The 57,149-nt window shown below is 49.7% G+C and overlaps 3 protein-coding genes across 11 annotated transcripts; 2 read left to right on the top strand and 1 right to left on the bottom strand.

Annotated features, from left to right (window-relative positions):
* Positions 1-13,079: 13,079 nt before the first annotated feature.
* On the top strand, positions 13,080-37,038 carry ZNF710 (zinc finger protein 710). 9 transcript variants are annotated; one of them, XM_058156724.1, is made up of 7 exons: positions 13,210-13,230; positions 33,230-33,400; positions 33,574-33,703; positions 33,940-35,370; positions 35,493-35,684; positions 35,985-36,159; positions 36,261-37,038. In XM_058156724.1, exons 4-7 carry the CDS (start codon positions 33,958-33,960, stop codon positions 36,428-36,430), a joined length of 1,950 nt encoding a protein of 649 aa, XP_058012707.1. In that variant the 5' UTR covers positions 13,210-13,230; positions 33,230-33,400; positions 33,574-33,703; positions 33,940-33,957; the 3' UTR covers positions 36,431-37,038. The 9 variants fall into 9 exon arrangements, with proteins under 9 accessions (XP_058012704.1, XP_058012702.1, XP_058012707.1 ...); XM_058156723.1 differs by lacking the exon at positions 13,210-13,230 and adding an exon at positions 32,469-32,725; XM_058156725.1 differs by lacking the exons at positions 13,210-13,230; positions 33,230-33,400 and adding an exon at positions 32,469-32,725.
* Positions 37,039-37,096: 58 nt separating this feature from the next.
* IDH2 (isocitrate dehydrogenase (NADP(+)) 2) lies at positions 37,097-42,329 on the bottom strand. The gene is made up of 11 exons (XM_058156726.1): positions 42,169-42,329; positions 41,202-41,293; positions 40,599-40,764; positions 40,306-40,466; positions 39,151-39,294; positions 38,811-38,947; positions 38,500-38,651; positions 37,910-38,022; positions 37,732-37,829; positions 37,515-37,607; positions 37,097-37,429 (listed from the first exon to the last, which is right to left on the bottom strand). The coding sequence occupies exons 1-11, from the start codon at positions 42,269-42,271 to the stop codon at positions 37,342-37,344; spliced, it is 1,347 nt and encodes a 448-aa protein (XP_058012709.1). The 5' UTR covers positions 42,272-42,329; the 3' UTR covers positions 37,097-37,341.
* A 3,355-nt stretch (positions 42,330-45,684) lies between these two features.
* On the top strand, positions 45,685-51,658 carry LOC131184673 (uncharacterized). The gene is made up of 2 exons (XM_058156302.1): positions 45,685-49,008; positions 51,519-51,658. The coding sequence occupies exon 1, from the start codon at positions 47,714-47,716 to the stop codon at positions 48,608-48,610; it is 897 nt and encodes a 298-aa protein (XP_058012285.1). The 5' UTR covers positions 45,685-47,713; the 3' UTR covers positions 48,611-49,008; positions 51,519-51,658.
* Positions 51,659-57,149: the final 5,491 nt, after the last annotated feature.

Raw genomic sequence — 57,149 nt, 5'->3', positions numbered from 1 at the left:
AAATTGAAGGAAGGTGCATATGAGAGAGAGAGAGAGACTGAAATTCTTGGGCAAAGGCCAAGTTAAACTAAGAGAAAAATAAGCTGAATGTGTTTGTTGCAGTCTCCTTTTTTCATTTCATTTGCCTCCAGAGTCACATAGGTAAGATGGGAGGCTATATCAGCTTCATAAACAAAACACGACGGGGAGGACTGGAAAGTCAGACTCCACCGAGCAGGCTGAGCCAGGACGAGGGAGACCCGACCGTCGCCTTCAAATCACCGAGGAGGTCAGGCCGCTGCTCTCCGAGACCGTCGAGGGGAGGACGGTGGAGGCGCCCGAGAGCCGCTTCTGTCCGGAGGCCGCAGCTGTGCTCGTCTCCACCCGCCCCCCTCAGCCCCGCCTGGCCCAGCTCCTGGGGAGGGACGCCTGCGGCTCCGGCCTCCCCTCCTAAGGCCGGGCGGGCTCTGCCGCCAGCTGCCAAGAGGTGGAGCGCGCGGGCCTGCCGAGCCCTCCCGGCCGGGGATGGAGGGGGGGGAGAAGGCTCCCCTGGCGGCTGCCCTTCCCCGCCCCTCTCCGGCTCCAGCCTGGCGCGGCCCCCCCGCCGCCGCCGCCCCGGAGCGCTGGGGAGCGAGGCGGGTCCTCTGCGCGCTGCTCGAGCGGCGGTGGCGGTGCGCCTGGAGGAGCGAGAAGGGCGATTCCCAGCCGCCCTTCGCCTTCCGAGGCTGCCGCCCGGCGCTGCCCTCCTGTGGCCGGACGAAACCCCGGCTCGTGCGCTCGGCACTCCCGGGACCCCCGGCCCGGCCCTGACGCCCAAGGAGCGCTTCGAGTTCCATTTTGCCTCCCAAGAAGCCGCCGTTGCGCTTCAGCGTCCCCGTCTTCTTTAGCAGCTGGGGGATTCTGGGAGTTGAAGTCCGCGCATCTTGCCCAGTTACACCCCCCACACCCCCCATGAGACTTCTTGGCGATTCTGCGTTCCCGTCAGCCCCAGAAGGGAGACCGGGGCCGCCCTCCCACCTTCCCGAGGAGCCGCTCGGAGCCTCGTTCTAATGTTTCCTGGCTGCCCCTGCTGGCTTCTGGAAGCCTCCTGCTCCAGGGTCCCTTCGGTGGCTCTCTACAAGTCCTTCCATGATTCTTCGCCCAGGTCCTTCCTTCCTTCCTTCCCTCACACGCACCTTATTTAGATAGCTGAGCATCTCCAGAAGAGAGACTCTAGGTGCCACGCAATAAAAACAATCATAAAATCAAAACGTTTAAACAAATACATTTTAATAAAAACATTAGAATATAAGGTTACACACTTAATCGTTCTCGCCACCATTCGATATCCGTCCCCAATTTACCAAGGATGATTGATGAGCACATATTGCATAAGATATTTTAGGTAGTTATGTATACATTTAACTGAGGGGTCCTTGGTGCTCTCTGAGCTTGGTTGTTTTCTTGCAGATGTTTCATTAAGTTCATTCATTCATCTTGCATTCATTCGTTCATTATTGCAAGAAAACAACCAAGCTCAGAGAGTATCAACAACCCTTCATTTCAACCCTGAGATACAAATATTCTCCTTTTCTGATAGATTTGTCTGGGTGCCCAGCTCATCGTTTTCTCATCAGAGTATCACACCACTTAGAAGACAGAAAAATAAGTGAATCAATAGAATACACGACAGCCACCCCACAATCTATCTAAATCAATCTAAAGCCAAAAAAAGAGATGAATTCAGTGAAGCAAGACTTGTTCTTGATAAATCCATGACTTCTGTTAATTATTGCACTGTTTTACCAGGTGTCTATAAACAGCTGTTTGTGTTCTCCTTTAGATTCTTTCCAAATCTCAGTGTCAGACTAACTGAGCATCTTTTGGAAGACAGAGACATTTGCTCCCTTCAAACCAACTGGCCCTTCAAAAAGTTTGCTGAAAAAGTTCAGCAAAACCATTAAGTAGCTCCTTTACTACCAGAATGCAAATTCATCTAACCTGGAAATTGAAACTCACTCAAGGTAAAGGGACAGTTGCTGAAGTCTGAAGCTTAAGTTGCTCCTCACCGTTCTTTGGTGGGACAGATCCTTTGGTATTGGAAAACGGTATATGTTCCGGCTTAGAAGAGAGTTTGCGGGGCTTCAATTCAAACCATTTGCAGGGTCTATTACTGTCCTGGAAGGACTATGTCGAGCAGGGGTTTCAAATTCAAGGGCTGCGGGCTGGGTCCAGCCTATGGGGTGCTTAGATCTGGCCCGCGGGGCCGCCCTCCCACCTTCCCGAGGAGCCGCTCGGAGCCTCGTTCTAATGTTTCCTGGCTGCCCCTGCTGGCTTCTGGAAGCCTCCTGCTCCAGGGTCCCTTCGGTGGCTCTCTACAAGTCCTTCCATGATTCTTCGCCCAGGTCCTTCCTTCCTTCCTTCCTTCCTTCCTTCCCTCACACGCACCTTATTTAGATAGCTGAGCATCTCCAGAAGAGAGACTCTAGGTGCCACGCAATAAAAACAATCATAAAATCAAAACGTTTAAACAAATACATTTTAATAAAAACATTAGAATATAAGGTTACACACTTAATCGTTCTCGCCACCATTCAATATCCGTCCCCAATTTACCAAGGATGATTGATGAGCACATATTGCATAAGATATTTTAGGTAGTTATGTATACATTTAACTGAGGGGTCCTTGGTGCTCTCTGAGCTTGGTTGTTTTCTTGCAGATGTTTCATTAAGTTCATTCATTCATCTTGCATTCATTCGTTCATTATTACAAGAAAACAACCAAGCTCAGAGAGTATCAACAACCCTTCATTTCAACCCTGAGATACAAATATTCTCCTTTTCTGATAGATTTGTCTGGGTGCCCAGCTCATCGTTTTCTCATCAGAGTATCACACCACTTAGAAGACAGAAAAATAAGTGAATCAATAGAATACACGACAGCCACCCCACAATCTATCTAAATCAATCTAAAGCCAAAAAAAGAGATGAATTCAGTGAAGCAAGACTTGTTCTTGATAAATCCATGACTTCTGTTAATTATTGCATTGTTTTACCAGGTGTCTATAAACAGCTGTTTGTGTTCTCCTTTAGATTCTTTCCAAATCTCAGTGTCAGACTAACTGAGCATCTTTTGGAAGACAGAGACATTTGCTCCCTTCAAACCAACTGGCCCTTCAAAAAGTTTGCTGAAAAAGTTCAGCAAAACCATTAAGTAGCTCCTTTACTACCAGAATGCAAATTCATCTAACCTGGAAATTGAAACTCACTCAAGGTAAAGGGACAGTTGCTGAAGTCTGAAGCTTAAGTTGCTCCTCACCGTTCTTTGGTGGGACAGATCCTTTGGTATTGGAAAACGGTATATGTTCCGGCTTAGAAGAGAGTTTGCGGGGCTTCAATTCAAACCATTTGCAGGGTCTATTACTGTCCTGGAAGGACTATGTCGAGCAGGGGTTTCAAATTCAAGGGCTGCGGGCTGGGTCCAGCCTATGGGGTGCTTAGATCTGGCCCCCGGGGCCGCCCTGGAAACAGTGAAGGACTGGCCCGTGGTGCCACTGAAAGCAAAAACGGGCTCCTGAGCTCCGTTTTCGGCTGCGACGCCCTCCTGCAACCCTCTGCCAGTGAAAACAGAGCTCACGTGCAGCCCTCCCGAGCTGTTTCCACAGCAGAAGGTTGCAGGAGGCTGTCGCAGCTGAAAATAGAGCTCAGGAGCCCGTTTTCGCTGGCAGAGCACTTGGCCCACCATAGGCGCTGACACTACTGATGTTGAGCTGGCCACGCCCTCCCCCAAGTCAAACAGAACCCTGATGCGACCCTCAATGAAATCGAGTTTGTCACGCCTGCTATAGAGTTTCTTTCTCACAGATACTAGTATAAAAGTCCCAAATCACTTATAACTTCTGGAATATGAAAGTCTGCAATCTGATTTTGAAAACCATTCACATCTTCTCCTTAGTTGTCCTGACTAGTACCATTTTATTCAATCTTCCATTTATTTTGACATAGACTCCTACAAGCATCTCCAAGTTTATATGTTTTGGTTTGAGCATATTATAATGCACTTTTTTCTTTCCTTTTGCTTCAGTTCCTTTTGAACAATTATTGTCTTTGTGTCATGATAGCCTTCTCACCAGGTCTCTGTATACCCATTTTACTATACTTTCCTAAAATCATGAGTTTATTTCATTTGTTTTTCATCTGCTAGACATTAGTAAGATGTACAACAACGGTCATAATTTTTCATTGAAAATGAGATTCCCAGTCCTTGGGAGATGTAGTTGTCCCATGCAGTGGTTCATTATGAAGGCAACACAAACCATGATCTTAGAAACCAACTCTCTCCCATCAATTTCAAAGTGAGAATAATATCAACTCACAGCATAGATTTCTGCCACTTTAATCCTCTACAAAAATTAAATCAATAAAAGCAGTAATATTTCTACAGAAAAAAATTCATATGGCAAGGTTACAAATGCATAATAATATATGCTATATTTCTCAACATTAATGTGGTCCAAATACCTTTCTTTATGCCCACCAAGCCGGCTGTTCCTCTTGTTTGTTATTAGGATTATTTTAATTAAGGAAAAATAATCAGGAAGTTGGAATGCTACCAACTGAAGCAACAGCCTATTTAGTATAGGAATTCCTTTGGAGTTACCCTGGTATGGACCTCTGTGAGTGAGATGGCAAAGTGGCAATGCCTCCATGAAAGCAGAGCCAACAACCACAGCACAGGTGAGTAGACTAGTTCCTTGGAAACTCTTCAGAGAAGACTGGAGATCATCTAGATGTGCTCTAGACAGCTGCTCCTTGTGAGGAGTCTGCAAGACAGCACTTTTCCACTGGTATCAGCACTGGGAGACAACGGAATTAAGCTTCTTGCTCACAGTGAAGGCACTATCTTTATAAGGACACTCATGACATATTAGTGTCCTTATAAGTTAATACACATAAGGTTACACTAAAGGACATAGATTTTTTTTATAGGAGAGCCTCTTTGGTGTCAATGGTTAAGACATCAGATTAGAAACTGGGAAACCAGGAGTTCTAGTGGGCGCAAAGTCAGTAGTGTGACCGTGGGCCAGTCACTTTCTCTCAGCCCTAAGGAGGCAATAGCAAATCACATCTGAAAAACTTTGCCAAGAAAACTGCAGCGACTGATCCAGTCCCCAAAACAATTGGGCACAACTGAACAGAGGGAAAAAGAGGTTCATAAACTTTATTTTCTAGCCACTTTTTGAAACTGCCTATTAGCCATTTAAAAACTGTTAGAGATTTTCAGGACAAGTTTGAAAAGCCAGCAGGTAAGTTTAGCTTCGATTCTAAACAAAAAAATTAATTACAAACCTAAAAATAGAAAGAAATTAAAATAAAAAGCAAAAGCTGTATAAAATTTTGATCTGAGAAAGTTACCAACAGATTAAGAGTCCAATTTAGTAACTTCTTATACAAATTAGAATTATTTTGGCTATCTTATTTTTAATTAATTAAATTTATATGCTGCCCTTTTTACTCTCCATTGTGACTCTGGGTGATTTACAACAGCATAAAAATAAAAGAATTAAAATTAAATCAATTATCTTGGTGTATAATAAAAATAAGATATTTTATGATTTGGACCAAAAAGTAGAAGGGACTAAAGACTTTAAGTAGAAGGTATTGGTTAATGGGAGCTTACAAATGACGTAAAATAAAATGTTATAAAATGTTATAACATTGGAAATATTAAATATCTTTGAAGAATAGAACTAGAAATTAGTACAGTATCAACTGTCAGTAATGATAACCAATTTTATGCATAGATTATGTCAAAAATACGTCAATGGCGGAATGACAGGTGTGGACCAAATTTTGTCTGGCAAGATAAGTACTGAAAGTGAAAATACAGGTAGTCCTCCAGTTACGAATGCAATGGAGCCTGCCAATTACATTCGTAACCAGTGAATCATGTAAAATGATCTTAAAATCTCCCTTTTGCCCACACATTTGCTAATCAAATGCACAGGTCGTTCACATGAGGTATCTCAAGGTGGAGAAGGCCATGGGGGGACCTAGTGATGGATCAGGCCACCTGCTTAAGACCACTCAAGGCCTCCTCCCAACCCAAAGATACTTCATGCTCCCCACAATTGCTTCCCTCTCATCCTGCCACGCTGGGTCACTTACCTTGTGAAGCTTTATCCTCTTCAGCCTCTCTGCTGTACAAGATCACTGCCCCCAGAAGTTTCCAGTCTCAGCGCGCAAAACATTTGCACACCGAAGGCAGGCTTTGAGGCAAAGCGAAGCATCCCATCAGCTTGCAAACAGTTTAGGCGCTGAGACTGGAAGTTTCTGGGGGCCATGATCTCATGCAACTTCAGGCACCCATCTGTTTTTGCAGAGAATGGGTGCCTGAAATCGCACAAGATCATGGCCCCCAGAAGCTTCCAATCTCAGTGCCCAACTGTATGCAAGCCAATGGGAGATTTTGGGGCACTGAAATTGTGCTGCCTCAAAATGTCCCATCCTTCGGCAAGCCTTTGCCGACAAGAATGGAGGGATGCGCTGGCCCCTCCTGGGCTCGGTTCTTGCCAGCAAAGGCTTTCTGCTGAAACCTACAGAGAGACTGTGTCCCTGTGGGCTCCGGGGTCATCTTTGCAAAAAGCCTTTGCCAGCAAGAACAGAGCCCGGGAGGGACTGGGTACATCCCTCCAAGCTCCATTTGTGCCAGCAAAGGCGTTTTGCAAAGACGACCGGAGCCCACAGGGACGCAATCTCCCTGCAGACTTTGGTAATGAAATGGCAAACGGAGGGAAGGCCTGAAGCACTGAAGCCTTCCCTCCCATTTGCAAAGCCTTTTGCCACAGATCTCATCCAAGCAGATTCATCCACAGATTCGCAGAGGCCTAATCACATGAGATCAGTAGCACGAGATCTCGAGTGATCTTGTACTTTAGGCCTCTGTTCTCTGTGAATGCACTGAAGGCCTGAAGCAATAAAGCAGGCAAAGAAACCGAAGGCTCACTAGATCTTTGCAAAATAAGGGAATCTCCACAGGCCCAGTACCTGTGGAGACCCGGGCGGGGTGGTGGGGTGGGGGGGTTTGGAAAGGAAAATGTTGCAGTGCTTTTGCCATGGTTTGTAAGGGTGAACGACCGCCATGGTGCTGCACATATGTAACCTTGGGACTGTGTCGTAAGTACTTGAGGGTGGGGGGGCATGTCGCAACTTCAAATGCTCACTAAGTGAATTGTTGTGACTTGAGGATTATCTGTATAAATGTTCCAAGATAATGTTTTGGAAAAGGATGTTTACTGGATATAGAAAAGAAATTGGTTGAAGGGTTAAAAAATTAAAGGGAAAATACAAATCGCAAACCAAGAAAATGATGTGGAAAATGTTTTCTTATTGGATCTTCAAAAGAGGCTTGATGAAATCTGTGTAATTGGATAAACAATTTAAATCAAATCTTACACCAGTATTTCAATAAACTCAAGATTGACTGTTAGAAATTAAAGAAAACAAGAGTTGGCTTATTTGATCAAGGTTAAAATAAGACATTTATTTGTAAAGTTCTGGCAGCCCTTTATGGACTTTTTTTGCTGCTACCAGAATTGAAGTGTTTTATGGATTTGCTTATTGTTAAAGGAAGTGATATGGGAGATGGACAAATCTATTTGTAATCTTAGAGGGGGTGAGGAGTTACTAAATTTGTCTATATGCGTGATGAAGGTTGGGAGTTATTTCTTTATATATTTCTTTTTTCTTTCTTCACTATATTCCTGGTTTTTTTCCCTTGCACTTTTTATTCTCACTATTCTTTTTTTTATATAGTTTGTATTAACTTTTACTATTCTAATAAAAATCCTTAAAATGTCTGATAGAAACTTATCCTCAGCTGCTCCACAGGCCGTCAGGGTGCCCAGCTTGCCTCTGCCTCAGGAACCTTGTCGACTAGAGCTCCTGGCAAGCACCTGCCCTGGAGCAGCTCAGATCGTGCGGGAAGGCAAGCAGGAAACGCCGGCAGCGGCTCCCTCCCTCCCTCGGAAGTAGATTCAGCGGAAGAGGCCATGCCCGTCAGGGAAGAGGCCATTAACAAAGAAGGAGGGTGATTTATGGGTCAGCCTTTTGATGGCTTCTAAGATGTTTATGTCCTAGAAGGAAATAAGGAGGATTAAGAAGGATGTGTAGGGACACGGTGGCTCAGGGGCTAAGACAGCTGAGCTTGTCGATCGAAAGGTTGCCAGTTCGGCGGTTTATTTATTTATTTATTTATTTATTTATTTATTCGTACTTTTATACCGCCCTATCTCCCTAGGGACTCAGGGCGGTGTACAGCCATATAAAAACACATAAATATACAAAGTAAAACATTCATCTAAAAAACTTATTATATAGGCCAAAATTTAAAATAGACATATAAACAATAAAACCCAATTTAAAACCAAATCTAAAATTTAGACATTTAAAATTTTAAAAAAAAATTAAAAATCTAGTCCAGTCCTGCGCAAATAAATAGATGTGTCTTGAGCTCGCGGTGGAAGGTCCGAAGGTCAGGAAGTTGACGAAGTCCTGGGGGAAGCTCGTTCCAGAGGGTGGGAGCCCCCACAGAAAAGGCCCTTCCCCTGGGCGTCGCCAGTCGGCACTGCCTGGCCGACGGCACCCTGAGGAGTCCCTCCCTGTGAGAGCGCACGGGCCGGTGGGAGGCATTCGGTGGCAGTAGACGGTCCCGTAAGTAACCCGGACCTATGCCATGGAGCGCTTTGAAGATCATTACCAAAACCTTGAAGTGCACCCGGAAAACCACAGGTAGCCAGTGCAGTCTGCGCAGGAGGGGTGTTACATGGGAGCCACGGGGGGCTCCTCTATCACCCGCAGCCGCATTCTGAACTACCTGAGTCTCCGGTGCTCCTCAAGGGAGCCCCATGTAGAGCATTGCAGTAGTCCAGGCGAGATGTCACGAGAGCATGAGTGACCGTGCATAAGGCATCCCGGTCCAGAAAGGGACGAACTGGCGGACCAGGCGAACCTGGTGAAAGGCTCTCCTGGAGACGGCCGTCAAGTGATCTTCAAAGACAGCCGTCCATCCAGGAGAACGCCCAGTTGCACCTCTCCATTGGGGCCAATGACTCGCCCCAACAGTCAGCCGAGGCTGCAGCTGACTGTAGCGGGATGCCGACATCCACAGCCACTCCGTCTTGGAGGGATTGAGCTTGAGCCTGTTTCTCCCCATCCAGACCCGTACGGCTTCCAGACACCGGGACAACACCTCGATAGCTTCGTTGGGGTGGTCCGGTGTGGAAAAGTACAGCTGAGTGTCATCAGCGTACAGCTGGTACCTCACACTGAAACCACTGATGATCTCACCCAGCGGCTTCATATAGATGTTGAACAAGAGGGCGAGAGAATCGACCCTGAGGCACCCCACAAGTGAGGCGCCCGGGCCGACCTCTGCCCCCCCGTCAACACCGTCTGCGACCGATCGGAGAGATAGGAGGAGAACCACCGATAAACGGTGCCTCCCACTCCCAATCCCTCCAACCGGTGCAGCAGGATACCATGGTCGATGGTATCAAAAGCCGCTGAGAGGTCTAATAGGACCAAGGCAGAGGAATAACCCCTATCCCTGGCCCTCCAGAGATCATCCACCAACGCGACCAAAGCCGTCTCGGTGCTGTAACCGGGCCGGAAACCGGACTGGAATGGGTCTAGATAGACGGTTTCCTCCAGGTACCGGGGGAGCTGACATGCCACCACACTCTCTACAACCTTCGCCGCAAAGCGAAGGTTGGAGACCGGACGATAATTACCTAACACAGCTGGGTCCAGGGAAGGCTTCTTGAGGAGAGGCCTCACCACCGCCTCTTTCAAGGCGGCCGGAAAGACCCCCTCCAACAAAGAAGCATTTGTAAACCCCTGGAGCCAGCCTCGTGTCACATCCTGTGCGGCCAGCACCAACCAGGAGGGACACGGGTCCAGTAAACATGTGGTGGCATTCAGCCTACCCAGCAACCTGTCCATGTCCTCGGGAGCCACAGGGTCAAACTCATCCCAAACAACCTCAACAAGACGGCTCTCAGACATCCCACCTGGATCTACCCAATTTTGGTCCAGACCGTCCCGAAGCTGAACGATTTTGTCGATAGATAACCACTAAACTCCTCAGCACGCCCCTGCAACGGGTCATCCCGCCTCCTGTTGAAGGAGAGAGCGAGTTACCCAAACAGGGCGGCCGGGCGGTTATCTGCCGACGCAATGAGGGAGGAGACGAGCAACGCCTCGCTTCCCCATTGCCACTAGGTAGGTCCTAGTATAGGACCCAACTAGTGTCCGATCAGCCTCGAACGACTGGACCTCCAGGAACTCTCTAGGCATCTTCTCTGGCGTTTCATCTCCTCAGCTCCTCTGAATACCAGGAGCTGGTTGAGACCCACGCCGGGTCAGAGGCCGCAAAGGCACGACACTATCCAAGGCCCCGCCGCGCTCGCCCAAGCCGCGACAAGTTCCTCGGCCGAGCCGTGAGCCAGACCCTCAGGAAACGGCCCAAGCTCCGTCTGGAACCTCTCCCGGTCCATCAGGCGCCTGGGACGGAACCAACGTATTGGTTCCGTCTCCCTGCGGTGTTGAGTGGCGGTCAGAAAGTCTAGGCGAAGGAGGAAGTGATCTGACCATGACAAAGGCTCAATGACTATATCCCTCAAGTCCAGATCCTTCAACCACTGACCAGAGATGAAAATCAAATCCAGGGTGCCACCCCCACTGTGGGTAGGGCCATCAACTACTTGAGTCAGGTCCAAGGCCGTCATGGAAGCCGTGAACTCCCGAGCAGCTGAAGATGACAAGCCGGTCGATGGCAAGTTAAAGTCCCCCATGACAATAAGTCTGGGGGTCTCCACCGCCACTCCAGCACTCCAGGTTTGAATCCCTAGTGCTGCTGTGTAACGGAGTGAGCTCCCGTTACTAGTCCCAGCTTCTGCCAACCTAGCAGTTTCGAAAGCACGTAAAAATGCAAGTAGAAAAAATAGGGACCACCTTTGGTGGGAAGGTAACAGCGTTCTGTGCGCCTTTGGTGTTGAGTCATGCCGGCCACATGACCACGGAGACGTCTTCGGACAGCGCTGGCTCTTCGGCTTTGAAACGGAGATGAGCACCACCCCCTAGAGTCGGCAACGACTAGCACGTATGTGCGAGGGGAACCTTTACCTTTACCTTAAGAAGGATGTGATGCACTTAGGAAATACATTAAAAAGGGCATTGGAAGAACGAAGCAAAGATTGTAGCAATTGGGCCTATTTGCTTGGACAGAAGAGGAGGGGTCGGAGCAGCGGTGAAATTCGGCTGGATCTATCCGGCTCATGCGAACCGGTAGCACCGGCAGCGGGAAGCTCCGCCCACCCACTGGGACATCATATGTCCTGTTTTTGACCCTCTGCACATGTGCAGAAGAGGCACAGGCGAATGTAGCGAGCACGCCTGTGCGCTCACATTTCCGAACCGGTAGCGAAGGTAAGTGCATTTCACTGCTGCGTCAGAGGCTAGAAATCATCAAACCACATGAAGAGGGCCTTTCTCCGACATCACCCAGGGACTGGCTGAAATTGAACGCAGGACTCAAGATAAACCACAGGACATGGTATTTTACAAAGCACCACAATTCTGGTAGCAGCGGCCAACATGGGTGACTCTGAAAGGGAACATGCCAGTTTCACAGTGGATCAGCCCATCTGTGGCCACAGAGCTTTGCCCTTCCTAAAGAAGCAGCTGTGGGGTGGGAATGAGCAAGGCGGATCCTTCCTGCCATCAGGAGCCTCCTGGAAGCCAGAGAAGGCTGGACTGGATGGCCTCACGGCTCTTGCACACTTGAGTGTAAAGCAAAATCTTCTGAAAGGCAGGCAGTGGTGCTCCTGGACTCCTTTCATGGGTTCCTAGGGGTGTCTGCCTTTCTTCCACTGCCAATGCACTAGGGACAACCTAAGGTGGATGTGACCGGACTGCTTGGCATTGGCTGAGCCAATATTCCATAAATAAGGGAACATTGGCTATTATTGCCTTTCTTCTCAAGCGCTGCTCTGATAAGGGGGTCATTTCTGGTGGGCTGGGGACACACTTGCAGAGGAATGGGGGAAAACCTCATCAAAATTGGCACCCTGAAAATCTACAAAAGGTCAAGGGAGGCATCCCGAGACTGCAGCTGCAGCTTTCTCTGTGCTGTTAATGAGGGACTGAAGTCCTTTCCTGCTTTAAATCTTAGGGCTACACTTTTGTGGTTCAGAATGGGGACAAATTGGAAATGATATGTGGAAGAACTCCGACAGCTGGCAGGTCTGAGAGTTGAAAGCCATTCTTTGTTGTCTTTGCTACTACACACATGGATTTAATGAGCAAACCACAACTGATGGTCGGATCCCCACAGGGCACTGTGCCATAAACCATGATGGCTGGGTGCATGTGGCATACCCGCACACAGGCCACAGAAAGCATTGGGGCTTGTCATGATGTGTCAACCCAACACCTGCAGGACAGCCCCACATCTTCCTTGTCCCTATCAAGTCGCATCAACCGGTACAAATGGGCCCATCTTCTGTGCCCACAAGAAAGATGGGGAGGGGCGCCCCGAGGCTGACTGGGCAGCACCTGCTCGGCCTGTTTAACCTCAGCTGCTTATTTCGGGGCTCCCACCAAAGGTTTCCCCAGGGAGCGGCCTGTGAGGCCGCAGGAAAGAGGGCGGCGGGCCAGGCCCCTCTCGGGCGCCCCACAGCACCCTTGGCTTGTCAAAGTGGAGGCTGCGGGCAGGCGGGTCTCCCGGCTCCTCCTCACCTGTTTCACCGGGAGGCGGCCAGGCTGAGCTCCCCCGGAGCTCCATCTGGCCCGGGGAGAGCAAGAGGGGTCTCGGGGTCCCCGCGGAGGCGGGAGGGGGGCAGAGAAGCCGGGCTGCAGCAGAAAGAAAACTTGGCGCGGCCGGAGCGAGAGGAAGTGCGACAACAAAAGCGAGATAAAAGGGCGGCGGCGGCGGCGGCTCCTCTCCCTCCTCTCTGCGCCTTTCTCTTTCTCTCTCTCCGCGCGGGTTAGGAGGGGCTGTTTTGCATCCCTTCACGTCAGCCCTGCCTCATTCCCTTCTTCCTTCCTGCGAGGGAGAGAGAGAGAGAGAGAGAAAAGGGAAAGGGAACTGAGGACGCGCCAGCAGCAGCAGCAGCAGCAGCGCCGCGGCAGCCGCCCAGGAGGCCCCTCGCCTCGCCCGCACCGAGTGGGGCTGCGCGTCCCGCGGCCGAGCCTCTGCGGGACTCCCAGGGTGAGTTCGCCGGCGGCCCAGCCGGCCCCCGGCCCTCTCCGCCCCGGCTCGAGGAGGCGCCGGGCCCGGACACAGAGGGCCGGGCCGCGCCGGGCCTGATCACCGGCCAGGCCCCAGAGGCCGCCGCAGCGCTCGCCCTCGCCCTCTCGGCCCCGGCAGCGGCGAAACAGCGATGGCGCCGCGGGAGGAGGAGGCGGAGGCAGCCGGGGCGGGCGGAGGGGCGCGCGGGGCTCGGCTCGGCTCGGCCGCTGAGCACGTGGAGCGTCCTCCCGGCTCTCGGGCCGCTTCCCTCCGCCGCGCAAAGTTTGGCGTGCCCGGCCGGCGGAGGAAGAGGCTCCTGGCGGGCGCCGAGGCGGCGGCGGCGGCGGATTACCTGTTGCGGCTCCGAGCCGCGGCCCTTCCTGGCCGCCTGCCCGCCTCCCTTCCGGCTCGGCGCGCTGAACCTCCCCTCGAACAGCTGATCGCCTCGGCCGCGTCGCCCGCTGCCCGCCGGCCCGGCCCGCCCGGAGAGCCGCTCCGGAAGGCCGGGGGGCGCCGCGCTCCCTCGCGGCTCTCGGGCGTGGCGGGCCGCGGGCCCTGCGCGCCACCGCACTTTAGCCCGGCGGCGACGAAGGGAGGGGGCGCCCTTGGCAGGACCTTCCGGCCGGCGCTGGAAGAGGCAGGAGAACCGGAGCGCCTCGGGAGGCCGTGCCGAGATCCCCCCGCCCCCGCGGGCCTCCAGGCCGGGGACCCACTCTGGTCTCCTCGATTGTCCGAGCGCTGCGGAGACGATGGCGGCCAGTTCTGCCCTCCGCTCAAGAGGGGCCGCTCCGGGCCTCCCTCCCTCGCCCGCCCGGTCGGAAGAGGCTGCGGGGGGGAGGGAGTGACTCTCCGCCCAAGTTGCGGCCCCTTCCCCCCGAGGGAAACTGAGGCTGGAGGCCGACGCCCCGGGTGCCCTTGGCGGAGATGAGCGGTCGAGCGCCTGCCTTCCTCGGGCTTCTTTGCGGCGCTGGAGAAGGGCTGGGCCGGGCCGTTCGGGGTTGGGAGGCCCCTGGATGAAGGCTGCGGGAGGGTGGCGGGTGGCGGCGGCAGCAGCAGGGCAGAGTCCGGGGGAAGCGCAAGCGGAGGGGGGGGAGGGAGGCAGGCCAGGCCCCTCGGTCAATGCTGTGCCGGAGAGGAGGATCAAGGAGGAAGAGGCCTTGGGGGGCATCGCTGGTTCCAGATGGTTTTTTAGGGTAAATAATGGTCATGTAACTGCCCAGAAGGGCCTCATGGCGAGAGGGAGAGCAAACAAATGTAATAAAATAATTGGCGCAGGTCTAATATTCCACTTGCTTCTCAGTATGAAACCCCTGGAAGACTTTTCATCTCTCCCAAGGTGAAATAATTGCTGGGGGGAGGAGCCCCTCCTGCTTTTTGTCCTGGCTGAGTCCTTCAGTGGAGCCTGAGAGGACTTGGGGGGGGGGACTTGAGGTACATCAGCCTCCTTCAATGTGCCTTGGAAAGACACCTCTTCATCCACAGCTTTGGCCTGCTGGTAACATCCTTCAGCACACAGGGGCTTATCACCATTCTCTCTTGAGAGGGCTGTATTTTAGTGACTTAGCCAACTACTCTCTATCCCGATTTTATAAAAGGCTGTGTAAACTTAAAACAGGAGAAGGAACTGCTTGCTTGTGTCGGCCATTCCAGGAAAAACCAAGAAGGAAGAAAGGGTGGCTGGACTCTCAAAAGGAAGAATGCCTCTGTTCATTTCCCATATTATTGTTCCTGTTTCAGTCTCCCTGGTGTTTCCTGTGTGTGAGAGGGAGGGAGAAAAAGTCGGGGAGGGGGGAGAGCGAGAGCACAAGCGCACATATGCCAACCTGAGGGTTATTCTGCATCTTCAACAGATGGACTGCTTCTTTCTTTTGCTTTTCTTAACTGTCCCCATCATTTCCTTCATGCCGAGAAGTCAGAGGAGCCTTCCCACTGGTGTCTCCGTGGGCGATGGCCGGTGTTTCCCAGATGCCTTCTTCCTCCTGGCTTGGCTGACAGCATCTGGGAGAGTCTCCCTCTTTCCCTCCAGCCATTCTGCAGCTCTGCTTCCGGGAGGGCTGAGGATAGGAAAAGCAGGAATCCCACCTGCCTCCAGAAGTTGAACTGAAATTAAAAGGAGGGAGCAGAGGAAGGGAAAAAGTGTGTTTCCTATTCAGAGACTGTTGCTTAACAAATTTAACAGCTATCTCTCTCTTGAAGACTAAAATATAGTTATTGTTCTTTTCTAAATTTCTAGCAGTTCATTTATCTTTCTTCACCCTATTGAAACAGAAGATTTTGGCATCTGGGATACCTTGGATATGTGTCCTGTCTTGGTTTGACACTTGTGTTGTTTGTAATAAACTCCTGTAGGTCCAAGAAGCAATGTATTGTTTCTAAGTGCGCACAGACTGATGTTGTGGCCTTTAGTACCCTTTGCAAAATTTGGCTCATGCTGCCTTTTAACCTCCATGACCCAGCCCTATAAAGCCATTGAACCTGATCTCTGGCTCAATGCAGAAACCTCCTTTAAAGCAGCCTCAGTCTCCTCTCAGAAGGGGAGCCCAGCTCTTGACATGTGATCTGCCCAAAGCAGAAGAAACTGAAACTCTACTGTTGGTGCAATTGGACATTTACTTGCCTTTTTTGCAGCAAATGCCCTGTGTCCCATAGTAACATGTTGTCTTTTACTCTTCCAAGATCTTTCTCATAAGTGGTGCACAAGCCAGAGAACTACATTCTAGGCCTGAACATTTGATTTCTGTTTCATGATAGAAGACCTGCGCACTTTCCTTTTTGAATGTCATTGTTATTTTCTTTTTTTTTATTGAAAAAGTTTTACAAAAAAAAGTTTTTCCCCTTTCCCCCCACCCCCTCCCCCCTCCCTTCACAAATCCCCCCTTCCCCCCCTCGACTTCCCAGAACAAACAAGGTATAGTTAAAAATAAAATAAACATATGCTAAAAAAAATTTCCCTCCCAACTCAGTTATACTCCTACAATTCTCATCAGTTCCTAACTTCCCCCAAAACAATCAGAAATAATACATCCTAATCATTCAAAGGCAGTCTGATAACTCTTAGTCTGATATCTACTTTGAATATAGTCAATCCATTTTTTCCATTCCTTTAAGTATCTTTCTTGCGTATTGTCTTTCAAAAAGGCTGAGATTTTCGCCATCTCAGCCAAATTGGCAACTTTCAATATCCATTCTTCTATTGTAGGTACTTCTTTTTTCTTCCAATACTGTCCTATCAGTAATCTTGCTGCTGTTATTAGATTTAAAATCAATTTAGTCTCAATTACTGTACAGTCCGTAATAATTCCCAGCAGAATAAATTGCGGCAGGAACTTTATCTTCTTTTTCAGAACATTTTGTAAAATCCACCAAATTTTTATCCAAAAGGCCTTAATATCTTTACAAGTCCACCAAATATGAAAATATGTAGCGTCATCACAATTACATCTCCAACATTTTGCTTGCATATCTGGATACATACACAATAGTTTCTTAGGATCTAGATGCCATCTATAAAACATTTTATAAAAATTTTCCCTTAAATTCTATGCCTGCGTGAATTTAACATTTCTAACCCAAATTTTTCCCAAGTTTCCAATAATATTGGCTGCCGAAAATTTTGCGCCCACTTTATCATACAGTCCTTTACCAAGTCCCTTTCAGAATCTATTTCAAGTAACACATTATACAATCTCTTTATATGCTCCTGAGACTGATTTCTAATTTGCTTTACCAAATTTTCCTCATTCTGCACGATACCAATTTTCTGATCTTCCTTCCATCTACCACGTAGTTGCTCAAAAAGTATATTTTTTTCCTTTTTCCTTTAATACGTGCAGAGATTTTAATTGCAAATTACCTCTTTCAGTATACAAAAGATCTTTATATGTAATCATTCCTGATTCTGTTCTATATTTATATTCTCTATTGTATGTCTAGGACTTGCCCACATAGGAACCTTTTAATTTAGTTTATAAGAGTATTTTTTCCAAACACGCAAAAGAGCAGTTGTTAACACATGATTTTTAAAAGCCTTATCCACTTTTTTGTCATAAATTAAATATGCATGCCATCCATATAGCAAGTCATAACCTTCTATATTCAAAATTCTTTCCTCCGTTAAATTAAACCAATCACTTATTGCAGAGAGAGCAGCTGCTTCATAGTATAATTTAAAATTGGGCATTTTTAAACCTCCCCTTTCCCGAGAATCTTGAATTATTTTCATTTTAACCCTCACTTTTTTACCTTCCCATATAAATTTATTAATTCCTGTCTGCCATTCCTCCAGATTCTTATCTTTCTTAATTATTGGTATCATCTGAAAGAGGAATAAAAATCTAGGTAAAACATTCATTTTAATGTCATTGTTATTTTCTTCCATTTCTCTTATCACAAGCACAATTTTATTTCTGTCTTCCCATCCGTTTTGTGCATTTTGCAAATTTGATAAGTTGCTTCTGCCTCTTTATCCACGTCAAGACATTTTACAGCTACAGCATTCCCGCAATCTATTAAGAATGGTAGGTAATAACAAAAATTAAATCAGATTAGTCTTAATAAGATTTGTTCTTGACAAAACCATGCTGATTTGATTAATTTAATTTGCTGATAGTATATTTTAAGATACTTAACAGAACTTCAACTGTCTGTAGGTATTGAGGTCAGATTGATTAATAATTTCTTTTTTTTAAATAATTTTATTAAAAACTATACTTAAAGTGAAAAAAAATTAATACAAACTAAATAATAAAAAAAAAGAAAAATAAGTGAAAAAAATAGAGATCATAGAATATCATCAAATTTGGAAGGAACTTCTAGTCCAACCCCCTGCTCAAGCAGATCCTATACCATTCCAGACAAGTGTCCAGTCTCTTAAAAGCCTCCAGTGATGGAGCACTCACAACTTCTGAAGGCAAGCCTTTCCACTGGTTGGTTGTTTTCACACACACACACACACACACACACACAATATAGTAAAGAAAAATATATAAAGAAACAACTTCCTCTATTGTCATAACAAGTGTAAAGAATTTTAACCTTCCCTTAAAATACAGCAAATTATCTTTTATTCCTATATCCTATCTCTTATCTTTAAACAAATTTTAAAGCCTCATCATTTCAGTCCTGATATCAGCAAAAATTCATTAAGGGTTACCAGAAATAACATTGTATTTGTTTTAAACATGATCAAATGAACCAACTTCATATTATTTTTAACAATCATGATCTTTTAGTTCCATCAAATAATATCCTAGATCTTTATTTCTTTTCATTTTTATTTATCGCTTTAAACAAAATTCTTAAAAGCTTTAACAGAACTCTTGTAAATCCAATATAGGAAAATTATCCAGGTTACTCTCTTGGCTTGTTGTTTTGTTATTTGCATATCCCTTTTAATTATGAAGACTTCAAGTAGTTTCTTTTGTATGTCCAATGTAGCATCTTCTTCCATATCTCATTTTTAAATCCACTTTCTGATCAGTCTTGTTTAGTAAAACTTCTTCCTGTTTCGTTACGTCTTTTAAACATAGTTTGTCAATAGAGGCAGACACTATCATGTTTTGTATGTGAATTCAAAACAAACATTTTCCTATGAGAATAATTCTTGTAATTAATTCCAAAATCTTTTTTCAGATCTATCTGGACCCTTAGTCCATTTGTAACATAGAAGTTTTAATCACCCTTTTACTGCTTATTAAAAGAAATTGGACTCTGAGGAAACTGCTTCCTGCAAACTTTCTCCTCCGCCCTTCCATACGCAGCATCGTTTTCCTCCGCCTCCTGCATTGTTGGGAGGGGGCACCGGAAATGTCAGTGAGGTCTGGGATTGGGAGAAGAATGTCTCCTTTGGCATGCTCTGCACATGCACATACACATACACCCCATTCCAAGCTTGGAGACTTTTATCCACTTCTGAGCTTGCAAACTGCCAATCATGCCTGGGCTTGAGGAGAAGGCCATCTTCTTCCTCTGTTGAAAAAAGTCCCCAAACGTTGAATGGGGTGTTCACACACACACACACACACACACACGGCTGCCAGCAATTTGGGAGGCAATGAGCTTGCGGGGCACCAAATTGTCCCCACATTGAGTTAGCCGGTCTGACTTTTTTCTGTCCTGATCCAAGTGTCCCGAGTCAGCCATGGCCACCCAGCCATGACCACCCAGCCACGCCTACCTGGCCACTGTGAGTTGTCATAGTCTTATGTGCATCTGGCCCTTTGAGGGCAACCGTAATGCTTATGTGGCCCTCAATGAAATTGAGTTTGAGAGGGGAGACCTGGTGGGGCAAAGCTGCAACTGGAATTAGGACTTAGAGCATTTATTTGAAAGGAATATCCCAAGTAAAGGGGGAGGGGAGGAGAAGAGAAGGAGCATCCTGTGTGAAGGATGATGGGTGCATAAGCACTAAGATGCAGAATGAGCAGTGAACCTCCAACTGGCAGTGATTAACAACACAAGGAGATGGAAAGAACAAATCTATTATTTATATATACTATCAGGCCAGGCAGAAGGTATAGATAGGACCCTTCTGGCCAGATTGCAGAACACTCCAGGAGGAGAAAAACTTCCACTACTTAGACCTAGGCCAGAAAAACTACTCAGCCAAAACTGAGAGATCCCCAAATTCCACAGTGATCTTGCTGAGTGCTTCATTTTGCAGAAAGTTGGAGGAGAGATTAGCTGGTGACTTCGGATCCTAACCAGTGGCAAAAAGTCAGATGAACCGAAAGCAGTGAGAACTTTGGGGAGGAAACAAATACGTCATCTAGGGTGTTTTTACCCGAAGAGAAACTGGAGCATGTGGGATGTCAGCAAAACTACTTCGGCTGTGTTGAGAGAGCTGCCCCCACAAGCAGAACTCCTTGTGCAGAGACAGGGTAGGTGGGCCGGAAATGCCTCAGAAACCTGGCACCGGAAGTAAATCACCTAACCGGAGAAAAAGCTTAAATGCTTATGAATGCAGCTGTCAATGAACTAAGAGTTCAGGAGAACAGGAAGATGAGTGTGATCATCGCAGGTAGAGAGCAAGTAGCCAGTAACTGCAGAAAGCAACCATGAAATTGAGGCTGGCAAAGGAAACCACAAAAGGTCTTTTTTTTGCAGTATTGGTAGCAAAAGGGAAGGTGGGTCTGCTGGCGAGAGAGATGCAGTAATAGGATAATAACAGGTGGCAGGAAGGGAAGGCCTCCTTTTTCCTGCTTTTGCCTCCAAAGGGAAACTTGTTCACATGGGCTGAAGGAGAACAAGGGACAAAAGGGGGGGGGGAGAAGCAACCAAAGAAATAAAGGGGCGCTAGGAGCATCTGGCAACTGTCAATGAGCTCAAGGCTCCAGGACCAGCCACATATACCTGAGGGCCTGCACACCACTACTGGGGCCTTTGGGAAATTATGGCACAGTGCCAGAGAACAGAAGAATGCACTGCTTCCATTTAGAGGACCCAGTGGAAGGGTCAGCTGGGTGTTGATGCCAGACAACATTCTGGAAGAGATGAGATTAGTTTGTGGTCATTTAGAAGTGAATGCCTTGCAAGAGCTGGCATGAGTTGATCAAGAGCGAAGGATGCCAAAACAGCTCATCTCTAAAGTGAGATGAATTTAGGTGATCACAGAAATTGGGTGCCTTCAGAAAGGCATCCAGTGTGAAAAAACAGAAGAAGTGGGCTGGGCTGATCATCATTAGATCAGGACAGATGTGGCTGAGCAGCTGTGCCCAAGAAACGGATGCCGCTCCTTTGCATCAAGCTAGTCAAGGCCCTGTGCTGGTTAGCAGGTTTATAGATGGTTTGGAGGCAGTTTGGTTCAGGAGGATCGTAATGTATCACTTGGAGAAATGTATAGAAAATGGCAAGATGAATTTCAGCCAAGAAAAATACATTTGGGATGAAAAATCAAGGACATGGGAATGATGTAGGCAGCATGCTGAATAGTAGCATATGTTAGAAGGACCTGGGCGAGAAGCTAAAAGCGACCCAATGAAGTGATGTAGGTATAAATCAGTCAAATCCTCAGCTGCTTCAATAGGAGTAGAATGTCAGCAGCAGAAGAAGCCCTTATTCCCCTCTGACGTGATGTTGCCAAGAATCAGAATGGTTGGTAGCCTCCAAATTGTATAAATAAGCAAACAATACTGCACCTAATTCTCCGTGCCACCTCTTATGAAAGCCCCTGAGAAACTGAAGCATGTCCGAAGGTGGCATCCAAGATGGATAAAGAGGTTGGAAAGAAGCCTTAGCTGAGGCACTCGGAGATGCTGGGTATATCCCTAGACTGGGACAGACACGGTAGCTGGAGGAGTCTCTTGTGGAAGGGCGGGTAGACATGTTCCTGAAAATGGGTGAAGAGACAGTGTTGCTAGTGGCATTACTGCCTCCTTTCAAAAGCAGAAGCCTTTGTCTGTAAAGGAGAAAGAAGAATCAAAGTGATCCCAGCAGAGGGTAGACTTGACTTGGCGGCAGAACATCTGAGAAGAATCTGGGTGTCGACCATGAGGAACCCTAAAGTCCACATTCCCCCTAGTAATTGGCCCACTCTGCCCTGGTCAGATCCCTTTTGAAGCTCTCTGCAATTCTGGGCATGGGGTCAGGTTCAGAGGAGGCTCCCTAAGAGGGGAAAGCTCCAGGAGCCAAGCTCTGGGAAGAGGAGGGAAGGACCTGGCAAGGAAAGAGATGGGGAAATGCAATTTTTCCCACGGTTGTTGCACAGAAAGGGAGTGGCAATTATTCTGTATGACTCCAGAGATGGGGACTCCATTGTACCTTCCCAGTCTCTGCTTTCTAATTTGATGTAAGCGTCCGTGGCGTCCTTGGTGCTCTCTGAACTCGGTTGTTCCTGGCAGACGTTATCAAACTAGGTAGCATCATCAGTGCTGATGTAAGCTTCCTTGGCAGGATTTATATGGTAAAGTGTGAGCATAAATGACAATTCCTTTATCGTCAGCGATGTGGATTGTGGAGTCATCAGGAAGAAAAATCCAAACGTTTTTGAATTGCTATTTGAGTTAGGTCAGTCCTACCAGAGAGGTGAGGTTTGCTCCATCGGGCTGGGCTGTTTCACTTTTGTTTTTGCTTTGGCTTTTCTACTGTGCAGCTGGAAACATTAGATTGTCTCCTCTTCTGTTAGATGAGTCCTGAACAAAGCCAGTCTTTCAACTTTGCCTGCTTTCACCATACTGCATTTGCATTTATTGATGGGGAATTTTATTTCCCAGACTGAGCACAGGAGTAACCGTGCGGCCCCTCCCCTCTTCCTCAGCCCCCTTGCCGCTGCCTGCCTCTCTCTCTCTCTCCCTGGGGGCTGTTTGTGTCCCTAACACTTGGGCTTGGAGGACCCCCTCAGCCTCCCACCCATCCAATCTGGGTTAGCAGACCTTTCCTCTGCTTGGCTGGCCTCTCCCAAAGAGGCTTTCTGGAGCGCCTCAGCTGATGCCCTGAGGACAGGAAGGAAGATGCTGCTGCGTTCGCCCCTCCCCCGTGCCCCTCCCCCATCTCCCTTCAGATTCAGATTCAAATGAAGGGTTTAACATTTTCTCTGGCAAGTGTCTTAGAACAACTGCTTAGGCTTTAGCCATTGCTCAGGACAGAAATCCAAGTGGCCGCTCAAAGGCCGGCTGGACCCACCTGAAGGCATCTAGGGAAGGAAGACACCCCCCGCCCCCCGAACCAGTGCTGCTTTTTAAAGGCTTTTCCTGCCAGGAAGTTTTATCTAGCGTTTAATCAGAATCCCTCTTCTGGATGTCCGTTTTGGTCCGTTCTTCTGTCTCCTGGATTTTGGAAGGACAGAAAAGGTTGCCATGTGCCCTTCCTCAGCCCTCTTTCTTCAAGGCTCCACATGCTCAGCTTGATCCATTTCTCTCCATAGGATTTCATCCCAGGTTCCTGGACCCGACTCAGCTGGCTGGCTGACAGACATCCCTCAAGTGGGGGTCCTGAAGGGGGGGATGTCTCAGCAGAACAGCATAAAGTGGAACTTTTGCCTCTGGGGTTTTAGGAATTGGCTTCCTTTGTTGAAGGATAAAATTGTCTTTGCCTTTTTTTGCAGCCACATCACATTGGTGACTCAGGCTCAGGTTATAATAAATTCCATTATCTTCTTTACAAGTCATATTGCCAAGTCAGAGAGCCCTCATTCCGCATTTGGGTATTTAGTATTGGCTTCTTATGTGAAGAACTGTATATAGTACTTTTCTATGTTAAATGTGATAATGGCTGTCCAGTCTCTCCTTAAAAGTCTCCAGTGATGGAGCCCCCACAAGTTCTGGAAGGAAGCCGTTTCATAGGTCAATTGTTCTCACTGTCGGGAAATGTCTCCTTAGTTCCAGGTTGCTTCTCTCCTTGATTAGTTTCCATCCATTGCTTCTTGACCTGCCCTCAGGTGCTTTGGAAAATAGGTGGATCACCCCCTCTTCTTTGGGACAGCCCCTCAAATATTGGAAGACTGCTATCGTGTCACCTCCAGTCCTTATTTTCATTAGACTAGCCATACCCAATTCCTGCAACCATTCTATTTTAGCCTCCAGCCCCCTAATCATTTTTGTTGCTTTTCTCTGCGCTCTTTCCAGAGTCTCAACATCTTTTTTATATTCTGGCGACCAAAACTGGATGTGACATACCAAGTATGGTCTTACCAAAGCAGTATAAAGTGGTACTAACACTTCACATGAACTTGATTCTTTCCCTCTCTTAATGCAGCAGATTAATAGAATTGCATTGGCTTTTTTGGCAGCTGCAGCATCCTGCTGGGTCATACTTAAGTGGTGGTTCACTAGGACTCACTCCTAAATCCCTCTTACATTTATTGCTGTCGAGCCAGATGCCATCGATTCTCTACCTGTGCATTTGATCTTTCTTTCCAAAGTGTAAAACCTTGCTTCTCTCACCCGGGCCCAGTGTTCATGTCCTCTGTCATCCCTTAGTACCTCCCCATGTAGCCTTGGAGATTTAAACTCATTCAAAATAAACTGTTATTGCCTGCCCAGATTTCAATCAGCTCAAGTTTTTTCCTCCTCTTTGTCCTGTTGGGCTGCATACTTGCTGGAGTGAAGAAGACACTGAAGCAAAGCAAGCGTTCAATACCTCTCCCTTTGCCTTTTATCCCTTAGCATTTTCTATCCTCGCTGAGGAGCTGGTGCATTTGATTTCCCCTTATTGTGAGCTTATCAAAAAAAGCTTCCTAGCGCCTCTGCCACATCTTCAGCACCTGTGCTAACAACTAGTTAGAGGACTCCCATGAGCAGCTCAGGTGGTCGACCACCTTCTGCGTGAGCCTCTCTCTGCCTCCGGTCTCCTGCTGTGGGATGTGAGTGTGTTAGAGGCCATGCAAAAGGCCAAGCTACAATTGGGATAATTCTGGAGAAAGAGCCCTTTGCTGTCCACCTTCCCAAACATCGAAAACTAAGCAGGGTGTTTCCAGTGGCCTCAACAAGCTGCTGCTTCCTTCTCGTTTGGTAGAATGACAGCCACCTGGGCTGCCAGCCCTACCTGGGAATATCTCTCTAGATTCCTTTGTCACGTTTTCAGAGAGAGAGAGGTCCCGATTGAGGCGTCTCTTCTAGAGCAGCCTCTTAATTCAAGAGGCAGGGACTGCAGGTGCCCACTCTGGCCTGGCACACACGTGAGACCCCATCCCAGACTGGCCCAAAAGAAAGAGGCAGAAGGCCACTTGCAGGCTGAAGAACAGCCATGCTCCAGATGAGCCCCCAGGGAATTGCTGGTGGTTGCACCACCAGGACACGCACCAGAGTGGCAGCTGGATATTTTTTTTAATATGAGGACACTTGTGCTGCTTGTGGAGAGACAATCACAGTTCCAAGAGAATAAGAGCTTTACTGTCTTACAAAGACCTGGTATAAAATAACTTTTGCTAAAATGACAAGAGAGACTTTCACGTTCCTTTTTTGCTTAAATTATTTTTCTTCCTACATGTTCCGTGTGCTCTCTGAAAATAGAAAAGCTATTTAAAAAGAAGCAGTGTGCGCGCACACACTCACATACACTAGAGGAACTGAATAGAGGAAGGATGAAAGGGGGGAAAGGAGCCTCAAATGGGGGTGGGGGTGAGAGAAACAGAGTGAAAAGCGATGGAAAAAGGAAGGGGGGGGGACGGAGAGCTCTGAAAAGAAAGGCTGAATGGAGCTGCAGGAAGGGGAAAGAGGAGAAGCGCTTGAAAAGAAAGGAGCCCGGATTCACAGGCTGTGCCAACCCCCCCTTGTGTAAAGATGTAAAATCCTTTTGGCTTTTCATGGTCTCTCTCTTTGCGAAGGGGGGCGGGGGGGGAGAAGAAAGTTAATTCCCAACTGAGCAGAAAATGAAGGTGGCCAAATGAAAAGAGGAAGAAACTACCCTTAAGAAATCTTGCGAAAAAGAAATCACTCACTCACACGCTCAGTTAAAAATCAAAATTGCGTGTCTGTTGTGTGTGGGGGGAACATCTGCCGCAACAAACAAAGCCTCTCTCAGCCAGAGAGAAGAGCTTTCTCTCCCAGATGGGCGGCACCCAGCAACTGGAGGCCTGCCATGTCCCCCTCGGGGGGCCTCAGGAGCTGCCCCTGGGCCTGGGCAGGAGGGGGAATTCGGTCCACTCCTGACCCATCCTGTCCTTACTTGCCATTCGTTTTTCGGTTAATGGCACAGAGCTCACCCAGCTGGCTAGTTGTGCTTCTTGTTCACTGCAGCAAAGGATTCTACAGCTGGGGGAAAGCAGGGCCAGGCTGCAGCCCGGATGCAACCCAGGGGTGGTGGGCTGAAGCCTGGCAAGAAAGAGATGGTTCTCCTGTTGGGCTGGGTGGGCAGCTGGAGCGATCCATCCCATCAGCCTGCCCAGGGTCACTCCAGAAATCCCCCGGGACAGCAATTTACTTAAACAAAATTCTAAATAAGACCAAACTGTAACTTAGTTTAAAATTAAATATTTGGTGGTTCTCTAATGTGCCCTTCCCAATTCTTTGGGTAATAAGCTTCTTTTTCTAATTTTGTGTCCAAGCAGGTTAGGGGCTCAGTTGCTGGGTGGGAAATGCTCAGGCCAGCTGTTCCCTTCCCTCCATCCTGAGTCTACCAAGTCACCATTAAATGCAATAGTTTCCTGACTTCAGAGAGTCTTTATATTAGAGTTGCTGGCCTGCACAACATACCTGAAGCAAAAGATGGATTGTGCTTGTGACACACTGACCAAAATATATCAAAACTGATGATTAGCAGAGCATGGTGCACAGGGCACTGAGTGAGGTTGTTTGGCAACTTAGCTAAACCTTCTCTAGTTTACTAAAGAACATTATAGAAAAGCCAGGAGGAGCCCCGCAGGGCAAGGGAAAGTGGAATCCTGAGGTTGGTAATAGTAGCCCCTTTCTGGTGAATGGTGGGAATGGAAGTACCAAGGAGGCGCTCTGGGGAAAACAGTGCAGCCCTCAGGGTTGGGCTCCAATTGAGTAGCTGAAGCAGCTTTTCCTGGGTACTGAGCTCTGACACATAATGAAGTGGACAAGGTCCTTTAACCTGTGAGCACGGCCACTTCTTCATTAGATGCAGGTTGTTACAGATGCCTGGAGGGATCTCTGGTTGGGTCCAGCTTCTTTGAGAGAGGAACAGTTCTTTGGCCATGAAGAAGGTGGGGGCTCCTTGCCCCTCAGCAGCTTTCAGTACCATCAATTGTAGTATCCTTCCATGCTGGGTGTGGATTGGGAGTGGAGGGCATCATGTTCCGCTGGTTCACTTCTTTCTCATGGTTGTTCCCAGGCTGTATTGATAGGGAGAAACTGGGATCCATTAGCCTCAGGAGGCTGAGAGTACCCAATTGTATGTCTTGCCCAAGTGAGGTTGTCAAAGGCCTGGAAGCTTTAGAGATCTGTTGGGGAGAAAGAAACTCAGGCTCCATTATGGTAAACTAAGATGTTTGGCTTCCCATCCAAGAAGCGAAAGATTATCTACCTCAAGGAAAAAACATTCCAGTTGCCTTTTGAAAAAGCACCTTTGAGACAACTGTGACCTGGAAGACAGAATGTCCACCGACATTCGCTCCACCTCATTATTCCTATACTTTTAAAGCTGCCCAGAACCACTTAGAGTGGGATCATCTCTAAATTATATAAGTATTAAATATATGATTGGATGGAATTAATGAGACAAACCCCCCCACAAGGAAAAAGTTGGTTCCCTTTCTATTCCTTCATCTAAATTGTTTAGGAAGATGAGGAGGGCCTAAGACAGAACCTTGGGATGCCCCATTGCATGCTGTCCTCTATGTAACAATAGCACTTAGACTTATATACCGCTTTACAGCCCTCTCTAAGCAGTTTAAAAAATCGGCATATTGCCCCCGACAATCTGGGTCCACCTATATATAGATTTGTTCCGCTGAGAAGTGCTTATATATGCTGGGTATAAAGTTGGTCAGCCAACCATCATATAATGCTTGTATGCTTGTTATCCTGTCCTGTCCTGTCCCGTTATCTAATGTTGGGAGAGACCTTGGGGAACTTCTAGTCCAACCTCATCCAGGGAGGGAATCCTCCTCGGATCATCATAGACAAATGGCCATCCTGGCTTTTCCTGAAAACTTCCCTGACTCTTGGAGGGAAGCTGTGCCACTGTTTAACAGTCCTCACAGCCAGGCAAGGCAAGGTGATCTGATCCACCTTTGCAGCTATGTTAGGATTTTGTCCTGGTGCCACAGATCGCTGCTTGCCATCTCAGCCTGTCTTCACCTCTTAAACCCTTTGCTTGATTTGCCATTCGTAGCAGTTGTGATGTCTGAATTGAAGCACCAGGGGCATCCGTAGAAGGGTTAAAAAGCCACAGCTGAAGCCTTTTGTGCATTGCAAGAGGTGCAGTGCAAAGAGGCTTGGATCACTGACACCAGAAGAATTTGTTGAACACCTGTCAGATAAAATCGCTCGGATTCGTTCCTGCTTGGAACTTTTGTGTGGTGCAGGTCCTTATGAGAGTCATCTTGCCTAGTAATTTGGGATCAATTTGACCCTGTTGCCCTTAAGGAATTGGACAGGGTACTCTGTGCTGTCAGTGCAACAACCTGTCCATTCTGGCTGAAAGCCTCCAGATGATGACCAGCAAGTGGGTTCATGCAGTCAAAAATTCCTGACTCAGAGAGAGGATATTCCTGGGATCTTTTAAGGTTTGTCCTCTCCTTAAGCAACCATCCCTTGACCCCACCTGCCTGGATAATTTTCATCCAGTTTCCTATCTTTTCTTTACAGGGAGTGATAAAAAAAGGTGGTTGCTTGACAACTCCAGAGTGTCCTGGATGAAATGGATTTCCGGGATGACTTTCAATCTGGATTCTGGCTATGGGACAGAAACAGTCTTGGTTGCACTTATGGACGGTGTCTGGTGAGAGTGAGATAGAGGTTGTGCAACCATTGTTGCTCTTCTTGACTTTTCAGTGGCCTTTGAGACTATCAGCCATGATATCCCCTTGGGCTGGCTTTGCAAATTTTAAACTGGTTCAACTCCTTTCTCTGAGGTTGCTCCCAATTGGTGTTAATGGGGGCAAGAGGCCCCCCTCACAGCCCCTGCTTTGTGAAGTGCCACAGGGCTCGGTGCTTTCTATTTAACCTATCCACGAAGCCACTGGACGAGATCATCCTTTGACTTAGAACTTAGAATAACTTTATACAGCTCTCAGAGGGTCACCACCTCCATCCGTCACCATGGGTTGAGATACCATCAATATGCAGATGAGTCAGCTCTATATTTCTACACACGGTGACCCAAGTGATGCCGTCTCTGTCCTCCCAGCCATCTTTTTTTTTAACTAATCATATTGATGTATTCTTTTTTCTTTTTCCTTGGTTATTTCATTTTATTGTTCTATTTCACTTTTGCTTCTTTAAACTTCCTTTTGATTTCTTCATTTTTTTATGGTTGAGAGCTGCCTAGAGTTAGCCCCATGGTGAGGTAGGTGGCAAATGATTTTCATCATCATCGTCATGCTGTCACAGCCACCACAATGACTTTATTTTTACAGTCCCTCCTCTCCACCCAGGGACTCTCTCCTTGTAGGGCTGACAACTCAATGCTTTGGAGGGGAGTCTGTATTTTTCCTTGCTGAGGGAGAAGGGCTGGCTGGCAGCCTGTGGGAGGAGTTCATGTCTGCTGGTGTAGCACATCCCTTGAGTCCTTCCATCAATCTGATCTGCTTGCATTGTGCCGGGAAGGTCAGATGCTCAAGGAACAGGATTTAGAATAGAATAGAATAGAATAGAATAGAATAGAATAGAATAGAATAGAATAGAATAGAATAGAATAGAATTTTTTATTGGCCAAGTGTGACTGGACACGCAAGGAATTTGTCTTTGGTGCATATGCTCTCAGTGCAGATCAAAGAAAAGATACCTTCATCGAGCTACAACACATACAACATTTAATGATAATCATAGGATACAATTAAGCAATCAGGAAACAATATCAATATAAATCTTAAGGATACAAGCAATAAAGTTACAGTCATACTGTCAAAAGTGGAAGGAGATGGGTGATGGAAATGATGAGAAGTTTAATAGTAGTGCAGATTTCGTAAATAGTTTGAGTGCTGAGGGAATTAATTGTTTAGCAGAGTGATGGCATTCATGAAAAAACTGTTCTTGTGTCTAGTTGTTCTGGTGTGCAGTGCTCTGTAGCATTGTTTTGAGGGTAGGCTGAAACATTTTATGTCCAGGATGTGAGGGGTCTGTTTTTGACTTCCTCTTTTTGACTCGTGCAGTATACAGGTCCTCAATGGAAGCCATTGTTTTTTCTGTAGTTCTAATTATCCTCTGAAGTCTGTGTCTTTCTTGTTGGGTTGCAGAACCAAACCAGACAGTTATAGAGGTGCAGATGACAGACTCAATAATTCTTCTGTAGAACTGGATCAACAGCTCCTTGGGCAGTTTGAGCTTACTGAGTTGGTGCAGAAAGAACATTCCTTGTTATCCTTTTTTGATGACGTTTTTGATGTTAGCTGTCCATTATAAGATCTTGCGATATGATAGAACCTAGAAATTTGAAGGTCTCTACTGTTGATACTGTGTTGTCTAGTATTGTGAGAGGTGGAAGTATGGAAGGGTTTCTCCTAAAGTCTACCACCATTTCTACAGTTTTGAGTATGTTCAGTTCCAGATTGTTTTGGTCGCACCACAAGGCTAGTCATTCGACCTCTCGTCTATATGCGGATTCATCATTGTCTCGAATGAGACCAATCACTGTTGTGTCATCTGCGAACTTCAGTAGTTTAACAGATGGATCGTTGGAGATGCAGTCATTGGTATAGAGAGAGAAGAGAAGTGGGGACAGTACACAGTTTTGGGGAGGGGCTGTGCTAATTGTACAGGTATCTGATGTGATTCTGCTTAGCTTCACCTGCTGCTTCCTGTTTGTTAGGAAGCTTGTGATCCACTTACAAGTCTGTTCAGGTAACTGTAGCTGGTTTAGCTTAGTTAGAAGAGTGTCTGGAATGATGGTATTAAATGCTGAACCAAAGTCTACAAGAGGACCCTTGCATAGGTCTTTGGAAACTCAAGATGTTGTAGGATGTAGTGCAGAGCCATATTAACAGCATCATTTGTTGATCTATTTGCTCAGTATGCAAATTGCAAGGGGTCTAACAAAGGAACTGTGATAGTTTTCAAGTGGGACAGCATTAGGCTTTCAAAGGTTTTCATGACTACCGATGTTAGAGTAACTGATCTGTAGTCATTCAGTTCCTTGATGATGGGATTCTTTGGCAGTAGGATGATAGTAGAGCATTTGAAGCAAGAAGGAACATAGCACATCTCTAGTGATTTATTGAAGATATGGATGAAGATGGCGGCCAATTGGTCAGCACAAACTTTTAAACAAGAAGGAGTTATCTTGTCTGGGGCTGGAGCTTTTCCTGGCTTTTGTCTGTGAAATAGGTCCTGCACTTCCCTTTCTGTGATCACTAGGGGTTGTGAACCCAATGGGATGGGGTCAGTTGTAGGAGGCTTGGCTGATGTTGGTATGTCTGGGATGGGATTGTGGAGATAGGTGGCTGTAGTTTCCTTTCAAACCTGCAGTAAAACACGTTCAGGTCATCTGCCAGATGTTGATTTCCTTCAGCCTGGGAAGGAGGGTTGCCATAGGCAGTGATATTTTTTCCATATTTGCTGGTTCATTTGTTGAGAATTGATTCTTTAGCTTTTCAGAGTAGCTTCTTTTTGCTGCTCTGATCTCCCTTGTCGATACATTTCTGGCCTGATTGTACAGCATTTTATCACCTTTTCTGTAAGCTTCCTCTTTGGAACGACGTAGCTGCTTAAGTTTAGCTGTGAACCAAGGTTTGTTGTTACTGTATATTCGCAAGTTCCTTGTTGGTACACATAGGTCTTCACAGAAGCTGACATATGATATTACAGTATCTGTGAGTTCATCCAGGTCTGCAGAGGTATCTTCAAAAATATTCCAATCAGTGCCATTTATATGTCATTTTTTTCAGTGTTCAAACAGCTCAGGGTGTGTGACTTTAGGCAGCCTTACATTCCACGTTGCATCATCCAGATCTGTCCAATATAAATCATGATGGTGCAAAATAGGAAACTGTATGTTGTGATAGATAAATCTCAGATGCTTTTGGTAGAGGGTTGACAACAGTAGGCGCCAGTTGAAGTCCTGTGGTTGTGTTACAGTGTTGTGACCAGCAGTCATGAAGGTGCTTTAGCTCCACTTCTAGATGGTCCTCTGGGCAACGGTTGGCTTGCCAGCTGCGGGTCCTGTTGCCTGGAGGGAGGGAAGGTGCACAGGCAGAATCGCGCCGGGGGATCTGCGGTGGGGGGGGGGCGGGGAAGGATAGAAGCGCCTGCTTTGCTTTCTGACAAATGGGGGCTGGGCAGGGAAGGAGGCGGTGGGAGGGGAAGCCCCTGCTGGGCCTTTAAAGCAGGGCCCTCGGGGCAGGCTGGGGCGGCTCCTCTGTCCCTCCCTCCGCCTCCCTCCCCGGGAGGAGAAGCCTCTGCGCGGGGCAACTGCTCCCGAGGGGGCTCCCTGATTGGGGGGCAAAAGAGTGCCTCCCCCCGCACAGTTGTCTGAAACGCGCTGTGGAACATCGGGCGGGGCGGGGGGGGAGCTGGAGAGACCCCCCCCTTCTCCAGACGGGCAGCTCCAATCTTCCCGGGAAGGGCGCGTGGGGGGGAGGGGGAAGAGAACTGCTAGGCAGAGATGGGCGGGGCGTTGCTTGGGAGACGGAACAGGGCGGGGCCGTGCGGGGGGGGCGAGGGGCGGGCCCGGAAAGGTTTTTTCCGCGGCAGCCGCTGCTGGGCGGGATCGCCGGGCGGGAGCCGAGAGCGGAGTGGGCGGGGGCTGCCCCGGAGGCCCCGCCCTGTCTCCGCCCTCTTCTCGAGGGGCGGGGCTCCGCACCTGCGGCTCGCCCGGTCCGGGCAGTTGAGGCGGAAGCTCCGGCCTGGGCGGCGTCTCGGCTGGTGGAGCCTCCCGTCGGTCGGTCGGTCGGTCGGAGGGAGGCCGCGGCTCCCGGAAGGTCTCTGGAGGCCCCTCGTCAGCTGTCCCTCGCCGGGAAGGCGGCGGGTGCCCGGGTGGGTGGGGGGTTCCTCGGCAGGTGGAGCCCGGCACAGGCGGGTGGGCGGCCAAGCGAGGTGGCCGTGGCCGGGAAGGAGCCCGAGCGGAGCCGCCGCCCCGCGCTTCTGCTTTCCGGGAGCCCTGAAAGCCCTCAAGGCGTAGCTGACGGTGGTCTTCAGGCCCCCCTTCCCCTCCCTCTGGAGACCCTCTTGGGCTGCACAGTCTTGGCCCGGCTGCTTCTCTCTTCCCGGCACTTTTTCAATGAAACCCTGGCCGACCCCTCGCAATAAGCAGCACGGGGGCCGGAGGGGGGCTTCCCCTTCCCCGGAATAGCGTGGCTGGGGCCTCGGGCCGCCTCCTTTTCTAGCCTCCCCCTCCTCTCCTCCCCCAGGTAGGCAGTTCACACAACCAGCGTGTCGGCCCCTCCCCCGCCATAGTTCTCTCTCTCTCTCTCTCCTGGTAGCAGACAATACTTGGGGAGCCACCTGGCTCCTTGCCAGCCCCTCCCTTGGGCCTGCTCTTCCGCCCTGCCTGGTGGGGCAAAGCTGAAGGTGCCTTGGTGTTGTGCCCTTCATGCTGCTCTCAAGACTCTGACGTGGAGCACATCTGGGCCTGGGCATGTTCTCCTCATAACCAGGTGAAAAAATGCTCCAGTGAACCTGGAATTGATGCAAGTAGACTTGTGATGCGTGTCTCTTTAACGGCCACAATTGGGATTGGCAATTCCATTGCTAAGCAATGTGGTGGCTAAGCAAGACATCACTTGACCACAACTTGTGATTTTTCCAATTCGGTGTCTTTGCATGCCAGAAGCCTGTTGCCAGATGGCGATCGTGTGACCCTGGGATGCTGTGTTGGTCATAAATGCAAGGACCGGTTGTCAAGTTCCATCTTCTGTGATGTCTCAACTTCAGATGGTCACTTAACAGTCAACGTCACAGTGAGAACCACACGTTATTTGGCAGTTGTGATTCTCCGGGGTGAGAGAAGCTGCCTTTTGGCTTCCTTCGGAATGATATTTTGCCTGGCCAATGTGGATGGAGGAGAAGCCTGGGCTTCAGACTGGTCTTTGGGCATGGCCAGAGAATCGGTGGCTCCCTGGTGTCAAGCTTGGTGCTGTGCCCGCACTAGAAGGCACAGGAGCTCACAGCTTTCCTTCCTCTCTCCTTCCTGCAGGTGCTGCAGCTCAGCTGGATGGTGCAAGGCATGGAACGTTTTGCCAGCTCCGGGACCCAGACGGAGGCAGTGGTGGTGCTGTCGCTGGCCCAAGCCGCTGTCCTGGGTCTGGTATCCGAAAATGAGTTCCTGGGAGGCACGGTCAATCCAGACAGCATTTTCTCCAGTTTGGCAGGAAAACTGGATGACGACGCAGCAGCCGCTGAACTGAAAAAGCCCGAAGGCAGCAGCCCGGCTGGCCCGTCCCAGGGAGAGCCCCTTGAGGAAGAGGAGGGGCCCGAGGCAGAAGCCTCCTTTGGGAAACAGGCCCGGAGGAGGAAGCGGCCCCCTGTGCGCCTGGTGCCGAAGGTTAAGCACGAGAGGGGCGAGATGGAGGAGGAGGAGGAGGAGGAGGAGGGGAGCCCCGAAGTGCCTGCCGGTGGCCCTGAAGAGCAGGGGGAGAGCGGCAACCTGGAGGAGCCGTGTTCTGAGCCAACCAGGCAGAGCGGCACCGGCAGGATGGCAAGCCTCAGCCCCTTCAACAGGCGGTCTCAGCCCCCGCGAAGGCCCCCGCAGCAAGAGCACTCCTTGGCGCCTTATGAGGAAAGGTTTCCCAGCCCACCCCAAGCTGGCCTGGACAGGGCAGAAGCCTTTCCCAGCGGCTGCAGTTTCCCGCCGGGCCTGCCGTCCCTGAGTGGCCTAGAGAACCAGCTGCCGGCCTCTCCCCCAGAGCAAGGCAAGAGTGGGGCGGGCTTTGCCTGGCAGGAGCCCCTGGACTTTGAGGCAGAGGTCCCTGGCGAGCACAGCAAGAAGGTGCACATGGACCGCCTGGACATCAATGTCCAGATTGACGACTCCTACCTGGTAGAGAAACGTTGGCAGTGCCGCCTGTGCGAGAAGTCCTATACTTCCAAGTACAACCTGGTGACCCACATCCTGGGGCACAACGGCATCAAGCCGCACTCCTGCCCGCACTGCAGCAAGCTCTTCAAACAGCCCAGCCACCTGCAGACCCACCTGCTCACCCACCAGGGCACACGGCCCCACAAGTGCCAGGTGTGCCACAAGGCCTTCACCCAGACTAGCCACCTCAAGCGCCACATGCTGCTGCACTCGGATGTCAAGCCCTACAGCTGCCGCTTTTGTGGCCGTGGCTTCGCCTACCCCAGCGAGCTCAAGGCCCACGAGGGAAAGCACGAGAGCGGCCGCTGCCACGTGTGTGTGGAATGTGGCCTGGACTTCTCCACTCTCACCCAGCTCAAGCGCCACCTGGCCACACACCAGGGGCCCACGCTGTACCCCTGTCCCGAGTGCAACAAGTCCTTCCATTACCGCAGCCAGCTGCAGAACCACACCCTCAAGCACCAGAACGTGCGGCCCTTTGTCTGCACCGAGTGCGGCATGGAGTTCAGCCAGATCCACCACCTCAAGCAGCACTCACTCACCCACAAGGTAGGCCGGGCTCAGGCGGGGGTCCAGCAGCCTTCTCCTGCCCCACTGTCTTGGCTGGAGCTGCGGAGGTCAGCCAGAGACCTTCCCAGGGCTACTAGCCAGGCCACTTCTGTCTCTTTCAGGGCGTGAAGGAGTTCAAGTGCGAAGTGTGTGGGCGAGAGTTCACGCTGCAGGCCAACATGAAGCGGCACATGTTGATCCACACCAGCGTGCGCCCCTATCAGTGCCACATCTGCTTCAAGACCTTTGTGCAGAAGCAGACCCTCAAGACCCACATGATCGTGCATTCACCTGTCAAGCCCTTCAAGTGCAAGGTAGCGCCAGGGTGGGTGGTGGCAGGGAGGCTGGGAACGGTCTCAGGCCCATATCTCATGTGTCCGTCCCCGTCCCCGTCCCCCCAGTCCCCCCCCCCCCCCGGCTGCATTTGGGGCAACATTGCAAATGTTCTTTTTAACTTGGGGGCATGTTGGCCACCTGGAAAGGCTCCTGGAAGGCCTGCTGCCTCCTCTCGAGGCATCCCCCTCAGAGGGGCTCTGGTCTTGCCCAGGCAGGCCTGACGTGGCCCTTGCCGGGAGCTGGCCAGCCAGACATTGACTTATCTTCTCTGTCTACAGGTGTGTGGGAAGTCCTTCAATCGCATGTACAACCTCCTGGGCCACATGCATCTGCATGCCGGCAGCAAGCCCTTCAAGTGCCCTTACTGCTCCAGCAAGTTCAACCTGAAGGGGAACCTCAGTCGGCACATGAAAGTCAAGCATGGCGTGATGGACCTCAACCTGGACAGCCAAGGTTGGAGGGGGAGGGGGGAAGACGGCCGAGAGGGGAGCCCCACACGCTCTTCTCCCAGAGGGGCCCCTGAGGAAACCTGGTATGTTTGCATTTCTCCCCAGACCCAATGCTGGAGTTGGCAGGCACCAATCCCTCAGAACTGGACGGGCAGCAGGAGATGGACGACTACGAGGAAAACGCGTATGACTACGGGGCAGTGGGGAACGCAAGCGGTGGGTCTGCCTTGGCAGAACAGACCATGAAGGAGATCGCCTACTATAACATGCTATAGTTGGAATGGGAAGGGCCTGGTGAAGGGGGGAGGAGGGGTTCCCCCCCCCCCCAAAGCAGGGCTTGGCCTGCACAGAACAGGAGAGCACAGGGAGGACCGTGCTGGACCTGCAGCTCTTGCTCCATGACAGCCTCTGGGGCCCTCCCAGCCGCCTCTTGACCAGGTGTGGCTCTGCTGGATGGTGATCCGTAGCTGGGGCACCAGCCTTGCAGGACTCCACTTGCCTTACTCTACCTCCCACACCTGGCCAGGGCAACCCTGAAGACCCACTCTGACAGTCCTGGCTGAAGCAACTGGGGGACGGGGGGGCGTTCTTGGAGGCTAAGCAGATCACCATGCCTGCTTCTGGACCGGACCGCAAGTGCTCACCTCCCAGCCGTCTTGTAATCTACCTCTGCCCTGAACTCTGAAAGAGCAGCCTGGGTCGGAAAGCCTCCCCTGATGTGGTGGACTCCAAAGCGCCCCCCCAGAACAGTCAAGGCCCGCCCTGCACAGTCTGTGGCCGCCATGTTCTACTCCTGGGGCGTTGCCCCTTTTGTGCATAGAGCTACTGTGTTTATTTTCCAGTTCTGAAGAAGTTCAGCAATAAATGAATATTGTTTGGCAGACGGACTGGGTGGTGGTGCTGGAACGGTGTGGATGCGACGCACGGACTGACTGTCGCACTAAGGGAGAAGCCATCGTTTAATAGCTCTCTTTGGCACCCAAGGCAATTACAGCACTCAACCATTTTCTTCTCTGCTTGCAAGATCTGCGGTCACAGAACGGGAAGGGGGCAAGGTCTCCTCCCCAAGAGTGGTCTCCCAAGCTTTAGAAACAGGCCAAAAAGGACTCCCGTTGAAGGGAGCAGCCATGCGTGCAGGCTCGGAGTCCCAGTCAGCAGGGTCTTCGCTGCCGCAGCCCCTCCTAGCCTATTGCTTGCTCAGGGCTCGATCCAGATTGCTTTTGATGGCGTCCAGGAAGTCGGTGGTGTTCACATAGTGCTCATTTAACTTCACACTGCAGAGAGACAAAGCGGCACACAGTCATTCGGGGGGATGGCAGGGCTTCCCTCCAAAGCGCACCAATCCGAGCCAGGCCTCACTTGCTTAATCCATGGATGCAGCCAGCCAGATCCTTTGTCATCGTCCCACTCTCCACTGTCTCCACGCAGACCCTCTCCAGAGTCTCGGCAAACCTGGTGTGGGAGAGAAAGGCTGAGGGAGGGAGCAGGGAGAGGCTTCCCACAATGGGGCAGTGTAAACACAAAACCCCCTGGCTCCCCCCTCTCACTGCCCGAGGGCGCCTGGGGCTGCTCTTACCTGATCAGCTGCGGGTTGCTGTCCAGCTTGCCTCGGTGCTGCAGGCCTCGGGTCCAGGCGAAGATGCTGGCAATGGGGTTGGTGCTAGTGGGGCGGCCCTGAGGGAGAGGAGCAAGCAAAGAGCGTGTGAGCTGGGGACTCTGCTGGCCTGGATTCCCCACCGTCCAGGCAAACTCACCTTTTCGTGCTCCCGGAAGTGGCGAGTAACTGTGCCGTGGGCAGCCTCTGCTTCAATGGTTTTTCCATCCGGACAGACAAGAACTGAGGTCATGAGGCCCAGGGAGCCAAACCCTTGGGGCAAAGCCACAAACCATGGTCAGGCAGGGTCCATCTGACCAGGAAGGGGAGGGGGAAGCGCTGCTCTCTTTGCTCACCAGTGCCCCAAAGCCCTGCACAACTCCCTAGAGGCACCCAGGGCACATCTGGTGCCAGCAGCCATGGTAAAGGCAGCAAGAGCTGTGAGGTCAGATGGTTCTCCCATTCGTGTGCTCTGGTAAGGGAAGCCAGGAGGTGTGTGGCTGGTCCCCCTCTGCTTTTCCCCCCCAGGAAGCAGCTTTGCTTTGTGGCCCTTAGAGCAATGGGAGCCCTGAGCCCAAGAGCCTTCCCCTGGAAGGTGACACCTGGCCAGGCAGCACCAGGTGAAGGGGGGGAACCAATGTTGCCAGATGTTAAGGGCTGAGGAGGGGGACCCTGGGCGAGCGCTCACCCGCAGTCCTGTACAGGAACTCCACCTGCTGGCTTTGTGCCCCAGGCAGGGCCAGTAAATACCTTGGGCCAGGATGTCTGATTGGACGTCTCCATCGTAGTTCTTACAAGCCCAGACGAAGCCACCAGCTGATTTCAGCACCTGGGCCACCATGTCATCAATGAGCCTATGCTCATACCAAATCTTGAGCTTGTCGAATTCGGTCTTGTAGTGCCTGACGGAGAGGAGGACAGGAGGCCGCCTCAGACAGGCCAGTCCTGGACAATGCCAGTGCAAAGGGGGCACCAGAGGCCTGGTAGGCAGGCACTGACCCCCGTCAAAAGAGCCAAGGGAGCTGCTTTCCCCCACGGTCCCATTGGGCTAAATGGCTCACTTGTCGAAGATTTCCTGGAAGATGTCCTTGAACCGCCCATCGTAGGCCTTGAGGATGGTGTTCTTGGTACTCATGTAGAGCGGCCATTTCTTCTGGATGGCGTACTGGAAGCAGCTGTGGGCAAAGCCCATGATGGACTGCAAGAAGCAGGCCGAAGGCTCAGTGGGACATGCCTGGGGGGGGCTGATAGTAGCCTGCCTGTAGAGCTCCCCTCCCTCCCTCCCTCCCTCCCCAAGGCAGAGGAAGAACATTCAGCAGACCAGACCCCTCCGCCCCTCCCCCAGGGAAAGCTAGGTCTGCCCATGAGTCCTGACCCAAGCCAGCCGCCCCTCTTCCTCACCTCATCAGTGTTGTACATGCCCAGGCCGACACCCCCGCCTGGGAAGTTAAAGACTTCCCACTCCTTGGCTCCACTGCCATCTTTGGGCACGAAAACCATCTTGAAGGTCCCTGATTTATCCACCACGAAGTCTGTGGCTTTGTACTGAAAAACAGAGGTTATTGCAGCCACCCTTACCCTACAAGATACAAAGGCTATAAAGAAACCAAGATCAGAATCCATCTAGGGTAAGCAGTTACGCCCAGTTAAAAACAAGAAAGGTTTTAAGAACTGCATTTTTAGGCAGAAGTAGTGCTTTGAAAAATGAAAAATCCAGGAGGATCAACCACTGCTGGTTCCCCCACCCAACACTGCTGAGGGGAGTCCAGCAGAGTCTCCAGAACGGCCTGGCTAGAAAACGGGCCTTTTCTTCTCGTGTTCAGGCTTTGGACCAGCCGTGGGAAATTCCTTAGCTTCCTTTGTCCCCTACCTGTCTTTGTAACCTCTGGTCTAATCTGGGACACGGCATAATTTGATGACTTGCACTTAAGATGCATTATGGCTGCCCGCACCCGCCTTGCTATGCCGTGGTGCATTTCCTGACAATTCTGCCTGTCACACTGGCTCTTCTGCGCACCCCACCCCCTACTAGGAAATGTCCTGTCCTGCGTGTGGCTTCTCTCTTCTGTCCTTGTCCCAACTGCTTGAATTCAAGGTTATCTTTTAAGAAGCAGCTGTCTGTCCCACAGAGGTTGTGTCCCCATTGAGAAACTGTGACTGGGATGAGGATTAGATTTTTAGCACACTTTAGATTTTTAGCACACTTTTATTGGGGCCTGAATTCAGGTAGTCAGGAAAATGTTTTTGGATTGGATCAGCAGATTGTATCCCATTCACATTCACTTAATGACTTCCAGGTCCTGTAAACATTCAACTTGAATAAAGTGCAGAATAAAGTGCAGAAGTTTCATCTGTTTAAAACGTTACCAACTTTGCTGATACTTCTGTAGATGGCTCTGGCAATGGAAAAACTCCTGGAGCCCACAGACATCCCCGCAGGCCTTTCCTTCTGTGGTTTTGAACCGGCCATGGGACGGGCCCCGGGACACCCAGGACCAAGAAAGCTGCTTCCTGTGGGCTGGCAGTAGGGCGCCCCTTTTCCCCTCACAAGCCCACCTGGTCACCGTGAGCGTGTCTCCCGATGGTGATAGGCTTTGTCCAGCCCGGGACCAGGCGAGGGATGTTCTTGCAGATGATGGGCTCTCGGAAAACTGTCCCCCCCAGGATGTTCCGAATGGTGCCGTTGGGGCTCTTCCACATCTTCTTCAGCTTGAATTCTGCAGGGGTCATAAGGGAGATGCGTCTGGCATTGGGGCATCCTCTGGAGCCGCCACCTTGCTGGGACAGATGTTCTTCAGGGGCCCCTTGGCGGAGCTTCTGCCTTCCCTGGTCTCACCTTCTGCACATACCTTCCACACGGGCCTCGTCGGGGGTGATGGTGGCACACTTGACGGCCACGCTGTACTTCTGAGTGGCCAGGGCTGAATCTATGGTGACTTGGTCCTCCGTCTGGTCCCGGTGGGGCAGCCCCAAGTCAAAGTACTTCAGCTGCAGGTCCACGTTGGATAGGATCAGCTGCAGGCAGCAGACAAGAAGCAGTCAGGACCAGGTGCCCGTCTGCCCACCTCCCTCTCCTCGGCAGGCCTTCCTATCCCCAAGAGAGGCAGTGTGCGAGCACTTCCTCCTTTGCACAGCTTTATGGGCAGGGATCACTTTCAAGCCCTCTGGGCACACTATTCTGCAGGGATGGAGGGAAACCTGACACTGTCGCCCTCTGTGAGCCTCTGCCTTGTACGTGAAAAATGTTTGTGGTATCACCTGGGCTGCCTAAGATGTATGCAGGGATCGACCAGCTCCCTCAGGATTCCCCATCTCCCCTCTTCTCCTTCATTTTCTGCTCTGCCCAAGCACTTACACCGTCCACCCTGGGCTCACTGCCACCATCCGAGTCTCAGTGGCTTCGGGGTTTGTCCCCGCTCATCAGGGCAGGGAAGGTGAGCAGTGCCAGGTACCTTCTCCTTGATGAAGGCCCAGATGATCCGGGTCATCTCATCCCCGTCCATTTCCACCACGGGGTTGGCAACCTTGATTCTCTGGTCAGCATCTGTGGAGAAGAGGGGATCAGAGGGGGCAAGACCGTGACCCAAGCATGGCCCCGGCAGCAATGCCAGGCAGGCCCCTTTCAAACCGAGCCCCATTTGTGAAAAGCCATTGCAAGGGAAGATTTACCCTTCCCACCAGCGACAAGGCTCCCCTCTGGAACCAGCAGCTGCTTCCGACATACTGGCCCCTGCCCACCCCAGCCCGGCTGCGAAGGCGGCTGTTTGGGGGCCTCTGCGGAGGCCACTCGCTCCGTGGAGGAGCCCGCATCGGCCCCCAGGGCTAACGCCACCCTCCTGCCACATCGCGCTGCCGCTGACGGGCCGCCCCTCTGCCCGCCAAAGGGACAAGGTCAAGCTCAGAGGACGCGGCAGCGGCAGGCCCGGCCGCCCCTCTGCAGCCCGCCGAGCGCCAGCTGGCCGCGCGTCCTCCAACAGGTGCCTGGGCGGGCCGGCTGCCAGGGCCGCGGAAGAGGAGGGGGCGCCGGGCGAGGCCTTCCCCAGCCCCGCCGCGCCGGCCAGCGACCAAGGCCGGGCCAGACCCAAGCAGAGCAGCGCCGGGGGTCGGGCGGGCTGCCGCCGGGCGCGGCGCCTCCTCGGTCTGGCCGAGCTCCAGGAAGCCGGCAGGGCGGCCGCCAGACGCTCTCCCCGCCAGGCGGGTTGCCGATGCCGCCGCCGCCGTCCCTTCCGCCAGCGCTGCCCGGCGGTCCTGCGACTGGACGGCTGGGCGCTCGGCGGAGACCGGAGGCGGCGGTGCTCGGGGCGCCAAGGGCGGCGGCGGCGGCGGGGGCAGGGCGGTCCCTCCCGGGGGGCGACTGGGGCGCCCAGCGGGACTGGCTCTCCGGGGCCGCCACCCGGAAGGCGCTCCCACCAGACTCACAGTGCCGCTGCGGCGGCCGATTCCAAGCGCCGAGAGCGGGGAGCGCCGCGGCCGGGCAGCGAGGCCAGGCGGCGGCGGCGCCAGAGCGGAGGTAGCGTGCCATCGCGGCGGGCAGCGGCGGAGGAAAGGGAAGGCGAGGCGAGCACCACCGCGAGCGCAGCAGCCCTAGAGCCGCCCCCGCCCCCCCTCCCCTCTGCGCTGGGCCCTCCCCGGGGCGGGGCGTCCCTGCTCGGCGGCCACGTGCGCCTTTGTTCCCCGCCCGCGCCGCGTCCTTCGCGCGCCCGCCCTGAGCCCGGGGCGATCCTTGGGACAGCCGCCGCCCGCGCCCCCATTGGAGCCGGCGGGAGGCGAGGGGCGGCCGAGGGCTGGCTGGTGCCACCTGCTGCCTCCCGCGGCCGGATCTGGCCCTAGCTGCACGAAGGGGGCCCGAGGCCGCCCGGCTCCTCTGCCCGGGACTGTCCCGGGTGGGAGCAGCTCTGGGTTTCTGCCCCCCCCCGTCCCTTCCCAAAACAGCTGGCCCAGGAGAGGCAGCGTAGCAGCCCCCCCGCGCCGCGCCAGTGGCAGCTGCCCACCAGAGGTTCCTTCTGCCAGCGGTTGCCACGACTGGAAGTTGTGCATCAGGACATCACGCTGGTTGGGGACAGACGGACCCTGAATTTTGAGGCCACTTCTGGAAATACAGGCTAGGGGTCAGGACTGTGATCCTGGGGAGTGGGGTGTTTCCTTCTCCCCTGGAGCAGAGAGAAAGCCCCTCTGCTCTGTTTAGCCACTAGTGCCACCGGTGGAAATGGGGAGGGCCAGGGCCATTGTGCAAGGGTGCTGAAAGTCACCTGATCATCTGCTGTTCGTGTTTTGACCAGTGCTGACTGGCCGAATGCTCAGCTTGCTCCTCCATATTGAGGAGACCCAGCTGGCCACTCTTCTCTGACCTCCCCACTGCAGGCCCTCCTGGTTCTCTTGGGCCGAAGGCTGCAAGTTCTGCCGAAGGAAGAATATCCCAGGTTATCCAAATGCGATTTATGAAAATCTGTTCATTGCTTAGATTGCCCTGGGGGTTTAGTGCGAAGGCCTTTATGATAAAGGCCAGGGGAGGGGCAGCCAGCAAGTTGACTTTGACCCGCTCCTCATGACCACAGCGGCAGAGTCCAGCGCAGCATAGTGGCCTTCCAGAGGGACTTAACCAGGGAGGCCCTTCCAGACCAGAACTCATAGCAGGCAATTCCCATCGTGGCTAGTAACTGCCAGAAGAAACATTTCTGTGTTGGGGTGCATTGACAGGAAGGGTCCAGAGTGGGGGAGTTAGAGGTCAGCCCCGCTTGAGTCCTGTGTCCTCTAATGGAGTCTGAAAGAAGGTGGAGCAAGTTTGCTGAGAGCAGGTAGCGAAGGGGCCAGAAGAGGGGATGAAGTAAGGGAGGCACTCTTGGGTTGCTGCAGCATGAAAAGGGAGGGGATTCTCTTGCTCCAGATGGGCAGGACCAGGATCCAGAGGTCAAAACTGCAAGGAAGGGTACTGGGCCAGAGGTTAGCCTCACAAACCGCCAGCAGTTGCAGAGGCTGCCCGGTGAAGTGGTGAGGTAATCAGACAGGCTGGATGCTCATGCTCAGATGGACCCCACACCAAGCAAGTCTAGATGGCCTCTAATATCCCTTCTAACTTGATTCTGTCTGAGAAAAGAGGGTACGTATTTGTTCATTCCAAGAGTGTATTGTTGTTAGTTGCGAAGTCGTGTCCGACCCATCGCAACCCCATGGACAACGTTCCTCCAGGCCTTCCTATTCTCTACCATCCTCGAGTCCATTTAAGCTCACGCCGACTGCTTCAGTGACTCCATCCAGCCACCTCGTTCTCTGTCGTCTCCTTCTTTTTTTTTTTTTTTTTTTATTGAAAGAGTTTTAAAAAAAACAAAAACATTTTCCCCCTTTTTTCCCCCTCCCTCCCAAAAAAAAAAAAAAACAAAACATCCCCCTCCCTCCCCCACCCCCGGCTTCCCGGGTCAATCACAAGGTAAAGTCCAATCCAAATAACCACATCCAAAGCTTTTCGTCTCCCAACCCCCTCCCCATTACATAAAATAACTTTCTAATTATTCAAAGGCAATCTGATATTTCTTAATCTGATATCTGTTTTGTAGATAATCAATCCATTTTTTCCATTCAATTAAATATCTTTCCTGCGTATTGTCTTTTAAAAACGCTGAGATTTTAGCCATCTCAGCCAAATTAATAACTTTCAATATCCATTCTTCTATTGTAGGTATCTCTTCTTTCTTCCAGTATTGTCCAATCAACAGTCTTGCTGCTGTTATTAAGTTCAAAATCAATTTAGTCTCAATCCCTGTACAATCCATTATAATTCCCAAAAGGAAAAATTGTGGCAGGAACTTTATCTTCTTCTTCAGTACATTTTGAATAATCCACCAAATTCTTATCCAAAAGACCTTAATTTTCTTGCAAGTCCACCAAATATGAAAATATGTAGCATCATCACAATCACACCTCCAACATTTCGCTTGGATATTAGGATACATACATGATAATTTTTTGGGATCTAAATGCCATCTATAAAACATCTTATAAAAATTTTCCTTAAATTCTGTGCTTGTGTAAACTTAACATTTCTAACCCAAATTTTCTCCCATGTTTCCAACATTATTGGTTCCTGAATATTCTGTGCCCATTTTATCATACAATCCTTTACCAAATCCTTTTCCGAATCTATTTCAAGCAACACATTATACAATCTCTTTATATGCTCCTGGGTCTGATTTCTAATTTGCTTTATTAAATTTTCCTCCCTTTGCATTATACCAATTTTTTGATCTTCTTTCCATCTAGCACTTATTTGCCCATATTGAAACCAAGTATAATTCCTCCCTTCTTCATTTAATACCTGTAATGATTTTAATTGCAATCTACCTCCTTCAGCATACAAAAGTTCTTTATATGTAATCATTTCCTGTTTCTGTTCTATATTTATATTCTCTATTGCATGTCTAGGGCTCGCCCATATAGGAATCTTATAATCTAATTTATAGGAATATTTATTCCAGACCAAAAGAGCACTTCTCAACACATGATTCTTAAAAGCCCTATCCACTTTTTTCCATAAAATAAGTACGCATGCCATCCATATAACAAGTCATAACCTTCTATATTCAAAATTCTTTCCTCTGTTAAGTTAAACCAGTCACTTATTACTGAGAGGGTTACTGCTTCATAATATAGTTTAAAATTAGGCATTCTTAAACCACCTCTTTCCCGTGAATCCTGTACTATTTTCATTTTAACCTCGCCTTTTTACCCTGCCATATAAATTTATTAATCCCACTCTGCCAATCTTCCAAATTTTTATCCTTTTTAATTATAGGTATCATCTGGAACAGAAACAAAATCTAGGTAACACATTCATTTTAATAGCAATCCTTCCCAATAGGGATAACTGCAATTTCTTCCAGCCATTCATATCATTCTGAACTTTTTGCCATAGCAAGTCATAATTATTCTTATAAAGTTTCTTGTTCGATGAGCTAATATAGACCCCTAAATATTTAACCTTTTTTACTACCTCAAATCCTGTCATTTCCTCTAGTTTTTGTTTCTGTTGTATAGACATATTTTTAATTATCACTTTTGTTTTTTTCTGATTTATTTTAAATCCTGATACCTTTCCATATTTATCAATTACTTCCAACAAAAATCTACTTGAATTTATAGGATTCATTAACGTAACCACTACATCATCTGCAAAAGCTCTAACTTTGTACTCATATTGTCTAATCTTAATTCCCTCTATTTTCATTAATTCTCGTATTTTATCTAATAATGGTTCCAGAGTCAAAACAAACAATAATGGTGATAAGGGACATCCCTGTCTTGTTCCTTTCGCAATCTTAATAACTTCTGTCAAACTACCATTTACTATAATCTGTGCTGTTTGCTCTCCATAACTGTCGTCTCCTTCTTCTTTTGCCCTCAATTTTTCCCAGCATTAGGCTCTTCTCCAGCGAGTCTTTCCTTCTCATTAGGTGGCCAAAGTATTTGAGTTTCATCTTCAGGATCTGGCCTTCTAAAGAGCAGTCAGGGTTGATCTCCTCTAGAACTGACTTGTTTGTTCGCCTTGCAGTCCAAGGGACTCGCAGGAGTCTTCTCCAGCACCAGAGTTCAAAGGCCTCAATTCTTTGGCGCTCAGCCTTTCTTATGGTCCATCCTTCACAGCCATACATTGCAACTGGGAAAACCATAGCTTTGACTATACGCACTTTTGTTGGCAGGGTGATGTCTCTGCTTTTTAGTACGCTGTCTAGATTTGCCATAGCTTTCCTCCCCAGGAGCAAGCGTCTTTTAATTTCTTGGCTGCAAGTCCCCATCTGCGGTCATCTTGGAGCCCAGGAAAATAAAATCTGTCACTACCTCTATTTCTTCACCATCTATCTGCCAGGAATTGAGAGGGCCGGATGCCATGATCTTAGTTTTCTTAATGTTGAGTTTCAAGCCAACTTTTGCATTCTCCTCCTTCATCCACATCAAGACGCTTTTTAGTTCCTCTTCGCTTTCTGCCATTAGAGTGGTATCATCTGCATATCTGAGGTTGTTGATATTTCTCCCGACAATCTTAATTCCAACTTTTGATTCATCCAGCCCCGCCTTTCTCATGATGTGCTCTGCATATAAGTTAAATAGGCAGAGCGATAGTATACAGCCTTGCCGGACTCCTTTCCCAATTTTGAACCAATCAGATCTCACAGGACTAAGAAGATTGCACTGTCCCATCTAAATCTAGAACTATTTTTACTGAGATTGGTTATAATAATTTCTTTTGAATTTTTTTTAATAAGATTTTTTAAAAATGGACACTAGAGGGAATTAAAGATTACAATTAATTATGAGCCACGGTGCTGCAGTGGTTAAAGTGCAGTCTGCAAGCTACTTCTGTTGACTGCCGGCTGCCTGCAATTTGGCAGTTTGAATTGCACCAGGCTCAAGGTTGACTCAGCCTTCCATCCTTCCGAGGTGGGTAAAATGAGGATCCAGATTGTTGGGGGCAATAGGCTGACTCTGTAAACTGCTTAAGGCTCTAAAGTACTGTAAAGCAGTATATAAGTCTTAGGTGCTATTGCTATTAAGGGTGAAGAGTACTTAAACTCAATTTACTGTTATATAATAAAGCAAAATACTTTAACATTGGACATATTGAAGGCTATTTTTGAACAATAGACTTGGGAGTTAACTTTAGGAGCATCTGTCTCTATAGACAGATTGTTATGTATTTGAACTTTAAGAGGGAAGTTTGGGCGGGAACTAGCACGTTGCTGATTGGCTGATGCCTCAGCCAAAATAGTATTTAAAGAGGGGTTTTTGCTGTTGGTCTTTTGCTGGGTCACAATAAACTAAAGAGCTGTTGTCACTTGAGTGGTCTCCTGCCTCGTCATTGCCCAAACTTAACATTGGCGACGAAGGTGGGATACTGAGGCAGCGAGACCAGGAAAAGAGCTGAAGGAGTACGGATTCGCAAAACCCAGCCAGTATCGGAAGCGGTTACATAGCCATGTCCAGCTATACACCGCCAGCGCCATTTGACCCTGCCAAGGAGAAATGGGGGTCGTACATGGCTCGCTTCGAGTGTTTCCTCGAAGCAAACGTACAGGGAGTCTCAGACAATCGGAAGCGTGCTTACTTCCTGAGTCACTGCGGACCAGAGGTTTTCGATACCGCCGAGTCGCTGTCGGAACCAACGCCGGTACAGTCGGTACCATGGCAAACGCTGAAAACGACACTGAAGGCACACTACGCTCCGGTGCCGTCGAAGTTTGTTCAGCGTTTCGAGCTAAGACAGCGAGTTCAGCGTGAGGGCGAATTGATAAGCATGTACATGGCCGCATTGAGGAAAGCCGCGAACCACTGTGAGTACCGGGATTTGGATGACTCTTTACTGGAACAACTCATTTGTGGGGTCCGAGACATTTATTTACAGAAGCGGTTGCTGTCCAAAAGCAACCTGACCCTAGCCCTGGCCCTGGACGAGGTCAGGGCACACGAGATGTCCACCAAAGCGGCGGAGACTCTACAGAAACCGAACACACCGAACACCGGCACAAAAGCAGCGCCAGTCCACAGCGAGGTCGTCGAGGCCAAATCCGGGGGCGAGGAAGAAGAAGAGGTCTTCTATACCGGGAGGTCGGAGAGAGGCGACCGGGACGAGTGCGTGAGCTGCGGAGGCCAACACCAACGACAAAATTGCAGATTCAAGGACGCAATTTGCCGGCAGTGCGAAAAGAAAGGGCACATCGCACAAGCCTGTCGAGCCCCACAACCGTCCCGCCCAAAATTCAAACCGGCCAATCAGCAGAGCGCTGGACCGATGAAACGGCCAGGGATTGGCTCATCCAAAAGAGGCGCAAAATTTAACCAAACAACTGTACGAGTGGGCCACGCATCAACATGAATAGAAAAGAAGATATTCACACAGACGCACATTGAAGGAGTGCCGTATAAGATGGAGGTGGACACCGGATCGTCGATCACGATCATGTCCTGGGACACCGTCGCGAGGAACCTGCCAGAGGTCGCGAAACGACAACTGCAAACCCAAAAGCTGAGAGTGCAAGACTACCAGGGAAACCGGATCCCTGTTCGAGGAATCACGTCCGTCAAAGTGAGATACAGAAACCTAAAGAAAACTCTACCGGTCACCATCGTAGATGGAAACCTTCCAAGTTTGCTGGGCCTGGAGTGGTTCAGAGCCCTGGGGATGGAAGTGACCGGGGTCCACAGAAACGGAGTCAACCTAAAGGATGAACTGCTGAAAGAGTTCGAGGACGTCTTCCAGGACTGCCTGGGCAAGTACGTGGGGACCCCTATTTCATTTAATTTAGATCCCCAGGTAGCTCCCATTAGGTTAAAGGCTAGGCGGGTACCCTTCGCCCTTAAGCCCAAGATAGACCGGGAGTTAGACAAACTAGTAAACCAGGGCATACTAGTTCCCGTCGACCATGCCAAATGGGAGACACCATTTGTGACCCCAGTCAAACCGGACGGATCAGTCTGGATTTGCGCTGACTACAAAGCAACGCTTAACAAAGCATTGCAAAAGAGCGCATACCCCGTTCCTGTAGTGCAACATCTGTTGCACTTATTGGGACAAGGGCAGGTCTTCGCCAAACTCGATTTGGCCCAAGCCTACCAACAATTACCCATAGACAATGACACAGCCGAGGCGCAGACAATTGTAACGCATCGAGGCGCATTCAAATGCACTCGACTCCAGTTTGGAGTCAGCGTAGCCCCAGGGTTGTTCCAAAATCTAATGGAACGTCTGCTACAAGGAATACCGGGGGTCGTGCCATATTTTGACGACGTACTAGTTTCAGCAGAGAACCTAGACGAGTTAGGGGTCAAACTGCGGAAGGTCTTGGGCATTTTCAGGTCTGCTGGACTTAAGGTCAAGCTCAACAAATGCCAGATAGGATTCGAATCCGTAGAATTCTTGGGTTACCAAATAGACAGAGAAGGCATCCACCCCACGGAGAGCAAAGTGCGAGCCATCAAAAAGGCTCCAGCTCCCAAAAATAAGGCTGAATTACAGGCATTTTTAGGGCTTGTGAACTTCTACGCGGTTTTCTTGCGAAATAAAGCAACAGTAGCAGAGCCGCTGCACAAGCTATTAGGAAAAAAGACTGCTTGGACGTGGGGCAAGGTTGAGGCCAGAGCATTCGAGGGCGTTAAGAACCTTTTGTCCAATGATAGCCTGCTAATCCAATATAACGGGACATAACCACTAGTGCTAGTCTGCGATGCGTCACCCTACGGGGTAGGGGCTGTCCTCAGCCATAGGCTGCCGAACGGATCGGAAGCCCCCATAGCATATTTTTCCCGCACGATGTCAGCAGCAGAAAGAAACTATAGCCAGTTAGACAGAGAGGCCCTGGCCATAGTTTCAGGAGTCAAAAAATTCCACGAATACCTATTTGGGCGCCATTTCGAAATAGTAACAGACCACAGACCACTGTTAGGACTCCTGGCGGGGGACCATCCAACCCCAGTTGCCCTATCACCCAGGATGACCCGTTGGAATATTTTCCTGGCGGCATACTCGTATAAATTGTCCCACTGTCCAGGGAAGGACCTAGGACACGCGGACGCTTTGAGTAGATGCCCGCTACCAGAGACAATCAAAGACCCGACCCCGGGGACACCCATCCTACTAATTGACTCTCTAGACTCCGGGCCGGTCACTTCTAAGGAAGTGACTAGGGCATCGTACAGAGACGTTATTATAAGGACTGTAATCGGTTGGGTACAGAGGGGATGGCCCGATGCACCGGGGGATCGTTTCAAAGACTTTACCAAAAAACGCTCTGAATTGTCGGTTCAAGGGGGTTGTCTGTTATGGGGGGATAGAGTGGTTATCCCGGAGAAACTGCGAGAAAACGTGTTGGAACTGTTACATGTGGGTCACCCAGGGATTGTGAGAATGAAAAGCCTTGCGAGGAGTTATGTGTGGTGGCCACAAATGGATAAAGACATTAGCGACAGGGTAGGAAAATGCCAGGCCTGCCAAGAGTCAAGGCCACTACCCCCGACAGCCCCCATAAGGGAATGGGAGAAACCCCAGGGTCCTTGGTCCAGGATCCACATAGACTTTGCCGGGCCATTCCATGGGCAAACATTTTTAATCGTGGTAGACGCATTTTCAAAGTGGTTAGAAATCTTGCTTATGAAATCCACAACAGCCGAAGCCGTAATTACAACGTTGCGGCACCTTTTTGTAACGCACGGATTGCCAGACACCCTAGTGTCTGACAATGGCCCGCAATTCACGGCTACTCAATTCGAGAGGTACTTAGCAGAAGAGGGCATCCGACATGTCCTCTCAGCGCCTTTCCACCCGGCGACGAACGGACTTGCAGAACGATTCGTTCGCAGTGCCAAGGAAGCGCTAGCCAGAATAATCCCCGGTGATTGGCAAGCCAAAATCGATTCCTTCTTAGCGGTACAACACAGAACCCCCTGTGTAGCTACAGGGCACAGCCCATCCGAACTATTGATGGGTAGGAAACTCAGGTGTCCATTAGATAGATTAAACCCAACATACTCCCCTGACAGGTACCAAGGCATCCAGGAAAAAACCAGGGAAATGGCAATGGGTGATTCAGTGTGGGCACATAACTATGGTGAAGGCCCAGCATGGCTTAAAGGAACGATCACTGGAGTAACAGGTCCAAAATCATATATAGTGGACATGGGGGATGGCCGAGTATGGAGGCACCATATAGATCAATTACGAAGAAGGGTACAAAATAAATCAGAAACCGCGCAACCAGACCCTGACTACCAAATATTTGAACCAACAGCTAACTCAGACCCGCGGCGATCGGAGGACTTATCTGAACTTGTAGAAGTCCAGCGACGCCAATCGGCTCCTCCAGAAGACTGCAGGGACGACTCTGCAAGTAATCCAGGGCCGGAGGGCCTAGAGGAGCAGCTGGGAGGAACAAACAGTCCCTCCGACCAGCTCGACTCGCTCCCAGGGAATGAATTGCGCAGGTCAGAAAGAGGAGACGCCCTGTCTACCTGCGTGACTACGCGGAGAAATAACATGCAAATTCCATGCAAAAAAGGGGCTCAATGCGTTCTGGGAGGGGAAGAGTGTTATGTATTTGAACTTTAAGAGGGAAGTTTGGGCGGGAACTAGCACGTTGCTGATTGGCTGATGCCTCAGCCAAAATAGTATTTAAAGAGGGGTTTTTGCTGTTGGTCTTTTGCTGGGTCACAATAAACTAAAGAGCTGTTGTCACTTGTGTGGTCTCCTGCCTCGTCATTGCCCAAACTTAACATTGGCGACGAAGGTGGGATACTGAGGCAGCGAGACCAGGAAAAGAGCTGAAGGAGTACGGACTCGCAAAACCCAGCCAGTATCGGAAGCGGTTACATAGCCATGTCCAGCTATACACCGCCAGCACCATTTGACCCTGCCAAGGAGAAATGGGGGTCATACATGGCTCGCTTTGAGTGTTTCCTCGAAGCGAATGAACTACAGGGAGTCTCGGACAATCGGAAGCGTGCTTACTTCCTGAGTCATTGCGGACCAGAGGTTTTCGATACCGCCGAGTCACTGTCAGAACCAACGCCGGTACAGTCGGTACCATGGCAAATGCTGCAAACGACACTGAAGGCACATTACACTCCGGTGCCGTCGAAGTTTGTTCAGCGTTTCGAGCTAAGACAGCAAGTTCAGTGCGAGGGCGAATCGATAAGCGTGTACATGGCCGCATTGAGGAAAGCCGCGAACCACTGTGAGTACCGGGATTTGGATGACTCTTTACTGGAACAACTCATTACAGAGGCGGTTGCTGTCCAAAAGCAACTTGACCCTAGCCCTGGCTCTGGATGAGGCCAGGGCACACAAGATGTCCACCAAAGCGGCGGAGACTCTACAGAAACCGAACACACTGAACACCGGCACGAAAGCAGCGCCAGTCCACAGCGAGGTCGTCGAGGCCGAATCTGGGGGCGAGGAAGAAGAAGAGGTCTTCTAGGTCAGAGAGAGGCGACCAGGACGAGTGCGTGAGCTGCAGAGGCCAACACCAACGACAAAATTGCAGATTCAAGGATGCAATTTGCCGGCGGTGCGAAAAGAAAGGGCACATCGCACAAGCCTGTCGAGCCCCACAACCGTCGCTCCCAAAATTCAAACCGGCCGATCAGCAGAGCGCTGGACCGATGAAATGGCCAGGGATTGGCTAATCCAAAAGAGGCGCGAAATTGAACCAAACAACCGTACGTGTGGGCCACGCATCAACACGAATAGAAAATAAGATATTCACACAGACGCACATCGAAGGAGTGCCGTGTAAGATGGAGGTGGACACCGGATCGTCGATCACGATCATGTCCTGGGACACCGTCGCGAGGAACCTGCCAGAGGTCGCGAAACGCCAACTGCAAACCCAAAAGCTGAGAGTGCAAGACTACCAGGTAAAACGGATCCCTGTTCGAGGAGTCACGTCCGTCAAAGTGAGATACGGAAACCTAAAGAAAACTCTACTGGTCACCATCGTAGATGGAAACCTTCCAAGTTTGCTGGGCCTGGACTGGTTCAGAGCCCTGGGGATGGAAGTGACCGGGGTCCACAGAAACGGAGTCAACCTAAAAGATGAACTGCTGAAAGAGTTCGAGGACGTCTTCCAGGACTGCCTGGGCAAGTATGTGGGGACCCCTATTTCGTTTAATTTAGACCCCCAGGTAGCTCCCATTGGATTAAAGGCTAGGCGGGTACCCTTCGCCCTTAAGCCCAAGATAGACCGGGAGTTAGACAAACTAGTAAACCAGGGCATACTAGTCCCCGTCGACCATGCCAAATGGGAGACACCGATTGTGACCCCAATCAAACCGGACGGATCAGTCCGGATTTGCGCTGACTAAAAGGCAACGCTTAACAAAGCATTGCAAAAGAGCGCATACCCCGTTCCCGTAGTGCAACATCTGTTGCACTCATTGGAACAAGGATAGGTCTTCGCCAAACTCGATTAGGCCCAAGCCTACCAACAATTACCCATAGACAATGACACAGCCAAGGCACAGACGATTGTAACACATCGAGGTGCTTTCAAATGCACTCGACTCCAGTTTGGAGTCAGCGTAGCCCCAGGGTTGTTCCAAAATCTAATGGAACGTCTGCTACAGGGAATACCGGGGGTGGTGCCATATTTTGACGATGTACTAGTTTCAGCAGAGAACTTAGATGAGTTAGGGGTCAAACTACGGAAGGTCTTGGGCATTTTCAGGTCTGCTGGACTTAAGGTCAAGCTCAACAAATGCCAGATAGGAGTTGAATCCGTAGAATTCTTGGGTTACCAAATAGACAGAGAAGGCATCCACCCCACGGAGAGCAAAGTGCGAGCCATCAAAAAGGCTCCGGCTCCCAAAAATAAGGCTGAGTTACAGGCCTTTTTGGGGCTTGTGAATTTCTACGTGGTTTTCTTGCGAAATAAGGCAACAGTAGCAGAGCCGCTGCACAAGCTATTAGCAAAAAAGGCTGTCTGGACGTGGGGCAAGGTTGAGGCTAGGGCATTCGAGGGCGTTAAGAACCTCTTGTCCTATGATAGCCTGCTAATCCAATACAACGGGACATTACCACTAGTGCTAGTCTGCGATGCGTCACCATACGGGGTAGGGGCTGTCCTCAGCCATAGGCTACCGAACGGATCGGAAGCCCCCATAGCATATTTTTCCCGCATGATGTCAGCAGCAGAAAGAAACTATAGCCATTTAGACAGAGAGGCCCTGGCCATAGTTTCGAGAGTCAAAAAATTCCACGAATACCTATTTGGGCACCAATTCGAAATAATAACAGACCACAGACCGCTATTAGGACTCCTGGCAGGGGACCGTCCAACTCTGGTTGCTCTATCACCCAGGATGACCCGTTGGACTATTTTCCTGGCGGCATACTCGTACAAATTGTCCCACCGTCCAGGGAAGGACCTAGGACACGCGGACGCTTTGAGTAGATGCCCGCTACCAGAGACAATCAAAGACCCGACTCCGGGGACACCCATCCTACTAATTGACTCTCTAGACTCCGGGCCGGGCACTTCTAAGGGAGTGACTAGGGCATCGTACAGAGACGTTATTATAAGGACTGTAATCGGTTGGGTACAGAGGGATGGCCCGATGCACCGGGGATCGTTTCAAAGACTTAACCAAAAAACGCATGGAATTGTTGGTTCAAGGGGGTTGTCTGTTATGGGGGGATAGAGTGGTTATCCTGGAGAAACTGCGAGAAAACATGTTGGAACTGTTACATGGGGGTCACCCAGGGATTGTGAGAATGAAAAGCCTTGCGAGGAGTTATGTGTGGTGGCCACAAATGGATAAAGACATTGGCGACAGGGTAGGAAAATGCCAGGCCTGCCAAGAGTCAAGGCCACTACCCCCGACAGCCCCCATAAGGGAATGGGAGAAACCCCAGGGTCCTTGGTCCAGGATCCACATAGACTTTGCCCGGCCATTCCATGGGCAAACCTTTTAATCGTGGTAGACGATTTTCAAAGTGGTTAGAAATCTTGCTTATGAAATCCACAACAGCCAAGCCGTAATTACAACATTGCGGCACCTTTTTGTAACGCACGGATTGCCAGACACCCTAGTGTCTGACAATGGCTCGCAATTCACGGCTACTCAATTCGAGGGGTACTTAGCAGAAGAGGGCATCCAACATGTCCTCTCGGCGCCTTTCCACCCGGCGACGAACGGACTTGCAGAACGATTCGTTCGCAGTGCCAAGGAAGCGCTATCCAGAATAACCCCCGGTGATTGGCAAGCCAAAATCGATATCTTCCTAGCGGTACAACACAGAACCCCCTGTGTAGCCACAGGGCACAGCCCATCCGAACTATTGATGGGTAGGAAACTCAGGTGTCCATTAGATAGATTAAACCCAACATATTCCCCTGACAGGTACCAAGGCATCCAGGAAAAAACCAGGGAAATGGCAATGGGTGATTCAGTGTGGGCACATAACTATGGTGAAGGCCCAGCATGGCTTAAAGGAACAATCACTGGAGTAACAGGTCCAAAATCATATATAGTGGAAATGGGGGATGGCCGAGTATGGAGGCACCACATAGATCAATTACGAAGAAGGGTACAAAATAAATCAGAAACCGCAACCAGACCCTGACTACCAAATATTTGAACCAACAGCTAACTCAGACCCGCGATCGGAGGACTTATCTGAACTTGTAGAAGTCCAGCGACGCCAATCGGCTCCTCCAGAAGACTGCAGGGACGACTCTGCAAGTAATCCAGGGCCGGAGGGCCTAGAGGAGCAGCTGGGAGGAACAAACAGTCCCTCCGACCAGCTCGACTCGCTCCCAGGGAATGAATTGCGCAGGTCAGAAAGAGGAGACGCCCTGTCTACCTGCGTGACTACGCGGAGAAATAACATGCAAATTCCATGCAAAAAAGGGGCTCAATGCGTTCTGGGAGGGGAAGAGTGTTATGTATTTGAACTTTAAGAGGGAAGTTTGGGCGGGAACTAGCACGTTGCTGATTGGCTGATGCCTCAGCCAAAATAGTATTTAAAGAGGGGTTTTTGCTGTTGGTCTTTTGCTGGGTCACAATAAACTAAAGAGCTGTTGTCACTTGTGTGGTCTCCTGCCTCGTCATTGCCCAAACTTAACACAGATGGTGTCTAAAAGATGTGGAAATGGAACAACTTCTACCCAACAATATCAAGACTCATATGGATAAAAGACCTGCAAAAGAAACCAACTAATGTCCTCATAATTAGAAGGGCTGTAAAGACAACAAACTAAGATAGCAGCTTGAATAATTTTCCTATGGATTTACAATAGAGGTTTACTAAAAGTTTGAAGAATTTTGTGAGAAGGAACACAAAAATCGAAACGGTAGGGGCATTATTTCTAGGGCATTATTTGAAGTGATTAAAGCTCAATATTATTAGAAATAAAAAGAATGAATATAAAGTTGGTTTATTTGATCAAGGTTATCTCTAGTATCCTTTGGACTTTTGCTGACACAGTCGAAAATGACAAGGTTTTATGGATATGTTGATAGATAACACGGGATATGGGAAGAAGAGATCATTTATTTTAAGAGAAGGTTTAACAACTTCTCTTAACTAAAATTAAAATTAATTAAAATTAAAAGTAACTAAAATTGTAATAAAGGTGGAAAGTCATTTTATATATAGATTTCTTTTTTACTATATTCTTATTTTTCCTTTTTTGCATTTTATCTGTCCTTTCAACTCTTCCTTTTTATTCTTCTATCTTCAGTTTGTATTAGTTTTCATTGTTACAATCTTTTAATAAAATTACTATATATAAAACGATACCAGTTTTAAGAGCCAAAATTTACAAATTTGAATATCTTGTATTTTCTCTTGCTGCTTACATTTCAGTGAATTAGGCTAGTGCCTATCAGATTTGCTTTCAGATTATCTGTCTGTTGTGGAC

The sequence above is a fragment of the Ahaetulla prasina genome, chromosome 13 (assembly GCF_028640845.1).
Source record: "Ahaetulla prasina isolate Xishuangbanna chromosome 13, ASM2864084v1, whole genome shotgun sequence".
Lineage (NCBI taxonomy): Eukaryota > Metazoa > Chordata > Lepidosauria > Squamata > Colubridae > Ahaetulla > Ahaetulla prasina.
The sequence above is the reverse complement of the archived record's forward strand: the minus strand, read 5'-3'. Positions and strand labels throughout refer to the sequence as shown.

Excerpts from the sequence above, each read along its gene's own strand:
- ZNF710 (XM_058156721.1), top strand. The coding sequence starts at position 33,958 with ATGGTGCAAGGCATGGAACGTTTTGCCAGCTCCGGGACCCAGACGGAG. Across the intron at positions 35,371-35,492 it reads AGCACTCACTCACCCACAAG|GGCGTGAAGGAGTTCAAGTG; the intron begins GTAGGCCGGGCT and ends TGTCTCTTTCAG. Across the intron at positions 35,685-35,984 it reads TCAAGCCCTTCAAGTGCAAG|GTGTGTGGGAAGTCCTTCAA; the intron begins GTAGCGCCAGGG and ends CTCTGTCTACAG.
- IDH2 (XM_058156726.1), bottom strand. The coding sequence starts at position 42,271 with ATGGCACGCTACCTCCGCTCTGGCGCCGCCGCCGCCTGGCCTCGCTGC. Across the intron at positions 41,294-42,168 it reads TCGGCCGCCGCAGCGGCACT|ATGCTGACCAGAGAATCAAG; the intron begins GTGAGTCTGGTG and ends TCTTCTCCACAG. Across the intron at positions 39,295-40,305 it reads GACACGCTCACGGTGACCAG|TACAAAGCCACAGACTTCGT; the intron begins GTGGGCTTGTGA and ends TCTGTTTTTCAG.
- LOC131184673 (XM_058156302.1), top strand. The coding sequence starts at position 47,714 with ATGTCCAGCTATACACCGCCAGCGCCATTTGACCCTGCCAAGGAGAAA.